The 60948-nt window shown below is 46.9% G+C and overlaps 1 protein-coding gene and 1 long non-coding RNA gene across 2 annotated transcripts; both read right to left on the reverse strand.

The window, feature by feature from the left end:
- Positions 1–17489: 17489 nt before the first annotated feature.
- On the reverse strand, positions 17490–19711 carry LOC135819132 (uncharacterized). The gene is made up of 2 exons (XR_010553870.1): positions 18830–19711; positions 17490–18360 (listed from the first exon to the last, which is right to left on the reverse strand). It is a non-coding gene; the product is annotated as an uncharacterized LOC135819132 (long non-coding RNA).
- A 9153-nt stretch (positions 19712–28864) lies between these two features.
- On the reverse strand, positions 28865–59610 carry LOC135819133 (uncharacterized). The gene is made up of 22 exons (XM_065332287.1): positions 58216–59610; positions 54449–54553; positions 50965–51007; positions 50515–50593; positions 48424–48468; positions 47869–47921; positions 47146–47225; positions 45149–45195; positions 44408–44495; positions 43755–43843; positions 42867–42936; positions 42323–42423; positions 41624–41779; positions 41140–41177; positions 40206–40344; positions 37669–37779; positions 36359–37137; positions 35643–35709; positions 34723–34767; positions 31690–33060; positions 30862–30973; positions 28865–30665 (listed from the first exon to the last, which is right to left on the reverse strand). Exons 1-22 carry the CDS (start codon positions 58594–58596, stop codon positions 30435–30437), a joined length of 4230 nt encoding a protein of 1409 aa, XP_065188359.1. The 5' UTR covers positions 58597–59610; the 3' UTR covers positions 28865–30434.
- Positions 59611–60948: the final 1338 nt, after the last annotated feature.

Here is a 60948-nt window from a genome sequence, read left to right on the forward strand (position 1 = left end):
GCCCGAATGGCGAGTAATGGCAGCTGACTTTATTTTCGGAGAAACACTACTTCCGTGTACTGGGGTGTCATTGTAGTAAAAAGTAACAATGAATGGCGATAGCATCTAGGAAGGATCGCTACCCTAACGCGAAGGAAAGGCCTTGCGCGGCTGCTCTACGAAGTGTTGAAGAAAGACTCAAAGTTAGTTGCTGGACGAACAACTCGCTGGTGCCGGAAAACTAGTTATTTGGCCCCCAACGATGGTGTTTGGTGAATCATCAAGCATAATGTCTTGTAGCAGTGTTCACCGAGGAAGGAGATCGAGAATGCACTCGCCACCACTCCGATTCATCCAAGTGGGCGTTAGCTGCGCCGCGCCTATTGTGTTTTAGTATTCCGTGGACGCACACTAGCGTTCTCAGCGATTGTGGAGCCACAACATAATATCTTCATGCGGCGTTGCACTGTCCAAGAGCACAAACGTCAGCAGTGACCCATCGTCATACATGTAGATTTGGAGTATACACACCATGCGCCAATGGGCCTTGGCACAACAGTGGTAGCTCTACGGAGTGTTCAAGTTAGAAACATTTGTTTCGACTGTTAGTGGATGAACGAATCGTCGGTGCCGAAAAACTTGCGTGGCCTGCGCCGACAGAAGACTATCACAAAAGTCAGAATTGTCTATGACGCCTCAGCCAAAGCCAGACACACTAAAGTGTCCCTGAATGACTGTTTGCAACGTAGCCCAGTTTTGCTGCTAGATCTGTTTGGCATTGTTCTGCGATTTTGCTTGCCACCAATCGTCATGACCTGCGATACTGAGAAGGCCATTCTACAAATCAGTGTCAACCCAGCATACAGAGATGCGACACGATTTCTGTGGTTCGCCAACTCCGACAGTACATCAGTCACCCCATCCAGCCTGGCAATGTATCGCTTCTGCCGGGTACCATTCACGCTCATAAGCAGTCCATTTCCGCATGGCGCGTCTATACAATATCATTTGGCACAGCAATATGACAAAGAGCTAGCAGCGGCTATTGGTGAGAACATTCTCTGCTGTGCCATTGGGGTGTGCACTATACACGTACCCTGCTCTTTTGTTGGCACCGCCTCTGTAACTTACTGCATAGGGTGCAAGGTGACCGTTGTCGGTTTACATGACATTGTACTCCATTTATTGCGCCGTGCATGCACTGAGTCTGTACTGTACTGTGCATCCATAGGTGTCCGTGTGCGGTAGCGCAAGGTGACACGCAAGGTTGATGTATTGTGTTGTCCGCTGCTATTTGAAGCTCTCGGAGTCGGAAGCGTTACCTCTGTTTCCCCTGTTCCTCCCTGCGCGGAGTCTGTAGTTCTGGCTTGCAGTCGCTGTTACATGCATGTTGGCAGTTGCATGTGTTTTGGTTTTCAGTTGTCCTTATTTGTTTTGTGTGGACGACAGTTCAATATTCTAGCAGTTGTTACACTTCCTATGTTCCGTAGTTATCTGCTGGTGGTGTTCGAGAGAGCAAACTGTGTTCTTCTCCAGAGTGGAGTAAACCATTCGCTTGTGTGTGAGGAAAACCCTATGTGTTGACGGAGTGGGTTGACTTGGCTGTAGAGTGAAAGTACCACATGGTCGCATGGTCCACAATATCTTAGAACTAACTTAGGGTCTTCTGGCATATGGTAATATGAGCAGCATGAGAGTGCAGTAAAAGACTATTACTATTATATATCTTGACTAGTTTGAGGATATATGTATTAGCTCAAACAGTCTTAATTTCAAGAGTAGGTGTTCCATTGCAGTTCACTTACACACTGCAACAATGGACCAGCAGTGTCCAGCATGCAATAGAGTCATGTGAATATGTACCGTATGCATACTCACAGCTGCAAGGCCAGCGCCCCGTGGCTGCTTGACTTCTCACTCGACTTTAATATTCACAACAGTAAGACTCTGTGATCAATCAGGGCTCTGTGAGCAGTTATGCTTTTAAGTAATCACAAATGCCCCATAATCAGTCACAAAACTAAACTTGGCAACCATTCACAGCTTCCACGGTGCCCCAAGACTAGGCCCCCGTGTAGTATGCCGGCATATTTTTTAGCATTTTCGGTACAATCCGCGAACCCAGCACTTTGGGCTCGTGATGCAGCATTTTGGGGGAAACGGAGCACTTGGCCGTTGTGTATCAAAATTCAGAGAAGACAAATTTCCCAAACAAGAACGTCACTTCCGCATTCCGTGGGTTAGCTTCTTGTTGAGTAGTATGAATTGTTTACCATGGCAGACTCGAGCAAGTCTCTTATTGAGTGTGTTTCGGATGACAGTGATTGAAGATGAAGATACTGTAGAGAGCGATTCTTGCAAAAAAGTGAGCATTTTCCGAGCATTTTCGGCAAGGTTTGACAGCATTTTCGGCAAGGTTTACGAGAATTTCCCAAAAGCATTTCGGCAAAATTTCGGGCATATTATACCGGGCCCTACCCAAGACCAGTCACCAGAGATGACTAAATCTTCAGGGAGTTTCATAATCTGTTCATTGCAGAGTCCAGTATACATGTACTACGATTCTAGAGGGTGGTAGCGTTCCTGCGGATGCGGAAAACTCGGCTTCAAGCCGAGTGTCACGTGAACCCTGATTTTTAAGACTTTATTATTTGTTTTACTATGAGCCTTATACACGATACAGGCTCAGGACACACTTTTCGTCTAGTTGGTATATCAGGGATATCGGGCAGAGCAGCTGGAGCAGCCCATATTCCCAATTATGACACGCGAGTAATAGTGAAATACGATTGGAGTATTGTGCTGGACTGACTGTGTGCCCATGGAATATAATAAATAAATTTCACGGTTCGCGTGAGACTCGGCTGGAAGCCGAGTTTTCCGCATCCGCCGTGGGAACGCCACCACCCTCTAGGATCAAGGCGCAGATGCAGCGCCTAAACGGTGGGAGGTGAGTAGATCAGACCCACCACAAAGTGGTCAAAGACCGAATCCCATTAGCTGCATCCATGTTACCCTCGTGCCAGGCCACGAGTTCCCAATTAACTGTGGGTCGCAGCACGGATGGAAAAATTCCTTCCGCTTCCAAGCAGGACTTGAACCTGGTACCCTCTGTTTCTCAATCATAGTCTTAGACCATCCCACTATGCCTGCCTATGGAATACTAAAACACAATAGGCGCGGTGCAGCTAACGCCCAACGTGGATGAAACGGACAACAGCAGCGGCTAGAGCGTTCTCCTTCCTCGGTGAACACTGCTACAAGACATTATTATTTTTATTATTATTATTCTTTTTATTCCACGATGGCGTGACGCCAATAAGGATGATTGATACATGTAAGTGCGATAGAACTGGTACTAGCCAGAAACAGCTAGATGGAAATTAACCGGGAGGCAAGAAGCAATGGACCATGAAAAACAAGCGGGGGCAGTAACGTTAGCAGGGGTGATCGAGATAGTTAAGTACACGTTCGAGATATCAGAAACCAGGGGGATGCGCGGAGCAGGAACAGGTACTGCTCAAAAGAAGACTGGATGCGTTGTTTCGGAAAGAATTTCTACGAGGTTGGGTTGTGAACTCGATAGGGAGTGAGTTGTAGAGGGTGAGGGCACTGTTGATGGGGGAATCTTGGTGCCTGTTTGTGTGTGCGTGTCCGATGGAGTAAGTCCTTGTCTGTCGAAGGGTGTATAGTTGATGATTCACCAAACACCATCGTTGGGGGCCAAATACATGTAACTAGTTTTCCGGCACCAGCGAGTTGTTCGTCCAGCAACTAACTTTGAGTCTTTCTTGAACACTTCATAGAGCAGCCGCGCAAGGCCTTTCCTTCGCGTTAGGGTATCGATCCTGCCTAGATCACCTTGACCGACAACCTGGATTTCCGCAAACATGTCGCCTCAATAACTTCGAAGTTTAGATATCGAGTGCACCTACTGTCAATTATGTCCCAGCAACTTACGCCTTCGGCAATGATCATACTGTACAAAGGGTTCGTAAGACCTGTGATCGAATATAGCTGTACGGTGTGGTCGTTTGGATCTAATAAGAAACCCATGACCACTCTTGATCAATTACAGGCAAGGTTTGCTAGAGCTCTACTGAAAAAGAAAAAAATTGCATTTGATTACACTTCTTCCAAATCTGTCTTAAATTCTAGATGCTCCCTAGAGTCACTAGCCTATCGTCGTCAAATCATCAGTCTCACTACTTTTCACAGATATGTTCTCCATCATCGTGATTACCTTGCTGATTTCCATTTCAAGATTACGAATAGTGAGCGAAGACCAAATAAAATCATTCTTCCCAAATTTAAATCATTGTCTAAGTCTCTCTTCATGTTCCGAACTGCTATTCTATGGAACTGTTTACCCCCCAATCTAACATCGGAGGCCTCGCTTTATAAGTTCAAAGCTGCCCTCAGGAAATTTACAGCTGACCATGCTTATGCAATCAACGGAATTCCGCCGCCTTGCAGTTGATTTTCCCCATTTCTCTCCTCATCAATCCCTACTTGTCTGTGCACATACATGTACATGTACATCTACTGTTCTTTCAATCAAATGAACCCCTCGATAGGCACATTGCCTTTGGGTCATTTCATAATAATAATAATAATAATAATTTAAAGAGTCGGCGTGGAGAAAGCAATTTTATTAGTGCAATTAGGAGTATAATCGATGCAGACATGGCCAGACAACAACGAGTTCATGGAATTTTTTAAGGATTTTTATGTTATTCAAAATCGATTTTCGTACGTGCGTTCATGGTGAGGAAGGATGTCCTACCTCCCCAGCTTTCAAGCCATTTGGTTTATCTCTTTGAGTGCCGGAATTGTGCTGCCCGGTACGTTGGTAGGACTCTTCAACACCTGAACGCACGTATCAGACAACATGTGCCGTTGCACTTATTACCACCAGCAGCCAGAGCAAAGAGGCCAAAGCGTGGTAGACCGTGTAAGAACCCAGTTAGCTCAGTAGACAAACACGCTGTGCCGACAGCGCCGCCTGTTCCCGTGCCACCACCGGCCCCACCACCTGGGGTGCCGTGGGTGGCTGGGGCTGGGGTGGGTTTGCCATCATTGACCTGGCCACCACTTCTCGACCCACTGCAAACGGCAGCGGAGCCTACTCTAGCACAACATCATCGTCCTGGAATGGAGGAGGGGCCACCGAGACACACTGAACCTTCACCTCGGCAGTTGCCCTTGCCTCCGCCTGAGCCACCCCCTTTACCTTTGGTGACTACCGAGACGGTGGTCCCCCCGGTGCTGGGATCCACGGTGCCGACTGTGTCTGGACAGAGAGGGAGATCATCGACAAACCAAAATGAAACCAATATCCTCACCCATAGACCCAGAAGAAGCACAGCAAACTATTCACTTGAAATTTATGCACGGAATGGACTTGGTCCACGCAAAATGGACAGTGGAAATGGGTGTGCAGTAACAGAGAACCCAGCAACGGTGACGCGGAGCAGCGGTCAAACGACTTGTGATGCTGGTGGAGATGATGGAGCCATGTTGGAGGCTGATAAGGAGTGCAGTGAGACTGAGCATCAAACGGATGATGAGGAAGTGACTGATGATGATGATGGTGGTGATGAGGACGATGATGATGAAGATGAGGATAAACACAGTGACTTGGCCTACTCGCTGGTTATGGGTCGATTGCGGTGCCTGCTCTCGTTCACTTTACTCCGTTGGGCAGTGACCTGTTTTCGCGGCTGCCGTAGCTCCTACCAGAAAAAGTCAGTCAAGAATTTCAGGAGCTATTGTTTGATGGGTCGTTAGATAGAGGCCGGTGTTTGTGAGACTGCAATCATTTAATGTTTCTTCCTTAGTGGTGTAGGTAGATTCTGTTTTGTAAGCATAGTAGGACTACTTTTGTTTTGTAAGTCAATCTCATTCTCCACGCTTTGCTGTCTTTTGGTTATGTTTTAAAGTAGTTTTATGACCTGATGTTTGTTTTTTATATTTGTAGTTCTATTGTTGACATCTTTTGTCTTTTCTTTGGGTTTTAAAAGGTTAACTTCATCCTCGTGTTCCTATTGCCTTGTATTGGAATTTGCCCATAAAAGTGGCTACGGTGTGATAATGCATTTCTATAAATTATTTCGTGTTTTAACATTATTTTCAGAAAATTGCTCTTACAATACCTTGCGTTTCATATTCATAATATTGTTGCCCGTAAAAGCGGCTTGGCCACATGATGAAGATGAGACGGAGGACGAGGATAAGGCGGAGGAGGTCGAAGGAAAGGAGCGGGATGAGACGGAAGAGAGCGACGTGAGCAAAAAGTCAGCTGTATTTTGTCACTTGTTATCACGTCCAGATTGTCTTGTTGTGTACGATGATTCTCACTTTTCTGTTTTGTGCCGTGCAAGTTATGTTAAGCAGTTGAAGGTTCTGGAAGCTGTATGTATTCGTGTGCATAATCCTGTTCTTTGTAAACAAAAGAAGCATGTAGTCGCGCTAAAGTTGTTCTCGTAGCTGGTTATCAGATGTAAATGTTGTGTCATGTTGCACTGTATCACCTCTTGCTTTGTGGCTGCACTCAGTTATATACGTTAGCACTATGTTTGACACCTATTATGTAATGCTGTAGCACTTCCTTTGTTGTTCACACTTTTAATTAATTATGCTGTTATAAAATGTTCTATTGTTGTACACAGTACCCTCAGTTCCGATACTATTCACTGATGAGCGGAACACGAAAATCGATTTTGAATAACATAAAAATCCTTAAAAAAATTCCATGAACTCGTTGTTGTCTGGCCATGTCTGCATCGATTATACTCCTAATTGCACTAATAAAATAATAATAATGCTGCAACAAGCTCCAGTGGTTGTCACCTTTCACCACTTGCTGTCATTCACGCTTTGCACTGCCGCTATTTACACTTTGCTTTGTGAGGATATAAACCAAAACTGGCATGCAGCATTCAATGGGCGGTACACCGCAGAGCAGCGGCCTACAGCAACAAAAGCAAAAGGTGCAACCTGTGCCTGGCGGAAAAATTGGCAATCGCGCAAGCACCCAAGCACCTCTCTCTAAACAAAAGGAGTGAGCTTGTGTCGAAGTGTCGCCATGAGAATAGGTACTACCTTCGGAACTTTAAACCAGCTACAGCCATCACCTAATTAAGTAAGAGACAACAAGCTCCAGTGGTTGTCACCTTTCACCACTTGCTGTCATTCACGCTTTGCACTGCCGCTATTTACACTTTGCTTTGTGAGGATATAAACCAAAACTGGCATGCAGCATTCAATGGGCGGTACACCGCAGAGCAGCGGCCTACAGCAACAAAAGCAAAAGGTGCAACCTGTGCCTGGCGGAAAAATTGGCAATCGCGCAAGCACCCAAGCACCTCTCTCTAAACAAAAGGAGTGAGCTTGTGTCGAAGTGTCGCCATGAGAATAGGTACTACCTTCGGAACTTTAAACCAGCTACAGCCATCACCTAATTAAGTAAGAGACAACAAGCTCCAGTGGTTGTCACCTTTCACCACTTGCTGTCATTCACGCTTTGCACTGCCGCTATTTACACTTTGCTTTGTGAGGATATAAACCAAAACTGGCATGCAGCATTCAATGGGCGGTACACCGCAGAGCAGCGGCCTACAGCAACAAAAGCAAAAGGTGCAACCTGTGCCTGGCGGAAAAATTGGCAATCGCGCAAGCACCCAAGCACCTCTCTCTAAACAAAAGGAGTGAGCTTGTGTCGAAGTGTCGCCATGAGAATAGGTACTACCTTCGGAACTTTAAACCAGCTACAGCCATCACCTAATTAAGTAAGAGACAACAAGCTCCAGTGGTTGTCACCTTTCACCACTTGCTGTCATTCACGCTTTGCACTGCCGCTATTTACACTTTGCTTTGTGAGGATATAAACCAAAACTGGCATGCAGCATTCAATGGGCGGTACACCGCAGAGCAGCGGCCTACAGCAACAAAAGCAAAAGGTGCAACCTGTGCCTGGCGGAAAAATTGGCAATCGCGCAAGCACCCAAGCACCTCTCTCTAAACAAAAGGAGTGAGCTTGTGTCGAAGTGTCGCCATGAGAATAGGTACTACCTTCGGAACTTTAAACCAGCTACAGCCATCACCTAATTAAGTAAGAGACAACAAGCTCCAGTGGTTGTCACCTTTCACCACTTGCTGTCATTCACGCTTTGCACTGCCGCTATTTACACTTTGCTTTGTGAGGATATAAACCAAAACTGATCCAGATTTCCAATTACTGTTTTCTGATGATCGCTTAGTGCGTGAAACTCTGAGTAAAAACACTTCCTCTGTCCTCCTATTGTTTGAACCAGCTCTACCACTCGGTATTGAGCACTCTCTTGGACAGCCTGGAACCTCTCTGTTTTTAATAATGCTATCGCCATTCATTGTTACTTTTTACTACAATGACACTCCAGTAGTGTTTCTCCGAAAATAAAGTCAGCTGCCATTAGGCATTACTGAGTACAGAGTCAATACTCTTATCTAGGGCTGAAACTTATGGTTGATAAATATGGTGGTAAAGACACACCTGGCAATATGGCGGTAAACACACGCCTGCCCACACACGCTCTCTAAGCTGCAAAGTTCTGGCACAGAGCTGTCCTTCTCACCACCACCACCATCATTTGCCAGAACTTTGCAGCTTAGAGAGCGTGTGTGGGCAGGCGTGTGTTTACCGCCATATTGCCAGGTGTGTCTTTACCACCATATTTATCAACCATAAGTACAGCTGCAGTGGTGTCTTCAACTTCATTAGGGCTGAAACGATTATAGTATAATAATTATACCGAATAATCGAGTACTCGTTTGATAACTCTAACGATCGAGCAATCGTTTAGATTACCGATTACGATTATTTTGCGTGTTTTAAATTTGTGTCCAGAAAGTACTGTAAACCCTCGTTTTGTGAAGTTTGAATCAGTTTCCGCTGGGAGTATGCAGTTGCCAGGGCCCAGGGGTATGGTTAATGTTCTGAGGTTAATAGAAACTCGGATGTTGAGCCAATAATAAATGTAGAAAGGAAAAGGAAATGTAGATACGAGTTGAGAGTAACTCTCCATCACTGTAACCAGATACTATAATACAGTGTACAGTCAGAAAGTGCAACAACTACTTTTCGTTGCGCTTGCCTTCCCCTCTTTGGTCTTTCCATAACCTTGAACCTTCCAAGTTGGAAGGCTGTCGGTTAGCGCCACGGAGATGTGTTGAAGCTAGGTGTCAGGACGTCGAATGTCTCAGGACTCTGTCAGTTTTGTGCCTAGTTGTTGCACTTTCTGACTGTATATAGTATCTGGTTACAGTGATGGAGAGTTACTCTCAACTCGTATCTACATTTCCTTTTCCTTTCTACATTTAAAATTAATAATACAAGTAATTTTAACTGACTTCAAAAACTGCTATGTTTCGGAGCTACCGTTTCACTAATGCAGATTTGTTGGTATTATGAAGGCATAGTTTGTGGGAACAGAGTAATGTTTGCACAGAATTATGACTCTATTTGCTGACGGTTATAATCGATTACTCGATCGTTAAGCTAAAGAGTAATCGATACGTGAAAATCCACGATCGCTTCAGCCCTACTCTTATCTCACCACAGTCAGTAGCAGCTCGCCTAGCTAGGCCTACAGTCCATTCAGAAAAGGTTGATATCCTAGCTTTTGGCCATAAACGGGTGAAATTTTGAGTTTTCATCTTCTTTTTTTGGCAATCCCCCATAGAATGCTCTTCCAATTGTGTTCTTGAAGTCTATTTCTCCAAAAAGCAAGCCATAACAAGAATAGGATTTCGGCCAGGTTTTGCCCCCAAAGCACTGAATTGGGTAAAACCATTAAATCCAGGCCGTTCACTCCACTTGTAAAAATAATAATTCTACTACTACTGTCGTGTCCGTGTGTTGCTATTGTATTCCGTCTGCTCCTACATGTATCTTCGTCAAGTGTTTGCCGTGGCGTCGATGTGTCTCGCCTATGAATAGCGTTGGGAAACATATTATCACTATTCATGCTTTGCTGGCTGGCTGATCGCTCCCTTCGCTCCTTCAGCTTGCACGCTACTATTATAGCAGTGTATATTTCGATGCTTTGCGTCGATCGGGTTGTTGTTCTTGCTTCTCTGTTGTTCGTGCTTGGAACTACTTGGTCTTAGAGTGAAGCGTTGTTCTTCTTGTGTGGTGAGGGTGAGGAATGGGTATCTGGACTCCTGGTATATTTCCGTAAAGAACCTGGAATTGCAGAATCCTGATAGTATGTCTGGCCCACTCCCCGGTCATGGCACTACTACTACTACTACTACCACTTGTATAACAGTACATTTTGCGGTTCGAACCCCAGTTGAGGTGCCTTTTTAGTGTACCACAAAATCGCCAAACACGGGAGCTCTCCAGAGCCAGCGCTCAACCTTTTCTGAACGGACTGTATAGTAGCGTCTGGACTTGTAAAAATTAATTTTGCAAGTCTTCAATCATGTTTGCATGTAGATCTACGCGCTATCCAGCCATGTGGCGTGAACAGATACTAGTAAATTAATAGTAGATTGACGTGAAGGTAGCGAGTCGTACGCGGACGTGTCTGACGCGTGAAATGAAAAGATTTTATTGGCGGGTAGTCGGCAAAAAATTAAGTGACGGTGCCTACCCTTAGTAACTTAGGCTTTAGTCCTTCGCGGACGGAATCCACTGCCAGTTGTCAAGTGACAACGGGTAGGAACGGAATATAGAATGAGTCAACCATTTCAGTGATAAGGTTTTTGTGGTCTGAAAGTACATACAAAAGTCACGTACATGTACTTGTACTGTACATGTACTGTAAACCGGTAGCAGCAGTACACGGTTGTCGAAGTCACTCTCAGCTCATGTGAGTGATCTCATTGGCTTGGGGTGCAAAGTGCAAAACGTTCCAGTCACTACTACACTACAGTAAGACCTCGCTTATCCGGTCCTCTTGTATCCGGAATTCCGGATCCCTCGCTATCCGGATAGGGTCCGGCGGATTCTGCCGGCAGAAAAATTGGTAGAATTCGGTACTTTTCTGGTACGTTTCATGCATGTTTGGTACATTGTATGTGGATAAAGAAATGGAGCAGAATTCGAGGAATTGCCCGCCATAAGGTTTCTATGGTTCTGCCAATTTCACTGCTTTTCGAGCAGAATCCGCCGGTGCCTAACTAGTAGTACAGTAGTTCCGTTGTTCATCCACGGTACATTGGTACATGTACTGCCCTCATACTGACCCAAGAACTCAGTTCAAGTCCTGAGTACATACAAGCCTCTTTGAGGGGCAAAAATTAACACAATAAATTATTGATTAAAATGCAACAAAACATACATGTACATGTACTAGTACACTGTACACTGTACTGGAGAAGAAATCAGAAGAATGCATGTGTAAACATTTTCAAACCAAAACCATTTTGTTGCAATCACTGCTTATCCATGCCGGTTCCTTTTTCTTCTCCTCCTCTTCTCCCTTCCTTGCCGTGGTTGGCTAACACCCTCTCTCTTTGTATTGGCCGGTGTTCTCACTGTGCTATGAGATGCTGTGGTAAATAAATAAAATTAATAAAAATTAATAAATAAACCAAAAAAACTTCAAATCAAAGTAAATTATCAAAGTAATCAAACTCATACTCATACTCGTGCAGGTGTACTTGTGTAGAGTGCTGGCAACTGAAATCCGACCCCCCCCCCCCCCCCCTGAGCGGTCGGTTCACATTCTAGCGGTCTCTGTTTCGTAGTTTTACCATCCCGTGTTGGGTCTTTGCGATGTGAGCGCTCAGGGGGTCGGATTTCTGTTGGCAGCACTGTAGTTGTGGACGACTGTTCAAGGGATTTGAAAACGTGTACATGTACATACACTTGAAAGTTGAAGTATGATTCTATGAATATCCAGCTTACTCGTCCGCTACTTACTGCATGCACTGTAGTCTGCACTTCTGCACTTCTGCAGCCAGCTAGACCGCAGTGACGTCTTCCACGCTAGCGGATTAGACTTTACTGACGTACTTGGTCAACACCCGTGTACCGGTACAGTGTCCTCACCACTCCGGCACTCCGAGTGAGGGTTATGCCATAATTATGGATGCAGCAAACGAGAAATTCGCTCCCTTGTCGGGCCGGCATTGGTTGTGGACTTTGTAGACCCTCTAGCACCTCACCGTCACCGACTCCGTGCAGAGCTGCATCACTGCCACCCGCACCCATATGCCATGGTAAGCATGGTGGTGGCCTGGCAAGAGCGAAACTGCATGCAACTAATAATTACTTGTTTATACTTATACTTCAGCTGGTTGTGTCTCTCAACGCGGAAGTGCGACTTGTCCTTCCTTTATGTATGGGATCAATCATGAGTAGATCTACTTACTGGGCAAGATCAAGACAACACCGGCGAATACCATACTACCACTAGTTACTAGTACACGACGAACGAAGCTCGGAGCTACCGTCAAGACTGTTCAGTCTGTTCGCTAGCTTTTTCAAGGTTGTAAGGGTCACGTGCGAGAAATGTTTGCATCGCTGGTGAACAGGCGAAGCCCAGTTCACCTTCACTTTCCATGGCATGGGAATGGAGGCGTGGAGGTGAAAGAAGCAGTAGAATGGCGCTTCACTTGATGTCCGACACTCGTGTTGAGTCGGAGAAGTTGCCAGGAAGCCCTTCCATGGCTTGGGCGAAAAAGAACAAGCTTTAGAATCGCTCCAAAGCGCTGGTGGAGACGAACCTGTCACTAGGCCTCGCCGTAGCTAGCCCTTTCCCAAAGATGCCATAATTTTTCACAACTTATGCTTTTCGCAACCGTGCCAAAACAAGTGCTAGTTGCTGAAATCGCATCCATGTTCTCAGAAAAAGCTCAAAAGTTGCTAATATCGCAACCTAAAATTGGAGAGTTCTTGTGCAAAAACCTATAAAAAAAGGGAGCAGAAATAGCAGAAGTGCAGCGACAGCAAACTCGTAGATCTACACCCCTTCCTGCTGTGAACCACCACTTTACACAGTGCCAGTAGCCTGTTGCATGTATCCTACGTGTAGATCTACATGTACATTATTCCAGTGCAAGGAAAAGGAAATGCACATTATCATAACTACGGTTGATGTACTGTTTCTCTGAAATCAGTCTGAAGGCAGGCGAGAAATGAGCGAGTACGAGTACTAGTATGCATTTGTCCGACATGTAGTCGCTGAGTCGGTGACTTGACCTTTTGACCCCGTGCCATGGGGCCAATTGCGCCAAGGTTGCGGAAAAGTTGCGAAAATGAAGAAAGTTGCGAAAGTTGCGATTTCTTCCTAAACAACGAAACGTTGCGAAAAAAAAGTGGCGAGCATCTTTGGGAAAGAGGCTGTCACACTATTTTCGTATACTTTTCAACTTGTACCACTCCAAAACTACAGTAGCACATATAAATACGGATTAAAATACGATATCAAAATCATAAGAACTAAGACAAACAACGTTGCTAGCCAGCATACCGCACAAACGCTTGAAAATTCGGTGGGTTTCTGGCGACGTACATCCGGTCGTGGAGAAGATGAGGGGAGTGAAGGTCCCACGATCGACATGTATGATACGCTCGGCGTATTCCAACTTCTTTCTCCGCTCTCGTTGGAGGAAAAGGGCATCAACTGGCTTCTTTGCATATGATGCCGCGTCCGGATAAAACACTTGAACATCCACAAATGCATCCTGGGCAGGAAACCTCGCACCTTTATGTCAGCTCTTTTGTCATCCGCAACATTCGTACTGGCTGCTCGGAACACTTCACCAGTGACTGGAGCAAGCGGAGGCTTAACCAGTACACCTCTGTAAGCAGGTCGGCTACCAAATCCCTCACCTCGTTATGGCGGATTGTGGGAAAGCCTGCCGTTGGACAGCACATGGCATGAGTTACCGAGAAGGTCTCTCCACAAACATACACACATGTACATGTACATGTATGTGGCTGGCACATCCTTCAAAGGCCGCTTTTAAAATAAGGTAGAGCAAGCGCATCAGGAAAGTCACCCTTTGACAGATGGTAGCAAATAAAAAACTAGCAATGTCCATCAAGTGGCAACTAGGCCTTTGCGGATAATGAGGGCAGAAAAAGTGGCAGCATTCGGTACTTTTTCTGGTAAGTTTCATGCATGTTTGGTATGTGGATAAAGAAATGGAGGAGAATTCGAGGCCCGCCATAAGGTTTGTATGGTTCTGCCAATTTTACTGCTTTTCGAGCAGAATCTGCCACATTTTCGAGCATTATCCGCCAATGCCTAGCGGCAACGCATTCAGCCACGTTGACACTACCTTCTTTGAGAGCTGGTCCAGCCTCCGAAGATGAAGCCGAGTGGCGAATCTTATTGTACCTATTCTCTTCCTCCAGGCGTCGCTCCCGACCAACAGCGGACTCTTCTCGCAAAGCCGACTCGATCATGGCACTTGAAGATCTAGGTAACCATGGTAACCATGGTAGCCACGATGCATCATGCTGGGTTAACAATCCCAGTCACCTGGAAATCAGTTACGGACCGAAACGAGGTGAATTCACAAGCCGCCATCCGCTGGAAATGCGGGATAGCAAGCCCGCCAAGGCGTGTGGGCAGGTGCAGTAATGCTAACTCCGCATCAGTAAAGGTTTCTCTCCCTGTGAGTGCCGGCAGTAATTCATTTGTTATGATAATTATGGCCAAGAGAAGTCTAACAATCATCGGGGAATGGGACCGTACGCAACAGGTAGGTCCATCGACCATGAAAGCCGTGAGTGATAGCCGAATGCCGTTCGGTGTGCGCAAAAACAGTGAGGCGTCACAACGCAACAGTTTATTTTTCAACTGTTTCCCGCACATTGATTGGAATTGCACTAGTCTCACCAATTGGCGCACCCAAGTATTTCACAGCATCAGTAGCTATTCGTATACCGCTATTATAGAAAACGCGAGATGCCTCATCAACCATGCCAGGCTTTACCAGAAGCAGAGTCTTCTTCTAATTGGTGTAATAGCCATAGTTCTGACCGTTTTCGTGTAGATTGTCCCACCACAAGCGCTGCGCAGACATTGCAGCCTTCCCCCACCACCGGCACCGGAGACGAGTCATCCGCATACCACGTCTGGAAAATGGAGGGGCAGTCTGCCTGAAGGCGCTGAACCAAAGACAGTGTGGCAAGGGCATAAAACACCATGAAAGGAGATCGCCCTGTGTAGTACCCTCTTGCGAAGTCAACTCACCACCGCCCGCCACAAACAGCCGCGCTGACTGACGTATGAATTACGCATAATAATCGCTAAGGGGCCGTCCGTAAATATCGATGTTTTTTTAGAGACGATATTGGTGCGTCTGGGGGGGGAGGGGGTTTGAGCCATGTGCGTCTTTTCGAGCATCAGAAAAATATCGATGTAAATATCTGAAGTTTCGCCGATCCCTGCACGCGGACGTCTAAATGGCTATACAAGAAATGTGAAACCAGTTTCCGTTCGCGGAGCTAAAACTCGCGACACAAGAACAAAATCAAAAATTGGAAGCTGTACGCCCATGGCGAATTTCAAGAGCAAAAGAATGAGCTATTGATTGTGGAAATCGGCCGAACGATGCCTGCAGGAGACCTTTTTCAAGACGTAGAGACAGTGCGAACAAACACGGACGAACTCCACAAGAGTTTCCAGTCTTCACTGTCTGAACAAGCTGGCACAGACGCTGAGAATGGTACAACGGAGCGATGCGAGCACTGCAAGTATGTCTTCTTGTCAGCGGCTGATAAGCTTCGCCACAACCGCCTGAGTCATAGCAGTGAAGGCACTACATCCAGGCAGCAGAAGGAGCATAGCATGTGTGCTCTATTTGGATGGTGCTTCTACTTGTGGCTTAGCCTTCACCACCTACTATGGGCTAATGCAGCACAAGAAGGCTGCTGGCCACAAGTGTTCTCGAGGGCGACCAAAAAAGTCATAATGCTTTCCTTCTCAATTAGACCATATAAATACTGCAAACTTGCCATCTTGGGTTCATATTATTGACAAAAAAGGAAAAAAATGAGCATCCAAAAAATATTGATTCCATGATCTAGATGTACATATGCGTCTTCTGGGGGGAGGTCAAGGGAGAGAAGCACCAATATCGTCTCTAAAAAAACATCGATATTTACGGACGGCCCCTAACGACGGACATAACAATAGTCGATCATTATGAAGCACAGCAGCTAAAATGCATTACGCACGCCCACTAGCAGAATGCCTTCTGTTTTCTTTTTTAGGAATGAACTCCTTGAGCCTCTTGTACGGGCAAAATAACACATTTGTGAAACATCAACACAATTACTTCAAGTACACAAAACGAATAATCGGATACAGGAATGATTATACAGACTCAGTAGGATCACTGCAGTGCAGGTTCACTGGATGCGTGCCTCGGCCACCACTAGCACTGCAGGGAACTCACGCACGGCAGGAGCAAACATGCTCCTTGAGCCACGCAGGCACATGGCACCACAACGAACCAGGGAAAACCAAAGGCGGCCTCTCAGCAAGGAGATCATCTGCGCGTATGGCTCCTTGCTCTTCTCAGCCAGGGCTGGCAGGAGAGAGGCGATCCGCGAGAAAAACGCATCTGCATGCTTGCCATAGCCACCGGAGGCAGAAAGCACAACGGCCACGAAGGAGGCGTGCTCGACTTCGCGTACTCGCTCTTCGTACTTTCGGCGCTTTTCCTGTTCATGGCGTCTGTAGCTAGCAGCGAGGGAGGTGGCACGATTCGAATACGCAAACGGGTTGAACACCCGTACATCAATAAAGATGCGCTCGAATCGGCCATCCCACACACCACTAGTCGCAACGTCCAGCCGAGCCTGCTCCTCCGTGACAGCTGTGCGATGGCTAACGTAAACGCAAACCTTTCCGTACTTCGGATCGTTCAAGCTGACTTTTCCCTTTGCACAATGTAGGTTATAGTTGAGACGAAGTAGTCGTGACAACCATGACGTTATGAATTTTCGTGGAAACAGGTGCGGGAAATTCAAACTTTTGAAACAGGGATTAGTTTGCTGTCGTTCCGAAAGAATACCTTGGCGAGGTCTTTCACTCTGGAATACTAGCAAAAGCACGGCGAATATGAGTTTTCGCTGTTCCCAGGTCATTGGAAAACCTTTCCTAAACGCAGCAACGAAGACTGTAAGGGTTCTCCAGCTCAAGCACGTTTGGGAGAGGCCGATGAATTTCTTCCTCAGGAGTGCCGTGGAACTGGTCCTTTGTTTCCCAGATGGGACAGAGGGTGAAAGGCACGAAGCAGAGGACGCAGACATTATCAACTGAAAGGCAAAACTCGCCAAAAAGCTAAATGTCACAAGAGGAAGCAATCTCGACTCTCATCTTGATCTGCACGTGCTTTTTTATCTCCCGCCAGTTACAAAACAATGCGAGTTTTTTTGCAATTTTGCAGAACTACTGTAACGAATCCCACCGCTGCCACCATTTCTGTAGCGTATCCCACCGCTGGCACCAATTCTGTAACGGGCCGCAGTCTCTCTCGGAGGCAAATGCAGACGGGTCTCAGTGAACACACTGTTAATAATTATTAAACATTAACTCTGACTCTAACTCTAAACTGACATTACTGAAGGTTCTAACTGGCCCTTCTAACCGGCCTTTCTAACTGTAGTTTCTAACTGAACTTCTAACTGGCGTCTAGAGAATTGTGAACAGCAGCTTTTATAGGCAGACAGCATACGTGCTGCAACAGCAATGGTCACGGCAAAGCTCAGCAGAGAGAAGAAGAAAGGTCAAAGTAGATGTGTGGGCTACAGTCATTGCACAAGGAATGCCATTTGATTCTATGCAGAAGAAGGAGCTGAATGCGATGTGGGCAATGGGCGTAAAAGAGGTGGTTGAAAGTGCAGCAGTATTTCTAAGGTCAATATGAAACATTGAACGCCGTGAGACTACCGGTAGTTACTATCCATGTCATGGATCTGCAAGCACAGTACAGAGTTGCAAGTGCGGGGTACGGGTGCGGTGTAACACGCGTGACCAATACATTGAAAGTGATTCACGCTGCAGCTGTGTGAGTTACTAGCGTGCCAACGCTACACCTTCCTTCTTTAAACAGAATCACGTCCTCGTGATTAGAGTAGGAGTAGCAGAACAAAAAGTGACGAACACTGATAGAAGATCATGGAGATGCGCAGACTAGACTGGGCGAGTGACATAAGTTGATATAGCCGGACTCTGACAATCGACTGAGATTAGAAGGCACTGGTGGCATGCATGGTCGCGTCGGAATAACCTCGACGGAAGAAGATAGGCAGAATGGATGACTTGCATATACAGGTATGTATTCATGAACAGCCTCGGTTGATATCCGGACGCAATGAGGACAACTGACATTGAAGTACTGGCTGGAGCGCAGCAGCAGATCACAGGACTGAGAGGTGGTGCGAACATAATCATTGAACATTATAGGAGATAGCGCATCATACGGGTACAGCGTCAACCGGAATATGGCAAAATAATATCGGAAATGATAACCTTTGAGAGTAGACAGAAGAAATGAACTGATAAAATCATAAAGTAGCAGCACACCAGGTTCACACGATCTCACGGGGTAAAAAAGGGGAAAGAACCGTCCTCCAAATGGGACTTGAAAACCACAGCACTCTTGCTGTACCACCATGGCGTTTGAGCCATAAAAATAGTTCACAGTTCCAAACTGAACTGGACAAAGGGCACTCTAACACACATTATCCCAGGTTAGTTAGATAGACCGTGGCTCACCATGATCGGACGCCTACCTAACTAAACTGGATTCACACACTCGCATAAAGGAAGACTGAAGAGAACAGGAAGACTGAAGGAAGACAGGAAAGAAAATGCCATATCGGGAATTAGCTTACATTGGACACGGAGCTTGATCGGTAGAGACGCTGTCCGTCATCATTTCGGGCTTGGGGGAGACGTGGCGGGCGAAGGAGTAGCGGCGACTGGCGCATCAGGTTGGGCCATGTTGGTACCGGTTACACCAATAAAACAATTTACCGCTGCCATCAATTCTGTAGCGCCGCTGCCATCAATGCAATACAGATACTAGGTGGGTTCGAATCTAGCAATTATAAAATTGTACCACCGCTGCCACCATTTCTGTAACGAATCCCACCGCTGCCACCATTTCTGTAGCGTATCCCACCGCTGGCACCAATTCTGTAACGGGCCGCAGTCTCTCTCGGAGGCAAATGCAGACGGGTCTCAGTGAACACACTGTTAATAATTATTAAACATTAACTCTGACTCTAACTCTAAACTGACATTACTGAAGGTTCTAACTGGCCCTTCTAACCGGCCTTTCTAACTGTAGTTTCTAACTGAACTTCTAACTGGCGTCTAGAGAATTGTGAACAGCAGCTTTTATAGGCAGACAGCATACGTGCTGCAACAGCAATGGTCACGGCAAAGCTCAGCAGAGAGAAGAAGAAAGGTCAAAGTAGATGTGTGGGCTACAGTCATTGCACAAGGAATGCCATTTGATTCTATGCAGAAGAAGGAGCTGAATGCGATGTGGGCAATGGGCGTAAAAGAGGTGGTTGAAAGTGCAGCAGTATTTCTAAGGTCAATATGAAACATTGAACGCCGTGAGACTACCGGTAGTTACTATCCATGTCATGGATCTGCAAGCACAGTACAGAGTTGCAAGTGCGGGGTACGGGTGCGGTGTAACACGCGTGACCAATACATTGAAAGTGATTCACGCTGCAGCTGTGTGAGTTACTAGCGTGCCAACGCTACACTACCATAACGAACGTCGGCCCGTTATTTTGAGCTCTGTAACGTTTTTCCGTTATCCGATAACGTCTTTTGTCACGGCCGGGAGTGAGTACCGTAAAAGTTAACGTTATCGTACTTTTGCTAAGGATGTCTATTGTCATAAAGCATCGGTCACGCAATACGGTTAATTCCCATCGTGGATACGATAATTATTCAATTGACATCCATCCCTGCGCAAGAAGTAGGTCGTTATAAATATATTAGATATTGAGCACTCTTGCGTGGGGTAGTGCCTTTGCTGTTTGCGTTATGCAGAGCTCACTGACTTGTCAGTTTGAGCACTCTGGCAAGGTACGTTCGGGCCTGATTGGAAATTTTTATTTCCATTGCTATCAGGTTCGGCCTCATTTCCTCTGTGCTGCGCTGACGAGTCCACAAAGGACGAAACAGTTCTGTCCGCAGATTGAGTATATTAGACAATAATATTTTTTTACATGTACAGGTACAGGTACATGACTTATTCACTGCATGCGGTTTTCACTGTGTTCATTACATTTTGAGTACTGAAGAAACCACTTTTACGGGCAGAAAACAATTTCGATATGGGCACAGAAGTAACTGAGCTGAGCGGAAAGCAATCCGAGAACAGTACTACTATGAAACCTCAAGGAAGCGACTAGATTAAAAAAAAAAGGTCTTTGAGCCATTGTTAGATATTGCAGATTGACGCAGGGACGCTTTTACTGGATCTCAGTCGGCAGCCTGTCGACACTGCACAAACAACGAGGAGCGGAGGCGATGTTGTTATGAGGACCGGAAGCCGCGAAAGCAGGCTATTGCCCAACGTACATGGCAGAACGCCAGCCGAACACGCAGGGCACTGATGTCGATGAATATCGGACGTCGTTATTGCGCTCCACGAGCCGACCGCCAAGGGTCGCCAGGACCCGTGAGCACTCCGGCCCCGCCATCCCATTCGTGGCGAGCACAAGACGGGTGAAAGAGCCTCTCTCGACTTCAGTGACCCTGGCACCGTACTGCTTATTCTTTTGCCGTTCATGGGCCCGGCCTGAGTTGGTTTTGAACCAAGGACTTCTGGACCAGACAGCACAGACGCCTTAGGGTGGGTTGCCCTGACATCAAAATAGGCGTCCTACTGCCTTGTCCAGAAGCCCGGGCACGAATGTCCAGCCGAGCTCTATCAGTCTGGTTAGCTGTGGCATAGGGCAGTTGGCCGCCAGTTGCTCGCCAGACAACGGTTGGAGACGTGGCTCAGTTCCGACATCGCGAAAGGCTTGGAAGAGCGTCTCAGCCAGGATGTCACGCATATTATCATGTCGGGCGGATGGATACCCGCCGGCGGGGCAGGTTAACATAATGAGGCGTAACCACAGACAAAAGTGGACGGTATACCAGGGAGCTGCAGGCCATACACTATAGCAAGTGCATCACGGAAGTCACTCGCACAGTGCCGTGTGCCAGACGAGGCGCGACGAGGCTCCGGCCACGAAGACACACCGGCAGAGCCGGCAACGTCGGTCAAGAGCTGCTGTGTCGTGTATAATAGCTGATCATGCAGACGGGCCAAACATGCTTTGTCAGCCCGATGCCTTGTCAGCCCGATGCCTTGACTGTGCAGCAGCTCGGCATGCGCTAGTACACGTAGCTACGTAGGTCTACTACTGTCTACTACTGACATACATGTACATGTACGTGTACGTATGTAGTACTGCACAAGGACCAGTGCAATACCGGCCGATATCTGCACGAACGGCGAAGCCGTAACTTGGCGTAAGGCCACCCTTTGTTAATTCATTGTTTAACGTCCTTTTTTTCGCGAAAAGGTACGCGGGAGGGCGGAAAAAAAACAAAAGCCCATTCCAAAAACTGGAAACCCCAATCAAACATTTTGACCAGTAAAGCATGTGATATATACATGTACAATATTTCTGGGTCTAACGGCACTTGCAGGCATAGAACAACACTCTTTGATGGTACATTGGAGCACATGCCTGATGAATCCAACAAAACAGGTACATGTACATAGCATGGAGTTAGCATGTCATGAATTCATTACATCTGGATTTTTACTAGGACACACAACGTACGATATTTAAAAGCCAACAAAAAAAGAAAAAGCACACAAGACAAAGGCATGCCCGGGAGGCAAGATTATAAGTTTAAGGTCATGATCGGCACACTGTGAAACTACACAATCATGTATTTACAACTTCGCATATTATTGGTACTACTACTTTCTTGTTTTTTTTTCCGGTCGGAGGCAAAAAGGTACGCGGGCGCGGACGTTAACCCTTTGTGGGTCTTACTCAATGTATGTGAGGGGTGGTCACGCAAACACGCGTACAAACAACGAGCCATAACTCAAGTTCCGTGAGTTGTAGGTATGGGTAAACTATATATTTTCAAAATCTGTATGCCTGGACGCGTCCAGAAAACACAAATATGACTATGTCCAGGCAAGGATATGACCCGTGGTGGACCTTCAAGTTGAGAGAAAATACAATTGCGAACAAAAAAGCACAAAAATCACAGCACGAAGTGCATACCAAGTTCGTGATGGAGCTGAAGTCCTATGATAAACAATCAGGTAAGCGCTACGTCTTGGTGAAGAATATATGCTCCTAATTCCGTCCTTGAACTCCAATACCACGCCATCGGCGATGCACCAGCAGCAACAGTTCCACAATATCACAATTTTGGTTCGTTCACCTCAGCGCCGCTCGCGTCAGATTCACTCTCGCTCAGATGAGTACTCAGGCGCGATGTCACGCGTGCCGTGATTCTCACGGCCAGGTGAATCAGCTGATCGCACCTGACAAGTCCTTGTAAGAGTTGCTGTTGCTGTGCTTCCTCGCTGTTTGGTAAATTTGATTTCTTCATTCGGGGACGATTTATTTGAGCTAGGAGGACTCAACGGAGCTCTCTTTCTCACGACATCGCACTGGAAATCCTCCAGGGACATCCAGCCTAGACTGGTGCCGTCAGTGTCCTCAGAAAGCTTTTCTGACACGGCTTCAAAAGATGCACTCCCATTCTCGAAATGCGCGCATGGCGGATGGTCGTCTTTTCCAATTTCACCAGACTTCAGTCGATCGATACTGCAAAAATGTGTATGGTAAGTATGGTTGTTTTTTACACCGTTGGAAAGCCTGGGACCTCAGCTAGACGTGGAGCACCATTTTAGTTGTCTCCTAGCAACAAAACTCACAGAAAATGCGATTTTACTGTAAGGGTCACATACGACCCTTACGCTTATGTGAGACCCATAAAGGGTTAAACAACGAAAAAAGAAAGGGTGGCCTAAGTGCAGATATCGACGCACGCGTCCGTGTGCAGTAATACATTTATCGCACCCCTGCCACCACACAGTCTGTCACCACACACTTGTGTGTGTGACTTGACACGGTCTGGTGCAACCCTAGCATGCTGCATGCAACCCTGCTATCATTTCACAGTCATACAACACAGCACAACCAGTCGCGTTCATTTTTAGAGGAACACTTCTTTCGAGCAGCTGCTGTATATACACTCCCGGGAGATCATGGAAGTAGCGGGACAGCTTGCTCATGTCGTCGTCGTTGATGGGGTGTTTGTGCTCCACCGCTTTGACTTCTCCCCGCTTTCTTTGACTTCAGGAGGAAAGCCTTCAATGCAATGTTTGCGTCCTTGAACGCTGGGTCACTGTGGACGTTCATGAGCCGCTTCAACTCGACTAGCTTGCGATGTATTCCGGAACGGAAACCGAGCAAGCTTGATGCAGAGTAGAACTTCACTCCAGCTTTCTTCGGACGGAATTCGACGTATGCATGTCGCAGAATGTAAGCTAGGTCGCTTGTTGTAACCGTACTCAGGTCACAGCGACGTCCTGTGTCTTTACAGTACTCGTCGAATAAGCGGAGCCATTTGTCAGTTGCCTGCTCTGTGTTTTTGTTTTTCTGCTCAGAAACGAGGCTGTCGATGGCGGCGTCGGACAGTTTCTCAAATCGGCTGTCGACAGTCTTCTCCAATACTTGGGCGTCTGCTGTCTCGACTCTCACGGAGCTTGTGAAGTTGACTTCAGCAGCCGCACCGCAACACCGCATGCCTACTCGAGCGACAACCAGATCTGCAACACATCATCCATCGCAACTCACCAGTATCCTTCCCCCTCAGGCAAGAAACAACACGCTCCGCTCATTTCCCCACTCCCTCATCGAAACGTGGAATCAGCTCCCACCTACCCTTCTGCAGTCTCCCCCTTCTCGCAGAGGCATGCACACGTTCAAGAAAAACGTCAACGACCACTTGCGGCGCAGCAAGTGGGAGTGGGCCACAGACAGGCTATGATCTCTGCCAACACACCAGCCTAATTATACTGACCGCACTCCAGCTCCCTTCTACCCCTCTTTGATCCCCTTCGCTCAGCCTTAAAACCCGATTATCAGTTCACTCCATCTTCCTACGGTGCACTGCTTTTACTATTGTTTTGTCCTATCCCAATCTCAAATTCTCCCCATTATCGTTTGCAAAGCCAGTGCTCCCCTCTTGGATGCACATCGCCACATGTTTCTTTTCTCCTATGTATCGGCGCACAGGAGTAACAACGATCCCGAGACCTTTGGTCGGAGGAGTTACTTTTGCCCCGCCCCCACTTCCATCCAATATGCCACCGCCCCCGCTGTGCAGCATCTGATGGTACTGTGGTATTCAGTAAAAAAAAAAACTTGGCGGACGCAAGCCGGGTCCACATTCGCTTCCGCGACAGCGTCCTCGACCAATTATTATTTGGTGTGCTGCAGCAAGTCAGCAGCGACTGCTTGGCGGAGCGACTCGCAATATTCCCCAGTACACCGCCAGCCAATGACCAGAGGCAGAGGACAATGTGGATGCACTGCAGTGCGATATTGCACCCCGGCGAGTGAGCGTGCAAATAACCTATATCTTCACGCTCACTTCGAAGCGAGCGTGCAAATAACCTATATTTGCACGCTCGCTTCGAAGTGAGCGTGCAAATAACCTATATTTGCACGCTCACTTCGAAGTGAGCGTGCAAATATAGGTTATTTGCACGCTCACTCGCCGGGGTGCAATATCGCACTGCAGTGCATCCACATTGGCTGGCGGTGTACTGGGGAATATTGCACGCTCAGTAAGGCCGCTGATTGGCTCAAACCATGGAGACACTCACGTGGGGTGCGATAAATGATTGTACAACCCTCACTAGTACAGTTACTACAATGTAAAGTACTATACTAGTTATTATTATTTTGCTTGTTCGCGTTGGCATAAACCTGCATAAAGCAGGTATCTAGCCTTCGCTTAAGCTGCCATAAAAAAGAAAGCTCATCCTAAGCGAGAGGGCTAGAGGAAAAGATAACGATAACGAGATACAGAATACAAAGAAATACAATGAGTTAAACATACATGTACGTATACAGTTCAAAACAAAACAGAGCAGAGCCGAAGTTACTAATCGGAGTGACGAATGCGTTGGTTCCGATTAAACTAAACTAAAGAAAGTACTCTAATTTCAGAAATTTTCGGTGCTCAATATTTTCGGTATTTGGGCAAAAGGCCTGGTTAGGTGAACAGAACTTTTCGGTACAGAGAAGCAGTTCCCTATTGGATTATGTGTGTTAGTGTTTGTTCGGTGTATTGAAAATTTAGGTATGAAACAGATGCACCGAAAGTACCGAAAATAAAAGTACACCGAAAATTTGTGAAATTACAGTACCCAGGTAGCATCGACTCATGTACTCAGCGGGTGGTGCGCATGAGGTGACCACTATCTACACAGTCATTGTATGACTTGCACTGGCATGAGTGTCATTGAGTGACCACCCAGAAGTGCCAGTGGGTCAAAAGTATCAAAACTCTATTCCTGTCACATCCTCATTTTCTGATGTCAGTGATATGATGATGGTTTGTAGTACTGGACTCGGAACTCTACTTCTGTATTGTATGCTGAGCTGAGAAGTGAGCTGACGTTTGACGTAATCGTTCCTTGGAAACCTTGTACCGGTTGACAGGTAGTAGTATAAGGTGACACACTGCCAGTCAGTACTCAGTACTCAGTAGCGACACCACTTTGATGACAAGTAGGTATTGTTGATAACATAATGGTGGTAAAGACACACCTGGCAATATGGCGGTAAACACACGCCTGCCCACACACGCTCTCTAGGCTGCAAAGTTCTGGCACAGAGCTCTCCTTCTCACCACCACCACCATCAGTTCGCGCCTGGCGCCTGGTCGATGCATGGCTGGCGGTATCCGGCATAGCAGGCTGGTACATCAAGTAGCGCATGGCACATAGATGATGACACAGCAACGACATAGCTCGATTGCGACGTACGTTTCGTCCCCGCTTGACTCATCAGGCAATCTTCTTCTTGGATGTCTTCATACGGAGCTTGACTCGGGAGAATGAAGTTGAAGACACCACTGCAGCTGTACTTATGGCATGCGCTACTTGATGTACCAGCCTGCTATGCCGGATACCGCCAGCCATGCATCGACCAGGCGCCAGGCGAACTGATGGTGGTGGTGGTGAGAAGGAGCGCTCTGTGCCAGAACTTTGCAGCCTGGAGAGCGTGTGTGGGCAGGCGTGTGTTTACCGCCATATTGCCAGGTGTGTCTTTACCACCATATTTATCAACCATAAGTACAGCTGCAGTGATGTCTTCAACTTCATTCTCACAAGTAGGTATTGTAAGTAAAATGTAGTAGTTTAAGTAAGTTAACCCTTTCAGTCCTAAGGACAAGATATTAAACTCGTCCTGAAACATAGCACCCCGCTGGTGCACGCTATGATGAACTCATTTCAGGGTGATGTAATACGAATAGGGAATAGCGCAAGCTCCCACGTAGGGAGCAACATACTCAATTATCGCCGAAGTCGCGCCAACATCTTCTTCACATTGTCCCCGGCGCGGGCTTGACTATGTACGTGACTGTAATGTAGGTGTGTGTGTGGGGGGGGGGGGGGTCTGACACCTCCCCTGGTCCAGATCCTGGACAGTGCCTTTCACTTTGCATGTCTGTTTGCATGAAGCAGGTGAAGGTGGAGTAAAGGCAGCGCATAGCACCTCCTGCCTCTATCACCAGCCACGTGTCCTTCAAAGTGCATGTAGATCTACTGAGTACTAGTACATGATTGTACACACAGTCATTGCACAATCATGTACATGCATTCACTATCCATCACAAGTTACAACCGTGTCAAGGGTACCTACAATGCTACATGTAGCTCCCCCTAGGCTTTATGCCTCGAATCATTCATAGGATCTAGGACGTGGTTTTCAGAGCAGACCCGGTCTGTCCCATTCACTCTGCAACATCATATCGAACCGAATACTTGGTTGACAGACCAACAACAATACATACATGTACATGTACTTGTTTTGATCAAAACAAGGTTGATCTATGCAGGGGCGCCCGGGCATAGGCAGGGGGGGGGGGCTTTGGGTGCCAAAGCACCCCCCCCCCCCTCAAAAATTTCGATCTTGGTTAACAGCTGGTTCGAGAGAGAGACCATTGTTCAGACCGCTGATCACATGTGCAACTCTGCACATCGCACACTGAGGCCATCCCTGTTCAGACCAGGGAGTAGTAGGTACTACTCCCTGGTTCAGACCTGCAAGTACCATGTACATGTACATGTATCTGAAACCAATCCACCTGCAGTTGACTATTAATATTATTTTAATTTTTATCTCATGATCGGCCATTTTGCAATGAAATTTCTAGTCAAGGGAACTCCGCTTCGTACCTGCCGTTGTGCAGTGTCACATCAGGCCTCAGCAGGCTCAGTACATGATTTGCATCGCACTCCACATGTTTCATTAGAAGCAAAGAATCATACAAGCACGCCAATTGTAGAAGCAAGGAAGTAGCAACGCGGTCTATGGCCGGAAAGCATACGTCAGACATACATGTAGCAGTGTGTTCTCGCTATGTTTTGTATAATGTAGTTCTGTCTATTTGTTGGAGGTTGCGGAAAGGGCAATGAAGTTTCTTTCATGCATTGCAAGTGTGGATACAGCAGTAGAAGAGTGAAAGTAACATTGAAGTGCATTTTGAGTTTTTGTGGGGAACAGTGTAAGTTTGATTAAGGATGCCTTACTGCACAATCAAACATGACGAAGGGGAAAAATGGCTCGAGAAATCCCACTTTAAAAGTTCGATGGAGAGTGTGATAATTCTGTAGAAAGCAGCATCCAGGACTTAGTCCATCATTAGTTGGAAGCAGGCCAGGGTGTAGTAAAATACAATAATTATTATTACTCCCTGGTTGGAGATTTGCCATTCACTGATTGATCTTCCGCGTCAAATTAGGGGCGAATCCCCCCCCCCCCTTTTCACGGATCGAATAAAGTGCATGAAAGGACCAACATACTTGAAGTAAGTTCATGTACTTTTGTGTGGGGAAAGTCGTGGCAACACCCCCCCCCCCCCCCCCTTGATCACTATCCTGCCTACGCCCCTGCTATTTTACCATCATACCGTATTTCCCCATTAGTTCTCCCCAATGACTTTGTACCCCCTATAAAAAATACACTTTCCACTGCGGAGGTTATCACCCCGAAAGACAGTTCCCCCCAAAAGATAGTAAGTTCGTACCCGCCCTACATGTACAGACACCGTACATACATCATTATGCACGGACACTAGAGTTGCGCAGGCTTCCCACTGCGTGTCATTTACCCCCGATAAAAAAGTACTCCCCGAAAGTTAGTACTCATGTGGCTGCTAAGTTCGTTAGTTATAATACATGTACGTACTAACTTACGGGGAAATACGGTATTATCGAAATTGTAAGTAAAAGTGGGGAAGCTTCCTGCAGTTTCATAAACAGTTTTAAAAGAGTAGAGCCCACACGCTCCCTGCAATAGTTCAACTCGTGTCACATGTACAATGTACAGTCAGTGCTGGTAACTGAAGTCCTACCCCGGCCTGAGCGGTGCGCTCACATCGCAAAGACCCAACACGAGAACTACGAAATAGCTAGAGACCGGTAGAATGTGAGACCGCTAGCCGCTAGGGCCCAGGAGGGGTCGGATTTCAGTTGCCAACACAGTATGTGCCGATAGTCGGTGCTAGCGAGTACGATAGCAGTACAAGTGGGGTTTTGGAGACTAGCCAGCAAACCACGTGACTCCTGGCAGCAGTACATGTATTTCACATTATTGTAGTTCAAGTAGCTATTACTTTACTTTAATAGTTGCAAATGATGGAGCAAAGGGAGAAGCTCAGTTGAAGCAGAAAGAGCAGTTTGGCATAGTGATGATAGTGAATATCTCTCTAATTAGTAGTCACGAGGAGAAAACTCAGCGGTTTACGCAATGTACAAACAGCCATAAACATCAGCTTCAAAGTTCCATGGTTGTGCCACGTTTGCAATTTGGATAAAACAAACCCAGTAAGACATTTCTCGCAAAACGAACAGCATGAAGTGACCAGATTGCTATCATTAAAGTTCAATGCCTCTGAGACAGCCGATAGAGTAGGGTCTCTAGTACTCTCTACAACCTCATCATCAATAGTGCATAGTATTAGTTATCAAGCCACTCACGCACTTGCATAAGTACATCAAGACAGTCTTTGCTCACAAAGAAACACATTGGATGAGCACTGATGGTTCGAGGTGAAGTGTTTATGCCATGACCAGATTCACATGGTAGATCTATGCCTGTGCACGCTCGCACGCGCACACACACACACACACACACACACACACACACACACACACACACACACACACACACACACACACACACACACTCACAAACACACACACACACACACACACACACACACTCACAAATACACACACGCACACACACTCAGACACACACACACACACACACACACACACACACAGAAGCTTGCACACGCAGTCAGTGGTGGAGCCTTCCAGCACCTGACTCTACTCTAGAGAGTCAAACACAGCCATGTACCTATTGGTAGACTGTTGAGTGTTGATGCTCGCTGCACTCTGAAAAGATAGTACAAGCAGCAGCACTGGGCTATATACAGTGGGACAAAACGGCAGCTCTCTTGCCCAGGGTACACTTGCATGGCTTTGATCACAAGCACCAGAATATAGTCATTGTTACTACAAATACCACCACCACCGGGATCAACTGTTATACCACCACCGGGATCAACTGGTATTTGCACATACACTCACTAGACATACATGTGCCTGAAGCAAGCCCAAGGCATTATCATTGTTCTCTGAACATAGGTTGGGTTGAAGAGCCATGAAGCTCTGGGGAACAACAATATCTTATAGCCTCATTCCATTGGAAACTTTTGCACGTACATGAAAATTAATAATAATGCATACATACATACACATACTCATTATCTCTGTACAGGCGCGTGCGCCGGTGCCCTTCAAGGGTGGTTCCGGGGGGGACCTCCCCGGGAAATTTAAAAAAAAAAGAAGCAAAATCCTGCATTTTGAACGAAAAAAGGGGGGGTTCCGGGCACCCAGGAACACATACAGGGCACGCGTCTGTCTCTGTACACATACACATGTATACTTGTTTTCTTCGAACAAGCTCCATAGATCATGAAATCAAGCCAAACACATCCACACACAGTGGTTGGTCCCGCAATTTGGAGAGTTTCAAGCACAAACACAGAGCTCCACTTTGACTGCCATTGGGAGAGAGAGAGAGAGAGAGAGTGGACCTAAGGGAAGTCAAGCATGACCGAGCGACTCCTGCACATTCAGCTACTCTCCACAAGATCGGTTTGGAACCACTCATGACCGACCGCATGATTGCTGCGCGAGGAGACGGAGGAGAGGACGGAGGACTTTGAGTCCTGGCGCAGGAACTGCCCAAAGCCAGCACCCTGCTTGTCCAGGCTGGTCAGGACATCGCTAAAGAAGTCATCACCTCCCCCGCCGCTGCTGTTGCTGGTTTGTCTACCAAGGAACACTGATGATGGCGAGACAGTCTAAGAGAGATTGGAGAAAACAAGCGAGAGAGTTAAGTTGCAGCTTGACTTCTAAATTGTCTCAGCATCACTGCACAGCCCCCCCCCCCCCCCCACATACACAACCCCCCTAATGTACTTACTCCTTAATCACAAACAGGCATGCGCTCACACATCACAGAGAGTCCACGGCCTGGCAAATCACAGTAGAACTAACCTGAGACGACCCGGTTAGCTGCACAGCATCAGTATCGGATATAGCTAGTATGCGTGGTGAGCTGAGGGACCGTTTGACTGGGCTGGGCAGTGCGGTTGCTGTGTTCAGTTTTCTGCACAGATGCATAAATAATCATATTCCCATACACGAGGTGGAAGGGAATAATTTTTCTACAACAAGGCTATAATGAGAGAGAGAGAGAGCGAGAGAGCGAGAGAGAGAGAGAGAGAGAGAGAGAGAGAGAGCGAGAGAGCGAGAGAGCGAGAGAGAGCGAGAGAGCGAGAGAGAGCGAGAGAGAGCGAGAGAGAGCGAGAGAGCGAGAGAGCGAGAGAGAGAGAGAGAGAGAGAGAGAGAGAGAGAGAGAGAGAGAGAGAGAGAGAGAGGGAGAGAGAGAGGGAGAGAGAGAGGGAGAGAGAGAGAGAGGGAGAGAGAGAGGGAGTGAGAGAGAGAGAGAGAGAGAGAGAGAGAGAGAGAGAGAGAGAGGGAGAGAGAGAGAGAGGGAGAGAGAGCGCGCGCGCGCGCGAGAGAGAGAGAGAGAGAGAGAGAGAGAGAGAGAGAGAGAGAGAGAGAGAGAGAGAGAGAGAGAGAAGAGAGAGAGAGAGAAGAGACACACACACACACACACACACAGAGACACAGACAGAGAGACAGAGAGAGACAGTAAGAGACAGAGGCAGAGAGAGACAAAGAGGTGAAAGAGAGAGAAAGATAGACAGACAGATGCAGAGAGAAAGAGAGTCAGACTGGCACTGATTGTGTGATGTCCTACCTAAGTCTAAGAAGATGCATACAACACACTGGGTCACTCATCATAGTTTACACACATACCTTTTGTGTATACTGGAAGATCTGGGTGGCGCTACTGGTGTCACGGCATGGGAGGATGTCACTGATGTATGATCTCTGGTAGCAACAGGTGCAGCAGCTGTGGCAGTGGTCGTTGTGTGAAGGGCATTGCCAATGGACGCACTCCGAGCGGAGTTGGTGAGACGCTGCGAAGTCGTACCACCGTCGTGGACAGTCAAAGACTGCTTGCTTCTGCTGCTGGTGCTGCTACTGCCAACACTGCTGATGCTGCCCTGCGTAGCGTGTGCGTGTATGTTGGATACAGAGCTGCTACGACGCGACGGCGCCAGTGATGAACTGCGGGGACTGATCACAGGTGGCTGTGTCTCACTGACGACCTGTCTCTCTGATACAACAATAGTGGCGGTGGGAGCAGCAGTGGCACTGGCGGAGGTCTCAGTTGACGCTACCACTGGTCGGTCATTGCTTGTTTCCGGGTTGCACGCTGCTCTCGCCATTGCTCGTTTGCGTGCCTCCGGACGCTGTTCATTTTCCACTGTGAGCGGTCTGCTATTTTTGGAGGTTGTCCTGGGAGGGTAGCTGGGAGCATTGCTGCTTTTCGCTGCTGCCGCTTGGTCGTCATTGCGTGTGGCCAGAGTGGAGTTGGGGATCTGACGATGGCGGCTTATAGGGGTATTGCTGGCATGGCTTTGGGGCAGTGACTTTGTGGCTCTTGGAACGGCTCCGTTTCCGATTTGGGTCTCGGTTTGTTTTCTTGGTCTGCTTGGCACAGGTCTGCTGGTGCTCTCATCTTTGTCTGTCGCCATTGCCGCAGGGCTGTGAGGTATGGGCAGTTTTTCTGGAGGTTCATTTGCTGTGCTTGGCGAGGCATTCGCGGCCCCATACCCATTGATGTTAGAGTAATCAGCGTGTTGTTTCTGTTTCTGCTGCTTCCCGTTGCCCTGCTCTGCCGTGCTTGATTTTGTTTGCGACAGCTCGGCGTTGATGTGTCGTGGATCTTCAACAAGCCGTGCCGTTGCATGCGGGTCGCGTAGAGCTCTAGTGTCATGCCCGGTACGTGAAGCATTGTGCGAAATCTGATGAGCGGAATCGGACGTGAGGGCAGCCTTCTCATGAACTGCGTTGTGCTCCTTTGTGGATGTCAAGTGGCTGGAAACTCTGGTTTGATCCGGTGGAAGATCAGCAGTGGAGTTTGCCGTCACGGCAGTTGTTGCCCCTGTGCTTGTCGATTGCGGTGGTACACTGCCAGCGGATAGAGTGCTACCTTGGCTGTTGAGCGGAGTGATCTGGGGCGACACTGGACTGGACGGATGGCCGCTGTCCACCGATTGGTTAGAGCTGCTCGTAACCATGGGCAGGCCGACACAGACCGTGGTGCGGCGATTCCTCAGACTGTAGACACACAATAGAACGGGGGAAAGCGGACATGAAGAACCAACGCGCCCCTAGGACAACATGTGTTTTGTGAGTGAGTTTGCTTGTGGAAATTGTTTTGAACAGCCAGGTATCTTGCACTGATAAAATTAAATTGTATCAGTGCAAGACAATTTGCATCCGAATGGAATGTGCTTCTTGCAATCTGAAAATAGCCTGGATAGAAATTATAATGGGATAGAAAGTACATTTAAGGACCCTGGATTATGCTATAGAGGTAAGGCTATCTCTAGTCATCAGTTAAGATGCTTTGTATGCAGTAGCAAAGCCGAGGTGTAGTGATGCGTTAGCTCAAGCAAGACTGCCGCCTTATGCTGCTGATACTTAGCTCGCACAACCGAATCTGCCGACTGAGGCTGTATACTTAGCGGCCACTTGTGAATCTGCTAGCTCAGCACCATGACATCATTTTCATAACTTCTACACAAGGCATACATACGGATGCGGCTGATGAGGCCTTTGGCACTTGTGCTAGTGGTTGTGAGACTTGTCCCCTTACAACCACCGTTAGCTTTCATGTGAGCCCTCGGAAGTGGAGACAAAAGGTAATTTTTCTTTGAATTTATCAAGGTGCGCAAGTTCAGCCGCACCCAATTCATAACATCCATAAATCCCACACCATGTTCTCTTCCCTTCAAACTCTCCCAATTTCAATCAACTTTTCGGCCAGGAACCACAATTATCAGGATCGAGGGGAAGAACTGGTGATGTTTAGAACTGTTTCAGTCATTTGTTTTTGTGAACACAGGACATTCATTACAAATGTTATGAAGTACAAAAATGCATGGCCAGCACTGATTGTGTCTTATACTGAACTGTAAAAGAACTACTCTAAGTTTCGGAAAGTTTCGCCCCATTCAAATTTCGACCTCCTAGGGCTAAAACTAGGGGTGAAACGGTTCCATGTTTTTCATGTTCGGGTACCCTAACGCCAGCATAGTTCTTCACGGTTCGGGTACCCTAACGCCAGCATAGTTCTTCACGGTTCGGGTACCCTAACGCCAGCATAGTTCTTCACGGTTCCGGTATCGGTTCCATGTACTCTTTTCTCCAGACCGACAAAATGCGTTCGTGACAATAATGTTTTTGGAAACATGTTTACGAACAAGAACGAGACATCGGAGAGTCCATGTGCGAAGAAGATAATGACCAGGGGAACCCTTTGGTCCTTGGAAGAGCGGTGATCGTAAGGTAAAATATTGAGTAGACTTGACGTATACATGCATTTGTAAGAGAACGAGGTTTTTCGAGTTTCGGTTCGCAATTTGACGGAACGGGTACCCGATTCTTTTCAGCTGGCGGTTCCAAAACCGGTTCCTTCCCCGAACCGTTTCACCCCTAGCTAAAACACATTTCGGCCGCATTACATTTTCGGCCTGTACTGCAGCTGCCTGTATAGACCGTCACACTGAACCTTGCAAAACTAAATTTCGGCTGCAACAAATATTCGGCCAAATACGACCTGTGCGAAAAAAAGTCGAAAATAAATACCAGTGTGTGCCGAATATTTGTTGACTGACAGTAGTCCAGTAGTACCTGCCTACTTCGTCAAAAATCTGCAGTAACTGGAAGACCATGAGTTTCATATCTGGCACAGGAAGATACTCTTTGCCTACGTACCTCTGTGGAGTGTTGGTCATGTTGGGGTTAGTCGAGCGTCTTTGACTACAGCATACATGAATGTTAGGAAAAATACGCACACAATTAGACAATAATTATAAAATGTGGACATACACATACCCAGAAGACTCCATGCATCACATACGCATACACTGTATATGCATTAGTGGGTGTCCATTGTTATTAGGCATATGCCTGTTTTGATTTCCACTATACATAAAGTATACAACAATAACAACAATAACAACAGATGCACAAACACACACCTACACTAAGTCTTACACTTCTACTTACACCCCCCCCCCACACATACACCCCCCCCCACACATACACCCCCCCCCCCCCACACACACACACGCACATACCCCCCCCCCCCACACACACACACGCACATACCCCCCCCCCCCCACACACACACGCACATACCCCCCCCCCCCCACACACGCACATACCCCCCCCCCACACACACACACGCACATACCCCCCCCCCCCCACACACGCGCACATACCCCACACACACACACACACGCACATACCCCCCCCCCACACACACACATACACCCCCCCCCCACACACACACACACGCACATACCCCCCCCCCCCCCACACACATACACCCCCCCCCACAGGCCACACACACACACGCACATACCCCCCACACACACACACACATACACCCCCCCCCCCCCCACACACACACACATACACCCCCCCCCCACACACACACATACACACACACACACACACACACACACACACACACACGCACGCACGCACACGCATACACACACACACACACACACACACACACACACGCGCGCGTGCACACAGCCACAAGTGGCCAACTAAAATGAAACAGAGGAGGAAACAGTAGAGGCAAAGTATAAATGATTGCATAGTTTCAGCTCCAAGCAGTGTACCTAAACAAAGGACTTGGATGAGGACTGATTTGTCCAGGCATTTGTGTGGGTATATCAATGTCCAGATCTGAAACAAGGAAATTGTGTTTGGAGACACACACACACACACACACACACACACACACAGACGCATGCATGAATGCGCACACCCACCCACCCACACAGACAAAGACACAGACATACACAGACACACTCAGACATATACACAGACACAGACACACAGACATATAGGCATGCAAAGATCCACACATATGCACATAATTATGTACCTTATTGGAAGCGGGATAATTTCTACAACCATGATTCAACCAATAGTGAAAGGAAACTAGTGACCTGGCAAAAAAAGACACATCTGGTGAGGGAGAGCTGGTCATGCACTTAGGCCATGGCAAGTCTCACGTATGCCATGGCAAGTCTCACGTATGCCATGGCAAGTCTCACGTATGCCATGGCAAGTCTCACGTATGCCATGGCAAGTCTCACGGATGCCATGGCAAGTCTCACGGATGCCATGGCAAGTCTCACAGCTAAGGTGTACATGTATGTTGTTGCTGCTGCTGCTGCAAGATATGCAAGAGGTAAATTAAGTGATCCAGGACCTCTTCCGCATACACACACATACACAAGTGCACACGTGCACACACACACACACACACTTACACCCCCCCCCCCACACACACACACCCCGTACCCAACCCACGCGTCTTCAACCTAACCTTGAGTGTTTAGTGTTTTCTCTGGCAACATGTCCCTGTGTCGATCACCGCTTTCTCCCAGTCCAACGCCCGTCTGTGTCATTTCCAGGAACATGCTGTGAACACCGTATCGACGAGCACTCTCCAGTTGACTGCCCGTAGGACGCAACATCAAGTCCATCGGCACCTCACCTCCGACCTGCTCCAGGTCATGCCACATCTCCGTCATGCGTCGTGCATGCTGCTCATCCGTATCAGCAGGCGGGCTGGCGGAGAAGTTAGCATGTGTGAAGGGACTGGCAGAGGCGGAGCTAGGTTTGTAGGTTGTGGTGGATGACTCGGCCAGAGCCAGAGCCTCACCGTGGATGCCCGACGTGAACCATGGCCATTTCGGACATCCAGGCGAGGTGCTGAGAGAGAGATCGGACTGTGGTGTGGCTGGCACTGCAGGGTTTATGGCTCCAACACGGCTCTGGCGCCGCATCAGACGATAGAACGACGACGCACTGTCCTGGCGGGAGTGAAGTGAAGTGCCGCTGGGTCGCTTACCCGCACCACTCTGCGTGCCAGCCGTCATTGGCGTCGGTGTACCGGAGCTTGCGCCAGCCGGAGAGAAGCGCTCGTTGTGTCGCACATCCATGGCCGACGAGTGACCGGAGATACCGATCGGCGTCGGGACCTCTTCTTCGGAGCTCCAGGCCGAGCGGCGTATCGGGGTGCGTGCTGTTTGCCGCAGTTGCTCCATCTCCTGTCGCTTTGCCAGCTCATTCTCGCTGGAATCATCCTGCTTCTTGTCAGCCCTGAACACGGAAAGTAGAGAAAATAAACAAAAATATTCGAGGACATTCCTGGCCTAATAGCAGACAAGTACAACACGGATGGTGAGGCAATTAAATTATGGTGAAAAAGGAGACGGACAAAATGTTACGAGTTAAGACTAACTGTCCACCAACGTAACCAGATCTTATACAGTAAGCGAGTGCGACAAAAAGGTTGTTGGTTTGCGCCTTGGAGAAGTGTTGGAGCTAGGTGTCAGGTCGCCGAATGTCTCAGTACTCCTTCTCAGTTTTATGCCATTTCGTCGCACTCGCTGACTGTATAAGATCTGGTTACGTTGATGGACAGTTAGTCATAACTCGTAACATTTTGTCCTTCTCCTTTTTCACCACAAGTAGAACAATTCGTAAAATAGCTGTAAATAAGGCCAATTGTCTGATCATAACAATAACCAATTATTTCGCTCATCTTTCCGGCCAGTAACATTCAATATCATCACTATAATATTATCACGCTATCTGAGGAGATGCAACAACTATCGCACACACCCTCACCAGTGGTCAGGACTGAGCGGCATGGAGCGAGCTCGAGACACTGGTTTACTGTCGAATGAGTCAGAACTGGGCGACTTGCTCTTGCCTCCGTGAACACTCTTTCGAAACGCCCTGCAAACAGTACAACAGATAGTCCCATGGTAGCATTTTATCGAATGATCTAAAAAGTACGAATTAGGCCATGGTAAAAAATATCTTTGATTCTCAAGTACCCGCGCACCGATTTTTGGCGGCGCACCGACGATTTTTTTATTTCTATGCATGCATATTCGCGCATGAAAACGATCAATGCGAAAGGCGTGAATCAGGGAGTAGTAAAATAACTAGGGGTCAAACGGGTGTACCTTTAGCTAACGAACGGGTAATTTTCTTAACGGGCGGGTGAACGGGTACCCTTTAGCAGCCATATTATTTTTTTGCGCATTTCTCACATAAATAATGATTCTAATTTGTATATTCTCAGGTTGTATTTTGATACTACATTATGATTCGCAATTGATTCGTGTATCATAATATTATTATGGCAATGAAGGTTCCAAATGAATGTCATCCGTGCATTTGCCCATGTACATAACTTCACAGGCAGTAACTTACAATCGTACATGTATTTTGATACACTACGCAAATCAACTGCAGATCGATGTGATTCAAGCCATGCAAGGACAGAGTGGTTTAGCAAAACTTCCGTGATCTCGCGCAATCCTATTTGCTATGTTCGCAGAGAACTGGTACTCGTTGCATTCAGAAGATGTTCGCGCCCATAGCTAGCTGGGGTGCCTGACACAGCTGATGTGCTGCTGGCCAGCTAGCTGCTAGTGCTAGCTTGTTGAACTCGTGAAATGAATCTTCACAAATCCGTAATCTTGTATGCAATATTTCGAACTACTTTTCAGCTCGTCGATTAAAGGAACAAACTACAACCATGAGTATCATACATGTAGCTACCACCTACGGACATCACCGTTTGTGACACTCCGACTGGTCACTCAGCCTGGTGACACTAGTTCATCAAGTACTGTGGCGGGTTCGATGTCGGAGAACCATCATAACTTTCTAGTTACTCAGCTGCCACCTCGAACGAGTTTCAAGTCTTTCATTTTCTCACATCACAATCAAAAACCTCCAGTACGAGGATTTTTACTTTCACTAGAGTGGAGAGAACAACTGTCAAGTCTGTCTTTCAGCCTGCTCCTGCCTGATAAAGTCGAAAGCGGGAATGCACAGGAAAAAGGAAAAGAGTATCCGCACTCCTATTTTGAGTCTTGGAATACGATAGGATCACCTTTTTTTTTTTTTTTTTTTTTTTTTTTTTTACAAACGGGGGGGGTACCCTTTTACTAACGGTACCTGAGATTAACGGGCGAGTACCCGGGTACCCGGTACACCCGTTTGACCCCTAAAAATAACGGTATTTTTCTACTCCCTGGCCTGAATATATGAACATGTGACCATGTACCTATGTGTGACCCTATCTTTGGAGCAAAAATTGGGGGAAATAAAATAAAAAATTGCTCGCTTGCACCGATTTTCACAGGCTCATGACATGAGAATCAACTTTATTTTTTTTACCATGGCCTTATTGGTAGAGAATATTCACTGGTTTGGTTATTGGTAAAAACTTTGGCTACATTAGTCACAAAGTTGTTTGGTCATAGCCTTTGACCTAGCGTTTTCCAAACAGGCTAGTTCCCTGGCGATAATGCATCTCGGTGTGGCTCGAGGGACACAACATTCCCGTCACAATAGTACTGACGTCATCTTCCAGGGCACAATTGGTGCTAACTTTGCTGGTAAAAGAGGGTACACTTTGCACCAAGGAGTAATTGATATTTTGTACAGTACTTCAAACTGCATCTCTTGGCAAGTGGAGATATACAGTGGAGATATACAGTGGAGATATACAGTGGAGATATACAGTGGAGATATACAGTGGAGATATACAGTGGAGATATACAGTGGAGATAGGATACAACCACCTTGCATATAACGACAGAGTGAGTTTAGCAAAACAATTCTGTTGCCCAAGTCGTTTAGTAAGTCCTTTGCGAACATCTGATTGAATATAGTGACATTTTGTTCTCTCCCGAAGGAGTGTCGTTATATCCAATCTCCACTGCACCCCTATTGCCCAACGAAATAAAAAAGCAACAAAATAACAAAAACAAAAAAAGGGGTAGCAAGCTCGTTTTCAACTATGCGGAGGGTCAAGTCCTCCTTACGCAGTACAACCAGCCAGGAAAGGCTCAATCACCTGATGTTTCTGAATGTCCACAAGAAACTGCTGGACGGCTAGTGCCTGAAGAGTACCGCACGGGAATTTATACCTGCACTTAGGAGTATACTAGTATAACGTCAAGTCTTTCATGATACCACAGTACTGCAGGTTGCCAAATATTACTGACTACAGCTAATGACCAAAACTTTAGAAGTCTAACATATACTGTATATAGCCTGCACACGTATAAGAAACGATTGACCTACGCATGTAGTTCTGAAGTAGGGGCAGCCAACACAATCAGAACACTTCAACTACCTACGTGAAATTCGTCCATTTGTTGCTGCCACGGCGGATGGGCCTGAGAGCAGATTCGCGCGGCGAAAGAGGCGCGTCTGCCCCTCCGTTCTCGTCACTCTTGCCTCTCGGCCACCGATGTGATGAGCGTGGAAACTCAAGTTCTGTGCAACGCAGAGCAGCAGAGTGCAATCCAGCAACAGATAAATCCCCTCGCAGCATTTCGGCACCCCATCCCTATATCCCCCATTTGTCTTGTTTCATGTTGGTCTCCACGTGCTTCCCAGCAGGGCTGTACTTATTTTTTTAACAGATTTCGAGTAACCACCTGGCAGCGGTATATTTAATGTCTGGTCCACCTGTCAGGGAAGCATGATCAGCTTGCAGCAGATATTTTGTAAATGCAGGTTTTCAAAACGGACTTGCATTCTCTTGCTAAGGCCGAGTCCCAGAAGCCAGTAGGCATTCCTATTGAAGTTAGTGTGCATTGTAGTTCATTCTCCATAGGGTCAGTCTGATGCGCCTCCTTTGCACGCCTGACCCAAGCAGCCTCCTCTGCACGCCTGACCCAAGCAGCCTCCTTTGCACGCCTGACCCAAGCAGCCTCCTCTACATGCCTGTCATATAGAAGAATTATTATGGGGCCACCATCGATTTTCTGGAATCACCTGGTGCGTTCAGCTGACAGATGGGCAACATGCCTTGCTCTATACACCGTGCTGGTTTTGGAAAGACACACAGCCTCATTCTCTAGGGGATATCTACATCTGTTTTGTCTCAACGTCCAGCAAAAGAGAACGTGTGGACAGAAGCATAACTGCTTGGTTGACGTTGCCGCAGGAATGCATATAACAATACACGAGATATCCTCAGAAATATGCTTAGCAAACAGCCGATAACACCACAGCAAAGTGAACCTGTTACACACTGCCAATATGACACCACACCACTTCGCTCACCTGGTGGAAGACTACAATGGGAACGCCTGGACGGTGCCCTGGGCAGTATCACGCACACAGATACACACGACGTGTCGAATCAATGAAGGGCACCGGTGAAACAAATCTCCGATGCAGAACTATATAAAACATACCTTCCATGAGTACGTACACAAAAGACAAAAAAACGTTCTCTCCGCAGATTGAGCATAACATACCTTCTTATCAGTATGATAAAATACAGCAATAATTTGGAGTAGCTCGGATATGGGTTCAATGAACTAGAATGCAAAAAGGGGCACAAACACAGGAAACTAGATGCTGTTTCCGCGGCTCAGCTCGTGCTGTCTGATGGTAGCTCAGCGTGCGAAAGTGAACGTCACAGTAATACCACCCTCATTTCTTCAAGCACTATTACATGCTTTTCCAGGCTTCTGCTTCAGTTCTCAATTCTATCTGATATGTCGGGATTTTTTAGGCACAGAGCACCAAATTCTTGTCTTACCGTTCAAACGTGGGCTCTGCTCTCTTGTGAGCCATGTTTTGTTGTTTTACTTGATGGTTGGTACGCGGTACGTGAATCATACTGCTCGTGTTCTTGTTACGAAGTAGACCACCGGACGTTGTAACCACGCTCTTCTCTGGTGCAATGGCGTATCGACTGGGTACAAAGATGCAAAAAGCAACACAAACACAAACACATAAATTAAATTAAATTTCACGGTTCGCGTGAGACTCGGCTGGAAGCCGAGTTTTCCGCATCCGCCGTGGGAATGCCACCACCCTCTAGGATCAAGGCGCAGATGCAGCGCCTAAACGGTGGGAGGTTAGTAGATCAGACCCACCACCAAGTGGTGAAAGACCGAAATCCCATTAGCTGCATCCATGTTACCCTCGTGCCAGGCCACGAGTTCCCAATTAACTGTGGGTCGCAACACATACACATACATAATTAGGAATTCAAGGTACATAGATACACATGCACACACACATACTACATGTATGCCTGGGAACACAGATAATTGCAGGTATAGAGGGTCAAGCATGACAATCATATTGAAAAGAATATACAAGTAGTTCAATTGCAGAGGGAATGAATACCATGCAAAACACAATGAACTCTAGCCACTCTAACCCAGAGTGTCCACGGGCTTTCAACCATACACATAAGCCAGTCAGTGGGAATTTGGGATTGAAATCTTACCGGAAGAAGCAGTGCTGTTCCACGCAGCATTTCCACAGCTCCTTGCATGCCGCATCGGACGGAGCCAGGAACTTGTATCGCAGCACGTCCATGCTGTCAAACTGCAGCGATAACACCAACAAAAACAACATGTGGTACGAGGCGAATACTTAAACGGTCCAGGTATTCTAAATTTCTCAATCTTCAACTTCTCATGCAACGACGCAAGTCCATGCAATCAAGAAGACGCCTCCTTTCATCTATCCAGGTGTTCTTTCCCTTCTGTTCAGGATAGTACAGGGATTCATGGAAATTTCGAAAGACACATAAAGTTTGAAAAGGAAAGAGAGAAAGAATGAAAGAGATTATTGCGATTCTAAAAGTGTCGTCTCCTCGCCGTTTGTTCAAAGAGACAACGCTTCAATATAGGTGAAAACTGCTTCTTATCCTATTCTAAATTCGCTATAATACCTCTCTCACTCCACCAGCAGGGTCCACGGATGTGTCTTGGGGCTCTAAGCATAATCTGCACATGCCCAATGCTCGGCGCTGTGTGTTTTCTCACCTTTGCATCACCAACTGTGATCTGTAGTGTAAAATAGATACGTTTGAACTGAATTTTCTTGATCTTTGGCCTACAGTAATTGCAAGCACAATATACAATACAGAAAAAACATCAACAGACATGGAATGGACATAGGGAAAAGGGCAACATGGTACACTTATCAGCATGCATAATCCATAGTCTATTTTCGTTAATGTCTGAAATTGTTGTAGCTATATTTCATGCATGAAAATCTCAATGCATCTTATACCTGTCCGGGACCGTGTGTGTGGGGTGGAGGTGTGTGTGTGTGGGGGGGGGGGGGGGGGGGGATGATACTGAAGATAGAGATCATGTTGATCTGCTGATCTTGACCTGGACACTGCGTAGTAGATGAGAGTGGAGAAGAGAAGACCTAGTCTCAGTGATCACCTACAGACCAACACCATCAGACATCACGGTCTCAGTGATCACCAACAGACCAAGACCATCAGACATCACGGTCTCAGGGATCACCTACAGACCAACACCATCAGACATCACGGTCTTTGCATGCAGACTACGGTTTCTTTGATAGCATATTTATTGATCTCGCACACCGGGCACATTCGGTGCAAAGGGGACATGGTCTCATGGACACAAGGCTTCCACTGCACCGTACGCACGGCCTAAAAGTACTAGTAAAGTCAGACCTCGCTTATCCGGATCCATCGCCATCCGGAAGAAAATCATTGGTTACCGATTTACAGCATATGTCATGCATACATACAGTATGCGTGTTCGATTATCCGGTTCCCTCGCCTATCCGGATATTTTTGTGGAAAGTGGATGTGTGCAGTTTTAAAGCGAGGTCTGACTGTATTCAAATTGCTCGAATATGCCTGGCTGTGGCACCACAGTTCTACCTACCACTGGTAGAAGCCCACACGGGTAGCATCCTGGAAGATTGCCAAGCCAGAGTGACCAACAGCTACTTGGAGATCTGTGCCAGCCAAACCCTGCAAGGTGACATGCAGAAGCAACAGCATTTGCAAGCCGGAGTTGCGGCTATTGTAAGGTATGTGGGTGTCTCCATTAATGTTCACTGCGAGCAAGACTGTGGATGAGAAACGGCAAATGCAACTAGAGACGTGCAACACACGTACATGTACATTTGAGAAGAAATCATCAAAACACAAACACACACGTGCTCCAATGATTTACGGAGACTCCCCCGATTCAGGCCAAGGCCTGTGGAGAATCTATAATACAAATACAAGTACAGATACGAAATAGTGGTTGCGACTTCGGCAATGATTTTTTAGGAATGGGTTTGCTCCCACACTGGAGCTCGCCCTATTCCGCCGACTTGACTTGCCACTTGACTGACTCACGACTGCCATCCAGAGCACACGAGAAGGTTCGATGGGCTTCTCGTGTTCTCTGGATGGCAGTCGTGAGTCAGTCAAGTGTCAAGTCAAGTCGGCGGAATAGGGCGAGCTCCAGTGTAGGAAGCAAACCCATTCCTAAAAAAGGTACAGACATACAAATACAGATACAATGCACATAAGCATAAGTCTCACCTTGACCGGGTGAAGGTCCACTCCGTAAAGTGGCAGTAGATGTGCACGCTCCAAGAAGGCAGTCTCCGCTTGCGAGGGAACCATGCCACTGGAAGACCAAGAGACAAACACACACAAACAAGCAACGTTCCTTGATATCATTTCAACTTCAGTACGTGCAAACGAAAATCTGGTGGAACAGAATTATCTGAACTTAGAGTTTGATGCTCAAAAGCAATGACCGGGAAGCCATAGACAAGGCTCTTCTCTCAACTACTCCGACAATTCAGTTGGTGAATAATTCTACCCAACTATGAAAACATGCTGTTCAATATGATCATCCAAAACCAATTGAAAGGCTGGGGAGATGGCCAGATTTCAAAAGAAAAGGACCAAATTACATTCCAGAAAGATATTCAGGTTAGACATGAGTATAAGTTGGGGTGCTCTGATTCAGGTGATTGTGCAAGTGTGAAACTCAAGAGTTGTGACAATCGCTCCCTTCTAAGTGCTACAGGCACAACAGTCTGCTGTTACACTGTGAGAATACGGGGAGAAAACGAAACATTTGACAAACTAGAAATTGAACAATAATGATGCGAGTGACCCCGTGACGCAAGGAAGGCAAGCCCAGACATGCCATGCACCAGCGGGGTTATATCCGGGTTGTACAATGGGGTGTGCATATCTTGGGTACAAGGATGTTGCAGCATGTTAGTGATGGTAGCAATGAACGTTGGTCAACATTATTGAAACACTTACGCCAGTTGTCGATGGTATTCCGCTACTTCCTGCTCCAGTTCCGGAGTCTAATGCCATAACAAGAACACACACATGCAAACACCCATATGCATACCAGCACGTTGCACGTCCGGGCAATGAACGGTTTCCTCTAAATTTGGCAAATGCGCTGCTGAAAAAGCATGTAAAATTCATGCGTGTCTGAAAGTACACAGTAATAATAATAATAATAATAATAATAATAATAATAATAATAATAATAATAATAATAATAATAATAATAATAATAATAATAATAATAATAATAATAATAATAATAATAATAATAATAATAATAATAATAATAATAATAATAATAATAATAATAATAATAATAATAATAATAATAATAATAATAATAATAATAATAATAATAATAATAATAATAATAATAATAATAATAATAATAATAATAATAATAATAATAATAATAATAATAATAATAATAATAACCAGTCAATAATAATAATAATAATAATAATAATAATAATAATAATAATACCACAGCACGCGTACAAAGGCCAAAGAACAATGCATGAGAATACACTGAAATTAAGCCAAGTCCGCTTCTGTCTCCAGTCAACAAAAACTCATCCATAAACAATGTCTGATCTGCATTTCGACTTGTCTGCAGCAAATGCTCGTGCTCCTTCTAGGTCGCTGGCATTCTTCAAAGGGATGTCGAGCTGTACAGCTCGCTTGTCACGTTGCCTGTCGTCCTTTACACAGTAATTGTCCCCGTTAATATAAAACTAATGTCTGTTTGATCACCGTGTGGTTGTACTACAGTCAGACCTCGCATAACCGCACACTGCATCCGTTTTCCACAAAAACATCCGGATAGGCGAGGGAACCGGATAATCGAACACACATACTGTATGTGTACATGGCATATGCTGTAAATCGGTAACCAACGATTTTCTTCCGGATGGCGAGGGATCCGGATAAAGGAGGACCGGATAAGCGAGGTCTGACTGTACGAGTATTAACTCAAAGTAGATCTGATCTGCATGCTGTAGACCAGTGGTGTACCGGTGTCCTTGTGTACTGGTATGTGTGTGTCATGTACAATGATGTACAAAATGTCACGTCAGTAGCCTACTTGCTCTGTTTTCCTAATGTACCTGTATATTCATGTATAAGGATGGCAATAAACAGAATCAGCTGAAGCGTCATTTCACGAAGGTCTTATTGAGATGTCGCGAACAAATTCTAGAGAAAGTGATGATGGACACAGAAATAACTGTGATGGAAATGTAATGTGAAGAACAATAACAGGAACGATGAAAAATATAAAAAGCATTGTGTGTATATTCATGTACATACCAGGGGCGTAGCAGCCGCTCCGGCCGGTCCGGCTTTGGCAGGACCACTGTTTCGCCCGACCACGACCACCATAGTAAAACAATGCCAAAAGTGCCCAGAATGCAGAATTTTGCACCCTAATTTCAAAAACGAAGTGATTGCGGTTCTGCACAAGCGATGGTTTTTCGATGACATTGGAAGGATCGTGGTATGCTGCTGCCTCCGTCAAGTCAGGACAATGCTCAGGTGATTCAAGAGCAGTTCTCACAGTCAAGTAGTTCTGAATTTCCAAAAGTAGAAATGAACGCGAGAAAGCGATAATTTCGGAATTCTTGGCTCTCAACATACCCATGAGTGGTATATTCTTCACAAGAAGTTGAAGCGTTTTCCAGCACTCACAGTGGTTGGGTACCAGATTAAAATTGTTGTAGTGTCCTTTAGGGACATTTTAACTGCTTTGTCTGTTCACTAAGACTTTCAGTGGATCAAAGCGTGCATATCACAACTTTGAACCTCGGTCGTCGTAATGTTAACTTCACCTCTTCCCCACCCCCACTCCATCCACCCTCTCTAGAGATCTCTGGATCTGGCCTTCCCAGCAAAAAGCGCACCCTCCAAGACACCCCCCCCCCCCCCCCCCACACACACACACACAACCACACACCCCAACGCACCTGATATTCTTCAGGCAAGAATAGAAATTCAGACACGTAGCCGTCCTCAAACTCCTCCTCATTGTAATCTCCAAGTTCAGCTGTGATTAGACAATATTGTAGACACCCAGGAAACAGGAAAGAAGGAAGTTTGAGAAGGTGAGAGAGAGGAAATAAATTACAAGTGAAAACAGAGACGAAGAATGGGCGGAAAACACAGGGGAGCAACAAAAGTATATCTTCAGTCCTTTTAAATCTTTGTAGGGAATGTGAAAGCAGTAATAAGGAATGAGTCTTCCGCAGTAAAACAGTTTAGCAAGGCTAGTTCGTTGCCATTCAGTAAAACAGTGGAGTAAGACTGGTTTGTCTCAACTCAGGAGAATTGCAGATGCGAAGCAGCCTTTGCTCGACTGTTGTGCTGTGTACGACGCTCTGCTTTCACGCCGTGACGGCATCCAGGCACTCTCAGTACACAGAGTGCATATTCCTGTGAATAGGGTTTGGAAGTGCACGTCACAACCAGTCTGGAGTCATGACAACACTGACTTTGATCCACTTGAATCCCCCCCCCCCCTCCCCCACCCCATGCTTTGGACCAAACTGCATGGCACTACCAGTCGTGAGTGGAATTCCTTTACATCACTTGCACGCGTGCGCACACGCACGCACGCACCCACACACACATACACACGCACGCACACACACACACACACACATACACACACAACTAACAACCATACTTACATTGAACAGCACACGCAAAGAGATGCACTGCCGTGTCGTGCGACACTAGAATACTGCAGAAACCAAAATGGGAGAACAGCTGGAGTACTTAGCTATGGATAAACAATTGTCAATAGACAACGGCAGAATAGTAGGGGTCAGCTCAAAGACCTTCCCTGATAGAAGCCAATACATTCTGCTTGTGATTCCGGCTCCTTCATCATCGGAACGTAAATGGTATGCGCGCACTGCTCCATACATGAGAAGTACAAGTACCCAATCCCATATACTTTCTGGTGAATGCCCATTGCGTGACACGTTGAATAAGGTTTCATCGAAACAGCCTCTTGTCTCCTGTATCTGTGTGTACCGCTCTGCACCCTGGCGCATAGAATAGACCTATGGCATGAGCTGGCCAGACTGGTCGGCCTGTTTGAGTTCCATATCTAGATGAATTGCATTTTCAACATGCTTGCGGCGTTATCAGCAACGTATCCGTAGGAACGCCACCACCATTCAAGGATCAATGTACGCTGAAAATTGTCCCATAAATTTTTTTATTCAGCAGTTACTCACCGACCATAGAGGATGTCTCTCTTTAGTTGCAGGAAGTACTGGTATCTGCAGGCAGAACGAGTATGATTGTACCGAGTCTCAAACATGAGCAACCAGGATAAATCCTAGACCCTCATCTATATCCTGGTTTTTACTCTGGTTGAGCCCTGGTTTTGCACTGGTTTAGGCCTGGTTACTCACAGCTTAGCCCATCTTTAGACCAAGTGTTGTCCCGTTTAGTCTTTGGTGAGCTCAGGTTTAATTAATCCTGGTTCAGATCTGGTTCAGTTCGGGTTTTCTTCGGGTTTAGTCTGGTTTTACACCTGGATAATTCCAAGTTTAGCCCGGGTTTAGTCCGGATTAGTCCTGGTTAGTTTTGGTTCAGCCTGCTTTTGCCCTGATTTAGTAGTGGCTTAGTGAATTTTGCATGTATCATGTTGTATTACCCGCAGTCAGTCAGTATTGTGCAGAACATCGTGTGTACAAAGTGTTCTGCTCAAAACGTCACTTGCAGGGCAATTTACTCCAAGTGCGAAAAATAGAAGCAAAGGTGAGCAGGTGTCAACAGGCACTGCCTTTTCAATGTTGGATCCACATTTGAATGCCTAATGCATTCAAATCTGGATCCAAGATTGAAAATGCAGTGCCCATTGCAGAGCACACCAACCATCATCGTATCCTTTGATTCTCACTGCCGTCAAATTTGACTTTCGTTAGTCATATACATGTTCATTTCATCATATCGTGAGAGCCGTGGGCCAATAGCCCCGGTGAGAAGGCAGTCTTGCCTGTTCATATGGTGAAGTAAAATAAAGAAACAACAACAACAACAACATACATGGCATTAGATGAACCTTGTATTGTAGAAACACGTTTTAGTCTGACAGCATATTATTACAAGGCGGTGGAACACCGTGTTCGGAAACAACTCCCCCTAGTAACTCCCCTAGTATAATGAGGGTCAGAACCGGGTCTAGCACCCATGTGGTTCAGATGGTGGCAAGACTGGGGCTCTGCCAACCGCGGACGGTTGTAGTGAGGGACACTGTTTCCGAACACAGTGTTCCACCACCTTGTAATATGCTGTCAAACTAAAATGTACATACATGTACATGTAGGTGAAATATCACCATGTCATGAGTATCTCTCACACTTCAGCTTTATTCAAAGTCATTAGACATGCTAGTGGATTTTTTATTTTTTTTAAGTACTAGTAATGTTTATGTTAGAAAAGAAGAATCCACGGGTAAGATTCCAAACCAGCACCCTGTCTTTTCAGGACGGTGGCCTACCAACAATCTGCCAGGGGTGACACACGCACACACTCGCGGCCCCCTTCCTTCTACATTGTTACCCTCCGTAACAGCCTGCGTACTCACGCAGTACCGACCGTATTTTCTCTAATAAAAGCCCAGGTCTCCAATAATAACCCAGTCTCCAATAATGACCCGGGGCGAGGGTGGTTTGAAATAACAAGAGCACAGTCTCTAATAGTTGCGCGGGTCACAATTGGAGTATGCAACAAGTGCATATAAACCAGCAGTACAACATGCCAAGAACACATTTGTAAGGAGGTTTTCGGTCTACTGCTTCCTTCCTGGCGCCAATGCTATTGTGAAACATCTGTTTTGACAATATTCCTGAGTTTAAGGTTGAAAAATCAGTCTTGATATGGTCAGTTTATGCCTGTATAGATTGGAGTTGGCTTGATAGTTGATAATTGAAAAATAAGAGCCCAGTCTCCAATAATAGCCCAGTCTCTAATACTGTAGAGCGGGTAGAGCTGTCACTGAAAAAATAAGAACCCTGGGCTCTTATTAGAGAAAATACGGGCTCTTATTAGAGAAAATACGGTAACTTCTCATCGGGGTACCATGTTCTGGGTGTGAGCCAGTGCCAGGTGCCACTGTTGCAAAAGAAGGACACACAGACTGGATCTGACCCCCTCCCCCCCCCCCCCCCCCCGCCTTTCTAGGGCCATTATATTCATTAGGCTACCAGGAATCACGTGCAGGCAGCCCCCCCCCCCCACACACAAACACACGTGGAGCCTTCTCTAACAAAATCCTGGTTCATAGACGATAGTGCTACCCAGGATTACATGCTGTGTACCTGGTGATTTCCTCAGTAAGTGTTGTAGGTTCCTGAATGTAGTACTTGACACACAGATAACAGACTGGATTCGGCGAGACTGCAGAAACGAGAAATTACCATCAGCATGATCATCAGTGCATCACTATGATCACCACAGAAAACACACCCATGACATCACTTTCTATCTGAAATGAAGTCATAGTAGGCAGCAATGACATAACGAGAGGCATGGATGACATCATGTCGTAGTGAATGAAAGGACCTGACTATTGTCCTCACATCACATGCTTACTTGAACGGTACACCATGCATGCCGAGACGACCACGGGGGGGGGGGAGGCTTGTGATGGTGAGACAAGCTCTTGTTCATGTACATTATCAAGATCTCTATTCTACAATGGTGAATAAAATGTCTAAACTCCAGGGTATCAATATGCAGTTTCTTTAATAGTGCAGGCTTTGCCTTACCTTTGATCTGCTTCATGATCCGCTCATTCAGCTCCAACCAGTACTACAGCATCAGCGAGGAAAAAAGAGATTGAAAAATGTTTGGGTGTTAGGTGACTCTTCACTGGAGATAATTCAAGTGCACAATAGAGAGGTTCTGCAAAACGAAAATGCGTACAAACTTTCGCTCAACGTCATGAAGTGAGAAGCTTCGCACGAACTTTTGCAACTTTGGACGAGAAACTTGCAGGGCACGCGAAATGAACTTTCGTGGGAAGCTTCGTGAGATCGGGTCATGCCGTACGTGCACTTGGCGCCTGCAAACCACGAAAATGTGCAGAACACAAAGATCGTGCGAAAATTCATACATATTTTCGCAAGGCCTGTCGCGAAACTTCGTTCGAATTTTCCTTTGCAGAACCTCTCTACTAGTAATATGGCAAGTGAACACCCCCCCCCCCCCCCCCCCCCCCACACACACACACACCCATGCGTATGCAGACACCCCCACACACCCATGCCAACATACCAACACAAGCACATACGCACACAATCTCTCCCCTAGCCACCCCCCCCCCCCCCCCCCCCCCAGGGAGTCACAGGGCAGTGGGAAGAGGTACGGCTGGGGTCCGGTAGTGTCACCCGGGGGAAAAAACGGATTTTTGTCCAACAGGGCCTGTTTTAAAGGGGAAGTCCGGTGAAAAATTTAAATTTCACAGTCCGTAGAGTTCGGGGCGCTGAGTCGAATGGTCTCTGTCCGAGGAGGCTGCGGCTTATGGTTCGTCAGATACGCCCAATCGAACATGTGCGAATTTGAGCGCGCATCACCCAGATCCAGGTGATGACGTCACAGCGTGCAGCCAAGTAGCCACACCATCTAGTTGTGTACAAAAATGGCCATATTCGGAGCGCGTTCGATTGGGGAACCGTTTATCGCAGCTTCTTCGGACCAAGACCATTCGATTCAGTGTTACAAACACTACGTACCCTGTGATTTTCAGCTCGGTAAACCTGGAGGTTATCATGTGACCGTATTTTAGCCGTTTCCGAGTTGGACTTTTCCGTTAGCCCGTCTACATGGTCTATGCGCCCTGCGCTGCGTGCGTGCAGTGCCTGCAGTGTGTTATCTAGCTGTAGTGCAGTCAACAAACTCATGTCACAACTGACACAAGACTCAGAAAATTAGTCAACACACGGACTTGTCATGACTACACTCGTATCAGTCGTATTGTACAGTCATGTAGTCAGAGAACGTGCGTTTCTCCTTGCCGGTACTGGTGGTTGTGCTTTGAGAAAGGAAATTTTAGTTTTCCGCACCCGCCTCATTATTTTATGCTACAGCGATGAGTGCACAACCGTGACAAGTGACAAAACAGCGAACAGCTCTGGACCTAGAACTTTCAGATTCCATAGCGTTGCGAGCGAAGAGTCGTGCCTGTGGTTCAAAGAGCCTGCACTGTTCTCCAATTGAGTAGTCCGAAATATTCCAAGTTCGCACCAAAACATCACCATGTGGCAGGCTACTGGAGTCTAAGCGAATCTAATCGGTATGGAACAACATTTAGAGCACTCGCATTACTCTTCTCCATTTTGGCGACCCTGCTCTCCAGCGATCTGATAATTACATCAGCCTCGTCTGCAATAGCTGCTGCTTCTTCATCAGTCGGAAACTCAGTAGCGCTCACTCTTGACCGGCCCGCGCGGCCATTTCTTCAGCTGACTACCGAGGTTCTCAGCCCCAGACCGAACTCATGAAGGTCAGCCATGGCTACATCCTCACTCTCACAAGGAGTTACATGTCTTCGGGGTCGCTTGCACCACCTAATATCAGTCGCCAAATCATCTGAAATAGCACTGACACTATTGCTTTCACGCACTCCTTTTGACCTAGCTGCACGCTATGACGTTGCAGAGGGTGTGGCGCGGCCGCATGACGTCATGGCGCAGCCCCCGAAACTCAGTTTTTCAAACGGAAATATCTCGAGAACGCTTTGTCGGAGACACGTGGGACCAACACCATTCGACTCAGCGGCCGAAACTCTACCGACCCTGAAATTTAAATTTTTCACCGGACTTCCCCTTTAATGCTCTACAGGCGTTCTGGGCGGACTATCCTGGACGGAAAGTGGTACGCGACCATGGTCGTACTGTCCATACGGTGTGTGACGCCTCTGCCCCCTCTTCCTTCCTTTCTCTCTCTCTCTCTCTCTCTCTCTCTCTCTCTCTCTCTCTCTCTCTCTCTCTCTCTCTCTCTCTCTCTCTCTCTCTCTCTCTCTCTCTCTCTCTCTCTCTCTCTCTCTCTCTCTCTCTCTCTCTCTCTCTCTCTCTCTCTCTCTCTCTCTCTCTCTCTCTCTCTCTCTCTCTCTCTCTCTCTCTCTCTCTCTCTCTCTCTCTCTCTCTCTCTCTATCCATCTATCTACCGTAATTCCGCGCATATAAGCCCACGGGCCTATATCCGGATATAAGCCCACCTCCGTTTATAAGCCCATGGGCTAATAAACAGACACAAATGCAACTCACGTGTCAAGTAGAATTTATCACAGTACAGACTCTTCCTACCATGGTACAGCAGTTCAGTGCAGTTTACCAGTAGAGTATGGTAGGCCCACTATAAGCATGGACTTGTACTTTTTCGTGAACCTTCAAAATTCGAATATTGGCCCATGGGCTAAAAAACGAACATGTTTTACTGGATATTTTATCCCCAAACTGCATTATTTCACATATAAGCCTTATATGCGCGGAATTACGGTATTTATCTATCTCTGGTACGCGTGCTAACACGCACATGTATGCACGCACACTTATACACACATGCACGAACGCACGCACACACGCATGCATGCATTCCCGCCTGCACACACCTCAGACCTCAGACCTGCCCATCGCGGAAGCGATGATAGCGAACAGCTATGTTAGACATAGCAACATGTGCTGGGATTACACCATTCAACAGCTTGCAAGGCTGATGAATTGACCGCCACTAATTTTAGCCTGGTATCCACCACACAGCTGATTGAAGTGGCTTTTTCTGGCCAGTGAATCCCTATTTTTCATTTATTTTTATTTTTTTCACACACACCACACCACATACTCCGGCATATATGGCTGTTGGTAACCACCCAGGAGAATGAAAGAAGAGCTAGGAGAATGAGAAAGAGAAGAAAGACGAGTGCGACCATAATCGTCGGGAATTAAACCCGCAACCTCTCGATTGGAAATCGACTGTACATACCACTGCACCATATGGGACACACACACACCTCAGACCTCAGACATGCCCATCGCGGAAGCGATGATAGCGAACAGCTATGTTAGACATAGCAACTTGTGCTGGGATTACACCATTCAACAGCTTGCAAGGCTGATGAATTGACCACCACTATTTTTAGCCTGCTATCCACCACACAGCTGTTTGAAGTGACTTTTTCTGGCCAGTGAATCCCTATTTTTCATTTCAATTTTTTCCATACACACACACACACACACACATCCAACATATTACCAATTGCTCTTGGCTGTCCTGATATCGGAGACCGAAGTAGTCACGTTCCCACAGATTGACATTCTCACAAACCAGATCAAACAGCTCTTGACCGTGCATTTTGCGCTGAACATTGACACACAAAGGCAAAAGATAGAGGAAAGATAGAGGAAAGCAGAGTCTTATAGTGATTGTGAGAACTGAGAACAGGAGAGAATTCACGACCAGATGCAGCACTACAAAAACACAGATTTGCCACACTCAATGTCTTCTTTTCCAAGGACATTATGCAGTAGAGGAGAAATCGTGTTCTGTAAACTTTCACGCAAAATTTTAGTTTTCATTAATTTGCGATGGCTCAGAATGAGAAACTTTCGCGACTTGATCTCTTTGGTTGGATCATGCATTGCCCAAAAATCAATGTACCGAGCAGTTTGTGGCATATATATATATACCGTATTTTACCGGTTGTAAGTCGACCCCGGTTATAAGTCGACCCCCCTATCTGGAGGTCTCAATTCTGCGTTTTAAAGTTTTCACCCAAAGAAGCACTACTAACCACTCCCTGCTACTAACACATCAACAAATCATGTAAACATTCCTTATTGGAGGATATAACGTCCCAATCCTTGAAAAAGGCCAATAAACTGGCAGAATGTATAAACATGGTGCACCCGTGCATGCAGTGCAGGTCATTTTTTGTAAGATACTGATAGTTCGAAGTAGTGGTTGCGACTTCGGCGATGATTTGTAAGAAAGGTTTGCTCCCCACACCGGAGCTCGCGCTATTCCGCCGACTTTACTTGACACTTGACTGACTCACGACTGCCATCCAGAGCACACGAGAAGTCCATGTGTGCTCTGGATGGCAGTCGTGAGTCAGTCAAGTGTCAAGTAAAGTCGGCGGAATAGCGCGAGCTCCGGTGTGGGGAGCAAACCTTTCTTACAAATCATCGCCGAAGTCGCAACCACTACTTCGTACTGTTGTGCCCAGCGCGGGCTTGCGACTAGTTGGTTTGGAGGTGACAGCGTTGCGAATGACCGAGGGTCCTCGACGTCTGTCTCACCGTCCAGGAGCGACACTGACTCACGCTGCTATCTGGTGTTCACGAGGTGTTTGTCGCGCTGGAAGCGGAGCGTCTCTGTAAGTTTGTATCCCTGGTGATGTTTGTGCCTGGAGAGCACCATATAAGTGGTGCTCTTCAGGCACAATCTTCCTCAGCCTACTCAAGCTCAACTGATGAGGGGTGAATTCCCCGAAACACTGTGTATTGAGCAGGGAGTGGTGCTTTCTTGCAGGTTTGCCGAGTCGAAGGTTCGATGGACTTCTCGTGTGCTCTGGATGGCAGTCGTGAGTCAGTCAAGTGTCAAGTAAAGTCGGCGGAATAGCGCGAGCTCCGGTGTGGGGAGCAAACCTTTCATACTGATAGTTCCCGGTTATAAGTCGAATCCCGGTTGTAAGTCGACCCCCACCCTTTCTCCTTCTATTTTAAGTCGTAAAAGGTCGACTTACAACCGGAAAAATACGGTACGCAGATGTGCGATGGTCGCAAAATAGCGCAGTTCATTCTCTCACGGAAGCTGCCCATCTTGCAGTACTAGTAGCTGAACAAAACATAAGCAGGATCTGACAAAAGAGGATTGAACCAGGAGAGATCTGTGCAAGGGTAGAGCATTGTCCAAGCTGGTCACTAGTTTGGAAAGTCGATAGGAAGTGAGTGAGTGAGTGCGTGAGAAAAATGGATATAGAGAGACAGAAAGACAGACAGACCGACAGAGCGGGGAGGGAGAGAGAGAGAGAGAGAGAAAGAGAGAGAAAGAGAGAGAGGGAGAGACTGAAGTCATGCAATTGCCTAGGCTTTACACATAATGCTGCGCGCCTCAATCAAAAAGACAGCAATGTAGCGTTGTGGCATAGTAGGTCAGGCGATCAAAGGGTCTCTGCTTTCTCAGCTGCTTCCCTGAACAAGGAATGCTTCTTGTGATGCCAAACACGCGGAACTAAGTAAGCATGGCTTGCTCAAGCATCACTGTAAGACATGCATATAAGGAGGAAGTAAATCTAACGTTTTAACGGATATTACATCTCTTCGTTATAATAAGATTCGTCGAGGCTGTAATGCTTCATATATGTCGTGTGTGGATATGCCGGAATACTTGCAAGATCGTTGACATAAAATTCATAGGTTAACGAGATGATATTATCATCTCGTTAACCAATGAATTTCAAAAGTGGACAATCGTTAAATTTGCAACTCGTGATAATAACATATCAGTTACAGTAGAAGGAGGAAACCAATAAGTGCACAGCTCCGAAATCTGTAAAACGTCAATCGCGTCATTAACCGAGCAGCTGTGGTGCCTATAAACCGCATGACGTTGAAGAAGGTGGGAAATTAATCTGTGGCAAACTAATCTGTTGCAAGGGGGGGGGGGGGGGCAATGTTGACTCAACACAGAATATTCTGATAAATTGATGGCTCCACTGGCGCCAGTGTCCTATGCAAATGCCCACGGGAGATATCTGAAACAATAGACTGACAATACTAGACATGTGTGAAGGGATCCTAGCAAATGGCTAGCATGCAATACCAGGCAATGGCTCAACGAGTGTGTGCCCACATTATGCAATGCGGCCTTGAATTAAAATCACCCTGTCCAGCCATGCTATTGGTACAAATTTGTGGTGAGTCATGCTACCCCTGCGTCTCCAGCAATTCCTACCCATACATGTACTTGAATGGAATTGCAAAAATCTATTGACACTGTCCAGCCCAAATCTAGCTCTCAAGCTTTCTTGGCAATCAGTGAGAATCCTGCCCCAGCATTATTCGGCCCACCCTTGGTCACTTTTAATTGCCTTCTCTAAAGACACACTAGCTATGAATCTGTTGAGCATTGTGCTGCCCTAGACCACAGTCATGTTCACTGAGAACTCATGTACCACTTTGTTACCCTCACCAAGTGCATCAGTACAATGTCATGTACATTTTTAATTTTGTTTATGCCTGAGCTCTGCTTTGTGCTTTTCCTACCCTGGGCATGCGTTATCAAATATGTAGCGAACATGTAATGGACAGCGGGAATTGCTGAATAGTGTCCAGGAGTAGATAGCCAAACACTGCAGCTCCAATGCTTCTGATTTGTGAAAATGACTGCAGTGAGCCCCATGTTCATTCTGATTTTCAATACTTCCTGAAATATGAGTTGTAGCAGTTACTGCTAATTCTAAGATTAATGATGTCTTTTTTATTCTTCAGCCAGTATGACTTCTACTGTATTCACTTCGTCTTCGGCGTGAGACATGGGGAAGTTTCTTGCATTCCCTCTGTGTGGGCCGATGTAATTTGTGTTCAGCTGCACAAAAGCTGAAAGGAGAGCTATGCATGCACCCCTGCTGGAATGCTGCTGCACCATGGCATGATAGAGGTGAACTGTAAAAATACTAGTAGTAGTACAGGTGAAGAAAGCGTGCACCTGCAAGGGCTGTATGATGACAGCAAACAATGCATGCAACCAACTACAGACTATGCCAGTCTTGGAAAACAAAATACTAGTACAATGTACTTGACCGGCTGATTCTCCGTACCAAACAAGGCAGCTAACCTGACGGGAGCACCCTGTCCCGTTGAGCTGAGGAAGGGCTCTTTTCTCAACAACTGCGACATGAAGATCGGGGAGACCTGATATAGAGGTGAATAATTTGGCGGCCATTGCATGCTCACCCACACATGATCACACGGCACAAGAGCGTGGTGCACACACCGTGACAAGCGCCACTGACTCACCGTTACTTTGAACGTCTGGTATGTGTCGTCCAGCAGCAGGACACGCACCACGATGCGATTATCGCGTCGTCTCGATTTCCGCTTCCGCGGCGTTCGTCCGCCATCCATCTCGTCCGAAGCTCTCCTTTCTGCACTGGCAATGGCCGTCAGGCCAGGATCCATACTGAAATTACTGCGCATTGACGAACGTTTCACATCTTCGGAGAGTAGTTCAGTGCTGGTGTTCGCAGCGATTAGCACGGGCTGGTTCTTCTCGCGCCACGACTCGCCAGCGTTGGCAGCAGTGGCGCTAGAACTCCCCTGATTCCACTTCACAGCATCGCCAGACGTTGGACCGTACGACGTTGTCGTACGTCTAGCGCACACTGCACAACAGCCCATTCTTCGCACTAGACGTGTGACTGGGTGACGGATTGGTTCTGTGGGATTGTTCGGAATCCACAGCTAGCACCGCTGTGAATGGGCTGGTGACAGACGGGAAAGGGCAGCGCGCAAACGCTGAAATACTTGGTAGGAAACAGCAGCCGAGTCTTCAGCCTGACCAGTGACTGTTGTGAAACACTGCCGCAGTCAGGCCTGGTCAGCTGACTAAAAGCTGCCACAGTGCAGAACCTCTGAAGCAGGCTGTAATCTGTCACGCTCTCTCCTTGGGCCGTTATTAGCGCGAACAATCTTCCTGCTGCTGCTGATGATGATGATATTTCGCGTCGCAGACAGACGCACTCACACTTTCTTCCCCACTTTCACGCCAAAAACTGCCAACTAAGTCACGTTCTGTCCTACAGTAACGAAATCCGGACTTGTGACAGCTCCCACCACACTCGGAACTGTGGTCCGCAGGACTGAAACTGGTTGGAAGACCTCTTCGAATGTCATCTGCGAACTCGCCAAGCAAAGGAGAAAGAACAGCGCAAGTCTAGAAGACCGCAACGGAACACTACTGAGGGAGGACAAGGAAGACGACATCGGCTATTGCTACCAGGGCAGATGTGCCGGACCAAGGCATCGTGCGTGAGACGCCCCAAAAAGACGCGGACGACGAGGTGAATGGCAGATCTGAAAGACTCACAACAATGTAGCTGGCACAGTAGCAACACCTCAGTGGGACTTGAGGAAGCAGTCGGCTGAATTCCTCACCGTGAAACCCTCTGCCCGCGACCGATGTGCCTAGACGATGCCAATGCCTTGGGATTTCCAGTACACACAATCACTAAGCCCTAGATGATGTCTCTGGGTTGGACTTCTACCCAAGCGATCGCTTTATCGCACGTCGCCCCACAACCCTGCAAACTACAGCAGTACAGGACTGGCGTTGAGCAGGAACTTCGCTAGCTTGCCAACCTGAGCAATACATGTACGTATCGTCCTCACCACCACCAGCGGCACCACTCCTCCTGAGTCCTGTAGTCTGTACCTAGCTCAGTAGCTGGTTCGTCCCCGGCATGGATGCTGGTCGGCTTGTTGCTAGCCTGCGCCGAGGCTGCGGACTTTCTTCTCCCATGCTCAAGCACAGGCAAGCAAGGACAAGTAACAAAACTAGTTAGTACATGCACCGCAGCAAACGTAACCTGGTACTGTAACTCTGACTCATGAGTAGCTTGAGCAAGTACATGTAATAGTTAGTACTAGTAGTTGATGTTCCTTTCATTCTTTCGCTAGTTGAAACTCGTTGTGGTTTCGCGTGCCCAGTTTCGGGTTCCACCAACAGGGCTTGTTCAGTTCTGCCTTACACGACATGACCTGTCTACTAGTATTAGTAGTATGCCATCGACCTCGCTGGCACGCTGGCACTGCGATCTGGAACTACAAGTACAAGTACAAGTACAGCATACAAGAGTAGACCCAGGTACTCGAAGTCCGTACACTTTTACAGTGTGTGTTTGTCGAGCTGAAACTCACACTAGCAATGATCACTTGCCAGAATCCTGCTCGTGGATGGAAGGTATCTTGTCCAAGTTTGTTCTGAGGCCAGGCTCGATTGAACCAGGCCATCTTTCGATCCGATCTGTTTCTCTGGAGTTCGCTGATTTTTCATATCAAATTGTTGTGTCGCGGAGGGTACTCTAAGTCCGTACTGATCAGAGGTGACTCGAAATACAGACATATTTCTGCTAATTGCTAACTTGCAATCCCTCGGTTACGACGAAAGCACCGAAGGGATATGTTTGGCATGTGCCTCCACCAGTATTTCTTGCAAAAGCGTAGTTTGTTGCCAAACTGCAAGCTGTTTTAGTCGGTTTAGAGAAGAAGCAGCTGCGCTGTGAAAACCGCGGGAAAACAGTGGTGGAGATGCCAGGAGTGTCAACCTTTCTGCAAGAATTGGTGGTTCTCTGTAAATTCTTCTCCTCTGGCCATTGTCAGCTCTAAGCTGGCTCTTGATGATTGAGTGAAGGTCTGTTTGACGCTGTGTCCGTTCGAAATCGGTCTTGGCAAAGTTGATTTTTGCATGAAATGTAACCCAATTTGTATTTCGTATGGGCACTCGAAAACCCACTCGCGTGGTATGGGACTTCTGCTTATCGTAGATCCCTGAAAATTGCTACGCGAGGAGAACATACCACACTGTCCCCTCGATAAAATATTTGAGTCGAATACAATAACAGAACATGAAATTATGGGCGTACGAACTTAGGATACCATGTACGGACTTCGAGCACCTGGGTCTACAAGACACTCAAGTCAACCAAGTACTAATAGTTGGCAAGTAAAGTCCTTGCCGACCTTGGCCACGCC

This window comes from Sycon ciliatum, chromosome 6 (assembly GCF_964019385.1).
Source record: "Sycon ciliatum chromosome 6, ocSycCili1.1, whole genome shotgun sequence".
NCBI lineage: Eukaryota > Metazoa > Porifera > Calcarea > Leucosolenida > Sycettidae > Sycon > Sycon ciliatum.

Bases quoted from the DNA above. Each gene is read 5' to 3' on its own strand.
- LOC135819133 (XM_065332287.1), bottom strand. From the start codon at position 58,596: ATGGGCTGTTGTGCAGTGTGCGCTAGACGTACGACAACGTCGTACGGT. The intron at 45,196-47,145 runs GTGCGTTGGGGT...TTATGGCATTAG, and splicing joins TCTTGCCTGAAGAATATCAG to ACTCCGGAACTGGAGCAGGA. The intron at 41,178-41,623 runs GTAAGACAAGAA...GATACTGCCCAG, and splicing joins GCAGAGCCCACGTTTGAACG to GGCACCGTCCAGGCGTTCCC.